The sequence below is a fragment of the Thalia democratica genome, chromosome 5 (assembly GCF_965202585.1).
Source record: "Thalia democratica chromosome 5, ktThaDemo2.hap1.1, whole genome shotgun sequence".
Classification (NCBI taxonomy): domain Eukaryota; kingdom Metazoa; phylum Chordata; class Thaliacea; order Salpida; family Salpidae; genus Thalia; species Thalia democratica.
Genome location: NC_139169.1, coordinates 61403639 through 61475727, shown reverse-complemented (window position 1 = coordinate 61475727; position 72089 = coordinate 61403639). Strand labels below are relative to the sequence as shown.

The 72089-nt window shown below is 26.2% G+C and overlaps 3 protein-coding genes across 4 annotated transcripts; 1 reads left to right on the top strand and 2 right to left on the bottom strand.

The window, feature by feature from the left end:
• Window positions 1–6053: 6053 nt before the first annotated feature.
• LOC145835650 (uncharacterized) lies at window positions 6054–11428 on the bottom strand. 2 transcript variants are annotated; one of them, XM_082943329.1, is made up of 7 exons: window positions 11336–11428; window positions 11016–11165; window positions 10551–10660; window positions 9154–9253; window positions 8759–8886; window positions 8359–8515; window positions 6054–6745 (listed from the first exon to the last, which is right to left on the bottom strand). In XM_082943329.1, the coding sequence occupies exons 1-7, from the start codon at window positions 11406–11408 to the stop codon at window positions 6426–6428; spliced, it is 1038 nt and encodes a 345-aa protein (XP_082799455.1). In that variant the 5' UTR covers window positions 11409–11428; the 3' UTR covers window positions 6054–6425. The 2 variants fall into 2 exon arrangements, with proteins under 2 accessions (XP_082799455.1, XP_082799456.1); XM_082943330.1 differs by having other exon boundaries at window positions 6408–6745; window positions 8369–8515.
• A 21622-nt stretch (window positions 11429–33050) lies between these two features.
• Window positions 33051–37905, top strand: LOC145835886 (DNA-dependent metalloprotease SPRTN-like). Its single transcript, XM_082943637.1, has 6 exons — window positions 33051–33289; window positions 35210–35318; window positions 35480–35599; window positions 35842–35972; window positions 36381–36481; window positions 37255–37905. Exons 1-6 carry the CDS (start codon window positions 33051–33053, stop codon window positions 37866–37868), a joined length of 1314 nt encoding a protein of 437 aa, XP_082799763.1. The 3' UTR covers window positions 37869–37905.
• A 16050-nt stretch (window positions 37906–53955) lies between these two features.
• On the bottom strand, window positions 53956–59509 carry LOC145835850 (cyclin-dependent kinase 5 activator 1-like). Its single transcript, XM_082943588.1, has 4 exons — window positions 59359–59509; window positions 58005–58124; window positions 55503–55840; window positions 53956–55280 (listed from the first exon to the last, which is right to left on the bottom strand). Exons 1-4 carry the CDS (start codon window positions 59422–59424, stop codon window positions 54896–54898), a joined length of 909 nt encoding a protein of 302 aa, XP_082799714.1. The 5' UTR covers window positions 59425–59509; the 3' UTR covers window positions 53956–54895.
• Between the last annotated feature and the right edge of the window lie 12580 nt (window positions 59510–72089).

Genomic DNA, 72089 nt, shown 5'->3' with positions numbered 1-72089 from the left:
TTTTGCTTTGGACAACTTTTTCAGCTTAAAACGTTTTTCTTACCATCCACGGATCCTACAAAACAAGTATGTATATAAATAATAAAATACATATAGTTACCTGAAATGTATATCGTTGACCGTATAATTTTAATTTTCGTTACGCGTTTGGTCCTCGGAAAGAAGTTTTCTGACGGGTATTAATTAAATCTGAACTCGTTATTTACGTTTTGTTTTAAATTTCGAATAACATAAAAACATTATAATAAAGTTTCATAAACTGATAAACTGAATAAAAAAAATCATTCTAGTTACTTAACACAATATCAACTTTAACAACAATTAATCGTTAAAGTTTTAGCTCAAAAGTAAATAAATAACAAAAAGCTTTATGATTAACACAAAATAAACACTGTATGGTAAACTTTGTAGGTTAAAATAGATGCTATATTTTAAAGGCTTGTTATACAACTAAATACAATAAGTTTGTTTAGCTAAGCTTTTCTTTCTTAATGGTTAATTGTATATACATTTGAATAAGCTTGACAATGTACTTCATAGAAAAAAAAAGCATGACTTTCTGTTTTTTCATAAACAGCTAATAAGTAGTCAAACAATTAAAAATACTATCTATACTTTATTTATAATAAACAACAATGTCACACTTTTAATATTTTTGTTTAAAAAATAGATTCATCAGTAAGTTGTGGATTTAACACAAATCTTACATCTGAGTTCCAGTACATCCATACACCAAATTACCCACAAAAGTATCCGGAATCTACTGAATGCAAATGGTATATCAATGTTCCAGAAGAAGGTTACATGGAATTCGTGCTGAACGGAGATGTGGAATACGGGTATGATTACTTGAAGGTTTAATGCCACTATGACACCATATACTTTTTTGTAAATATATAAGTTTGTTGCATTAAGACTAAACTGTTTGAACCTTAAAAATTTAATTATAAGAAAAAAAAAATCAAATGTAATTAAGCAGAGGTCCAGTTGTTTGATAAAATATTTTTAATTAAGTTTATTTTCTTAAATCTACTTTTTTTATTCAGGTTGATTTCGGTAACAGTGTAGAAAAGTATAGTGAACAAAAATACTGGAAAATTTATGTCAGACCAGTAGTAAAAGGAACTGTTGATGTTACTTTTTATTCTGACCATTTAGATACTCGCAAAGGATACCAAATGGCTTTTAAATATTATGACGGTAGTTATATTAGTTTTTTTATTTTGAAGTTTTAATGTTACACAAGTTTTTTCTTGATTAATCTGAGTAAAACACCAAAGTGCTTTTTAAACTTTGTCGTCACAGGTTAAAACGCGCCAAAGCTGCCTTGTATATTTTCAAACAAGGTTTCTTTTTATTTTACGGTTTAAATTTTGTTAACTATTTGTTCTCTTTTTCGTTTTGAAACATTGTAAATAAGATGAATCAAAATGTTAATTCCTTAACAACTAGTTTAAACTAATGATTTCTCTAACGTAATAAAGATATGTATATTATCTTATGTCGAACACTTTTGACCGAAACTTTATAATAAAACTACACTTGTATAACATATCTATGTATAGTAATATAAAAGATAAACCTTGTTATAAGCCGGCTATACTATTTTTAGAACTACTTGAAGAAATCTAACTAAATATTTAGAGCTTAATATAAAATGTTGCTTTTTTTTTTTGTTTTTTTGGAAATGATGGAAATATCAAATAAAGGTGAAGAAAATAAAACAACTACAACAATTGGACCTTATTCTCCTACTGGGCATCCTAACCTTACAGGTTACTCTTTTAAACTCAAACTGCTTTCTGTAACTTATATTAATAAATGACCCAATAAGTTTGCTTTATCAATTTTTTCACTAAAAGAAATATTTTTCAGAGCATTCGTTGTATGCAGAAAATAAAACTTCACCCGACGGTAAGTACTCAAAAAATATTATCAAAAATTAAAAAGTTTTTAAATTATATCTGCGTAAAAAAAAATTACAAAAAAATATATACAACGAAAAAAATAAAACTCCTAAAAATACATTACAATAATATTTAATTCAAATTTTCAAGATATGGATATTTTTCCTGGATGTCCACTCAGCAGTTTGTTTGACCAATTTTGGAGTAAGTGCTTGGCTGGCGAGTTTCTTCAATTAAGAAAGTTTGACGGTCCAAAGCAATGCCAGTTAGTTTAAAAATTTTCAAAAACTCTAATACAACCGTTGAAGATTTAAAAGTACTTGAAACTACAAAACTTAAAAACTGATATTACTGTAACATCACTCTAGCTATTTTACATCAATTCCTTAAAAATTAAAGAAGTGTGTCTTTATAAGTCTTTATAATAAATTTTTCAACATCTTGAAAGCTATTTCCGTATTTTTTCACATTTTACTCGGAACTATTTAAAACATGCCTGCTTATAGCACTTATTACCGTTAAAATCATTTTCTAAAGTATATCTTTTAAGTCAAAAATTGAATTTTTAGGTCCAACTGGCGCAATATGTCCAAGTGCGGCTACTTCATAATGAGTGATTGCTTGAACGGCTACCCAGAAATCCTAATAGATTTTTCCGCTAGAGTGAGTTTTCATTTTGAATACTGTTGATAAAAACTGTAAGACTTGTAAAATACAACATATATTATTTTTGTAGGTGTTGTTGAAATTGCTTCTATTTTTATAACAGGAATTACTGAACAAGTTCAAATATATGGGAGCTCTTGATGAATGGGCTAACAATTATTACAATGGGAGGAACACGGAACTGGATGTTTTCTGTTACCACGCGCCTCTTGGGTTTAAGTTTCCGAAAATGACTGATTTTTCATTGGCTGAGACGTCTGAGCATTATTGCGGAAGCGACACTTTTTCCAAAGTCGCGCAAATTTTAGCCGAAGGTTACCGCAGTCAGGTTTGGGCGCAATACCAAAACGACATTTACAAGTAGGCAAATTTTATTGGTTTTTTTTGTATGCATGATGGCATGTAATATATCTAAATCAGATCCAGCCTTTTCATAAGGCTAATGAAGTTTTATTGTAGCAACTACAAAAGAGATAAAGGTGTTTTAATATTTCAAATGAAGCGATTATGTTATGTAGTAAAACTTATATACAGTTAATACACCGTACAAGCCAAAAATAAACCAAACGTATATTTATTAAAAATTTCAGGAGTTTTCAAGCAACGGTACGAGGTGTGTTTGATACAATCGAGTCAAAATGCAACATGAGAAATGCCATGCACGGATTTGAAGACTTTATTACCATTGTAGCTAAGCAATTCGAAAAGACTTTTGAAGCAATGAACGCTGATAATTATTAGACTTGTACATTTATGTTTTTTTGTGACAGTTTTATTACAACATTTTAGTTCACTTATACTCATTTAAAAAAATAAATTCTTTAGCACGCACAAGTAATAAAAAAAATAAAACTAAAATAAACTAAAGTATATCATCTTATAAAAAATGGCTATCACCATGATTCAAAAAGTTATCTAAACTAAAGTATATTATACATCTTATAGGCTAAATAAATATGTGCAAATTAAGTGTTATATTTAAAACCATTGTTTTATTTATTTATTTACTTTTATTTATTTGGTTGTAAAAACGTATTTAATTTGCACATCTTTATTTAGATAAGCTCTTTACATTTGAATAAATTGATCAATATTATTTAATTTTGACAAATAACTCTATACAATTTATAGCCTAAAATGTTTATATATTATTTTTGGCAAAGTTAAATTTAAATAGTTTGTTTATTTATTTATAGATAACTTTATCAAATATCAAACTAAATATTACAAAACTAAGTTGTTTAAATACAAATAGAAAACGGGAGCTTAGATTAAGAGTGTTTATTTCAATGAAATATTTTTGACAAAATCTAAAATTTTAAGACAAACTATAAAACATTTTTGAATTTATAAACTACTTTATTTTTAGTCTTAAATTGAGGAATTAAAGATCTAAACTTTTGTAGACCCATATTTTTGGGATTTTCATAATCGTATTATAATTATATTTTAATTGTACGCCTAGTAGTAGGACTCTTTAGTTTTAATATAAACCTAAAAAATCATTTGAAGCGATTAAATAAAATAAATTAAAAATCAATAAAAAAAATCTTAAGAACTTTTATGGTCTAGGATAGGAGTGGGCAACGTACGGCCCACGGGCCGGATCCGGCCCGCAGAGTGAAAATGACCGGCCCGCGAGCGAAGTGACAGGCCCGCAAAGGGTCAATATTAAAAATTTTTATAAAACTTTGTATCCTACTTTTACAAAACAAAATTGTAAGAATTTGACTTTAAAAACATGCTTTGAATGACTTTATAATTTAATGTGTACTAATAAATACACCATTTTGTCCTAATATTTTGTGTTGTTTTAACTTAGTTTGAATATCTTTTTGTCACATTACCTCAAGCAAAGTGTTTTTTAAGTACGATGTTTTATTTCGTACCTTTGTCAATTACAATGTCAATTATATTTATAGTTATTATTTGAACATGTGACATTTCTCAATCTACATCTTAAGCTGTCACATTAAAAAAAAAGTTTTGTGAATTTAAAGGGTTTAAAAAAGTGATCAACTGTATCTAAAAAATTAGATTCCGGTTGGATCCAAAACTTTTATTTAAACTAGAATTCGATCGGATCCGGATCTCGATTTAAAATTAGTATCTAGTCGGATACGGATCTAAAAGGTCATTATTCAGCTCGATTCAGATACCGGATCCGGTAAATAACTAATTCGAGATGCTCCGGCCCGCAAATGACTAATTTTTTCCGGATCCGGCCCGTTGATTGAAAAACATTGCCCATCCCTAGTCTAGGACAAGAAAAAAATAATTCATAGTTACGTGAACTTGTGTACAATACTAAAAATTATTTTATATAGAAAAAAATTTTACATTTGTTTTTAGGTTTGTTTAACTTTTTTTATAGTTTAAATAGTTCAAAAAGTAGTTTTTTTTTTAAACCGGATTAAACTTTATGTTTAGAGTTATTTTATAGTAGCCATTAATATGGAGTAAGTGTCTGAATTGTACGAGCGGACTCTCGTTCTTCGGTCTCTTGTTTTTATTTTGTTTTAAAATATTTTTATGTATAATTTATAACAGATGAGCCTTACTAGACGGGATATTGTATTGTTTTTTAAAATATGATAACGTAAAATATTCTATATTTATAAATAAAAGTTTAGGGTTTTAAATCAAGTACAACAAAAACAAGATTTTTTTTAAACTTTATAAACTACAATAAGTTTCGTAAATTTTTCTGTAAATGTAAACTTTTGGTTAAACAATTATATCTTTTCAATACTAATTTATCTAGCCGCTAAGTAGTCTTCAAAAGTTAAATTTTAAGTTTTCTAATCGTTTCGAGTTCTTTCAATAAAATTAAATTCAGAAACTATTACAGTTAAGCTTTTGTTGGTACCATTTAAATTCCTTTATTCAAGCTTTTTAAGAATAAATTGTAAAGTTGTTCTAGTATTCTATAGACCTTTTATTTAATAACCTGTTTTTAACTTTTAAAATCTCAAAGTTCAAATAACAATAAAAAAGTTTTGAATTTGAGCATCAAAATAAGTTCTTCCAAAAAAAGCATACAGCTAGTTTTTAAATTTGCAACATATATCTAAATAAGCATACTTTAAAATAAAAATTTTTGTTTTTTGCTTTAATTTGGCGATAAAAAAGATAATTTTAAGAAAACCATAATGCTTATAGCTGTTTTATAAGAAATGAATAAGTTATGCACAGTCATAGAAAACAGTTTTAATAAGTTTCTGTGTTACTAAAAATTTGTTTGAAAAAATTTTAATTTAAAAAACTCTATGTCGTGTTTAAAATAAAAAAGTAGTTCAGTACAATGTCATAATATTTTATTATCTGGAATAAAATTATAAGTTTTGGTTTAGTTATGTAACTGCTTTAAAACATAAAACCTATAAATTTTGATAAAATCAAATATAATTTAGTTTTATGTTGTTAAGAATACTAAGAAAATTAATATTTAAATTGTAAATAATAAATTATCTGGTAAAATAAAAATTTATATATTTATAACTAAAATGAGACAATGGACCAGAAGTTTGATATATTTGATAAGTTTTTGATACAAGAAAAATATTCAAAATCAAGTCAACATAGATTACTAGTGTTTACTAAAGTCTATATAATATCTTTACATTTTAGTTAAAGCTTTGATCTATGTTGTAGCATTGAAAGATAAAGTTAATGCGGTCAATCGGTTATAAGCATTACAATGATTTGACACATTAATCCGATCAGCAATTCTTAACAATACCAAACCTTTAAAAGCGAGTTAATTAAAAAGAATTCAGCAAGTTTGACTCGTGAATTGCAATAAATACGTATGTTTAATAATACTAATTAAGGTTAAAAAAAAGTTTAAGTTTAACTGGAACTAATTTTTCTCGTTTTGTCCAGTTTCCTTCTGCTCGTCTGCTTCAAATCGCCATTCTCAAAATATTTCTGCTTGTTCAGAATACTCCGGTTGAATAGGGTCAGGCTCAATTGGGCCGCCAGGCTTTCCATCGTCTTGATCGCTGTTTTTTTCTCCGGACTTTTTCCTTTGTCGCAATCGTCTTCTGAAGTGCTTTTACTTCTTTCTGGCGAGCTGGATCGGCTGTTTTCTTCGTTCTTCTGAAAAGATAAGTCGAGCACTCGGTTGGGATTATGAGGATTAGCTTCTGCTCGGCTTGAAGGGGCTTCGGCTGTAAAACAAACAGAACATCAGTACATGTGATGGAGATTAATTTTAGCGCAAAAGTTAAGTCGTTTTTAATGTATTTGAAGGAGATTATCCGTGAGATTATCTCTTGTGTACACAAAAAACACTTGTATTTTTAAACGAAAGATTAAATTCTCTAAATAGGTTCGCTTACCATTCAAAGAGGCTTAAATCCGCCAAACAAAAGACTTTTATCTTTCAGTTGAATGCTTTCTCTTTCGCAATTAATTTTAAACATAATAAAAAGCAACGAAAAGCAGCGATTTTTAAATACAAACATTTTGACATATTTTAAAATGATAAGTGTTGAATTTGTTTGTAGGTGATTTGCCATTATTTTCTTTACTCTTTTTAATTTACTTATACGTATCCGTTTAAGAATTTCAGAAACATTAAAACACTTATAACCTAATAAATGTGTATGTCATTAAACTAAAAATAGTATATTATAATCCAAGTTTTTACAATAGTTAACTTTGATTAATTTAGTTTTGTGTTATTATATTTTAGAAAATTCAAGCGGTGACTAATAAGTATTAATATGATTTACATTAAATATAACTTACATCTTAGTTTGTTTGCTGTTTACCAAAAAGCGTTTTTTAAAACATTATTTAGTATTATGTTGATAGTGGTTTGTTGCTTAAACACAGCTGAAACAGCTATTTATGTTCAAAAAATTTTCAATTTTTTTTCAAATAAATTTGGTTCGACTTTAAACAAAATAAATGTTGCATAAAAGAAAATTGTTCCCGTTATAACATTTATTTAGAATTAATTAAAAAGTGGATAGTAATAAGTTAGTTGTGAAATATATTAAATTTTAAGTGGTCTGTAATTAATCAGAGAGAATTCTAATTTTTTTTTTTCGCAAACCTTTAACAGTTTAATTACTTAAAAATGACTTTTTACTTTCACACCCCTATTAAAATAATTTTAAAGAGGATTTGAAACTAGTATTAAATTTCATGTTAAACATAACTTTGAAGTTCTACAAAAAATTTCTGACTGTTATTAATTTTATTTTCGCGTTCGTTCCCTTATAATCCGCTGTTAGAACAGAGACCAGAACAAACTGAAGCTTAACAGACATGTTGTAAGCGGATTACTGGTGGAATATTAAAAGCGCTTTCGGCCCTTAATTACTCTTTCATGTAGATATCTTTTTATCCGGTTACTGTTGTACACAGTGTATATGGCGTATAAACGAAATTAAGCTATGTTTGACATTATTTGTACACAAATATGTAAAGTTAAGTATGGTAACATTTTAGTTCTATAGTGTAATTAAAAATAGAATTGTTTAAAATTGCTAATAAAGCTTAAAATATAAACTTTTTGTTTTTTTGTACTAAATTTTATGTCTAACTATAAGTAATATTGTATTACATACACTGAACACTTACTTTAATAAAAATGTACTTATGGCATAAAGGTTTATAGATAATATATTAAAAACACATGTTAGAATAGTCTTAGTTTACCAACACAAGTTAAAAAATAGTTTAGTTTTATGAACAACTTATAAAAACTGTCGCAAAACATTCTTGGTGTAAATGTTTCTCAAAAATTCATATCAGATACGTTCCAACTTACAATGACCAACAGGGTCTTTGTTGCTGAGCTTTAATCTTTTCTCATCTATCTTGACTTGATCTCTGTCAACTGATAACTTTCTCTTGTTGCTTTCCTCCTCCGAAGAAACGTATTCTTCGATATTCGAGCTGCTTGTTGATGAACTGCTGCTCATGTGCTGAAATTAGTTATGCTTATAAAAAGTAGTCTTATGAATTATAATGCAGTAAAAAGTTTATATGTTAAAAGTTTAACTTTGAAGTTCTTAAAATGATTTTAATTAAATAATCATTCTAACTTGTTTGAACAAAAAAAAATAAACAAAATTATTAATATTAGTGTTTTCTTAAAATAATTTAACCACGAGATTTTGTCTTAAGTGTAATGATTAAATATTAATAATCACAGATTAATGACATACCTTTTTAGTGTCAATTAATGTTGTTTTACACATTCTAAAGGTTTCTTCTATTTTTTTATTCAAGTTGTTTTGGGCTGGCTCATTTTTTATTTTTTTTAATGATAAGGGAGAATTAATGTTGTCTTTATCTGTAGAAATGTTCGGTTTGAATATTTTTTTTATACAAAAATGTTTAACAACAATGTTTTTTTCTAATTTTTTTTGATATAAATAAGTTGGAACTTAAACTAAACATTCCACAGTTATTTTGAATAAAGCTTTCGTATTTTAAAAATTGTAAAAACCAAACTGTTAGTTTAGAAGAATTTTAAATAAACTACTTAAAAAAAAGTTCTTTAAGATACTTGTTTGTTAAAATGCAAAATCTACTTGAAATTTACATTATAGTTTCTTACCTATTTGTTTTGATCTACTTATTTTTCTTGATGCAGAAATTTTATTTGTTTCATTCATTTTGTTTATTTTTAATTCTTTGTAAACTTTCTCGCAAGCTGCCTATATTAATAACAAAGTATTCAACATTTAAAGTTTTATTTAAATATTTTTCGAAAGGTGTAGATTACAATATATTAAGTACATAAGTGTAAATAATTAATAGTAAAATATGCTTTCTAAACGTTATAAAATAGAAGCTAGTTTATTTTTTTTACGATGTAATTTTCTAAAACTATACTAACGAAAAAATAACTTTAAGCTTATCTTTTACTTACGTGTAGTCATTGTTTTTTGAAAAAATTAGGAAAAGTTTCTAATATTTCAAGCCAACTGTTCATTAGGTCCTTTTTAATTTTAAACTCATAAAAATAAACATTAATAAAACTATTTTTTTTACATTTAAGTGGTTCAAATCATCAAAACAACTTCTTAAAAACTGTTTAGTTTTTAAACATGTTTACTACCACAAAAGTTAATAGACAAAAGAAAATTATAGATTTAGAATTCTTTTTGAGAAGGTAAAAGTGATTGTTTTTTTAGAATACTGCTTACTTTCAACTTAAACTTTATTATAGATGTAAACAAACACAAGTTAAAACAAAAGCAAATATAAATATTTTAGAGATAGAAATAAATCTAAAGTTGACAAAACTACACAGCTAGAGAACTACAATCCGAAAGAAAAGACAATTTAATGGAATAAAAGAATCGCCTTTTACAAAAGCTTTTAAATTCGAAAAAGCTATTTAATATTTAACACTTGGCAGAAGTTAGCCTACACGATTGTTGTAATCGGATTATGTCGTCATAAGCGCATTTTAAATTTAACGCAAGTTAATTGCAGTGCTAAGCCCAACAACTTAAGTTTAACACGATCGAACAAGCCACAATGTTATTAAAAAAATTGTTTTGCAATATGTGTTTAAACTTATTTTCCAGATTTTTTTTGATTGATATTCGTTTAATTAGAGATAATTATTGCTTTGATGGCTTATCTCAATTTAAAACCATTAATTAAGCGGCCTGTCAAAGGCTTATGCAAATTAAATTGATGCTAAGAAAAGATAAGCGTAATAACAACGTGATTAAAAATATTTGTAGTCCTTGTTTACCATTGTACGAGAATATTTCCGTTGGAAAATTTTTCTATTGAAAGACTAAAAAACCAGTTAGGTTATTAAATCGCAAAGCAATTAAAAGCTAAAAAAATTTTCTTTAATCCTATTAAATCAACAACATCTAATTCAACACACTTAATTCGGTCTAAAACTATAAGCACATTTGTAACAAAAACTTTACACCAAAAAAAAAAAAAACAGCTTTGATGTCGAAGTTATTTTAGCGCCCAGACACTTACCTTCATGTGTTTGAACCGCAGAATGATTGAAGCAGTGTATACGTCGTTGATGTTTGATTTGTTGAGGGCCCATGTTGCCGTATACATGTAGTCTATCAGCGTTTCAAACCCTGCAAGTTGTCTGGTTTAACTACATATAGAATACAGATTGAAGATTTAAGTATTCTGGATTATCAATTTGACGGTTTATCTGATTTAAGATTACACAATTATAAAAAATAAACACAAAAAAGTTTAACGGTGATAAGTTTGACAGTGGCTTGTTTTGTTAAAATAAAACAATGTAATAAAATAGTTTTCAAACCGTAGTAGTCTGTTTTAAACTTTAGTATTAAACACATAAATAGGATAGTATTAAAAAAAATGTATAAAATAGAATTTGAAAAAAAAAAGTAAATAAACATTAATCAGATATTTAGAAAAAAATAAGTACTAAAGCAGTTTTTTTTCTTAGTATTGACAAACCTACTAAAGGTACTCCGGGCAAAACAAATGTATTTTCATTTTTAATTGAACTGAACATTTTCCAAAAGTAATCGCTATTTGCTGCTAATACAGATCTGTGCAGTTTGAACAATTTGCCATCGACTATCAAGTTAACATCGCAAAAAAGATCTGTTAAAACAAATTTTGTATTTTAACTTTTATTTAAAAAATAATTTTACTTAAAGCCTTAGAAAACACAAAACTGAGTTTTTGAATAAAAAAAACTAAAACATAGCAAGTTTTCATATAAGAACTGTTCAAAAAGCTTTAAATATTAAAAAATATTAAAAAAAACAAACTATTAGTTCTTTGCGTGTTGAATTTTTCCAGCAGTTGGTTCAAGTAGTTCACTTTTAACACGTGAGTACCCATAACTGTTTACAACAACAAATCTGAAAAATGTAAATAAAATATTTAAAACTGACATTATAAAACAAATATGATTTTTTCTAAACAACAACTCTCTATCTTTAGACAAACAAAAACTTTAACCAACAGACTCAAAACTAAACGGCTACCGTTTCAACGAGAATAATCTAAAAAACTGTGTGCGAGCTTCAAACTAAAAACACAAAGAAAAAGCACTAATCTCTAATCCACCTTCATCTCATTTCTCTCGTTAATCCCCCTGCGAGGAGATGAGGCGCTAATCCCTCTCTCACCCCAAAAACGGGGCGAATTACCCATTGACATCTGCCAGCAGATTATCGCCATAGAAACCGACAAATCCGGTTACCATGGGCTGAAATGAAAAAATGGGTTTCAGCTTTTTTTTAACAATCCACCCGCGTATTTTAAAGTAGTGTTTTTATTTCAGGTTTTTATTAACTTCGAAAAGCGCTTAATCCTTGTACACTGTTAAGTGAGCGCTAAAGTTAATACGATGGTGATCGGATTATTGAAACATCAGCTACTCGATTTTAAGTTTGAAAGTAAAAGGCAGAATTAATATTATCATAAAAATATATATACAGCTTATGTTTTTAAGTTGAATAAAAGGTTATCAAATTAGTTCAAAAAAAATGTTCGATGTTTTGATAAGCTTATTAAATGTGTAAATAAGAAATAGCAAACAACGTTAGAGAAAGGTTAAACTTTAGTTATTTGTCTTAATTCATTTACAAAAAAGTTTTGTTATCTTTAATTAGTCTCGATTAAGTTATGTTAAAATAGTTTTTTTAGTTGTTTATAGTAAACTTGAATTAAGTATGAACTTAATTCTTCAGTAAATAGAAAAAGTCTAGTCCAAAATTTTGCTAAATGCTAACGTTTAGCATTAAGTACGACCCAAAAAAAAAATAAAAACTATCGGTAAAGCTTAAAGGTGAACTACTTCTCTTAACAAAGCTTGTTGCAATATAAAATGGTTTTTTATCTGAATTTAAAAATGCAAAATAATAATATTGCGGAAGAACAATTGTCACTAAAACTAGTTTTAAAGGCCAAGAAGAATAATAAACATATTGGCAAAACTTTAAACTTTTTAACTAATAAGACTTTAATTAAGAAAATACCACAACAATAAAAATTTTCTATACTTGTACAAATTGATAAAAAACTAAAAAAAAAGGTCAAAACGACTTATTATTTTGTAAATTAGTTGTTAATTAAGCAATAAAAATATTTAAGGTATATTACAACAGAAAACAAATCTAAGAAAGGTTTCTCAATTAACCAATTTTAAGTTGTTCTATAATATAATCAATATGCATATCTAATATAAAAGTTGTTAAATATCAGTTAGTTTTATTGAAAAGTATTTTGCTGCTTAATACATTAAAAATATCTAGATTTATTGAGCTAGTTAATATTTACATACAGCCTAAGTTTAAAATAATTTTAAGTTGTTGTAAAAAATAAATGGAAATATTTAAAAGAAAATATGTTCTTTTTTTGACAGAAATTAATCTTTTATACTAAAATAGTATAAAAAGTTGAAGAAGTTTTAGCTTATGCTTTAGGTTTAATAAGTAGAGAACAAAATTATCCTAAGTTAATTAATATTAATTATTGTTTTTTTTGTCATATATTTATGCGCAGAGCACTTTTCAATGAAAAACTTTGTTTTTAATCACAAAAATTGGCTAATATGTGATAAATAAATAAAATAAACTTAAAAAAAAACTTTAAAGTTTCTAAATCGAAATACTACTTTAGTTTATTTCTGACCTTAGTCCAAAATAAACTTTCAAAACCGTTTTTTTCAAAATTATTTTGTTTACTCTTAACATAACAAGAAGTATCTTATAAATACTAACTAAATAACTTCAAAAAAACTATCTACAAAAGACTACCTATAGAGTGTTTTATCTAGCAAAAAACTATTAAAAAAAAATAAAATTAACTTTGCTAAGAAGTTTTGTTAAAAATATCATTAAAAACCGACAAAACTCTGTAACTGACGTGTTAATGATATGATCTGTGTTGCTAATCACCAATTAACATAAATTTGTCAGAGTTTAATTAAAATTACTGACAAAATATTCAAATGTTTTATTCACACGCTAATTGTTAATTGCTGTAAGTAGACCAAAAACGTTTCTTTTAAGGGTCTAAATAATTTAAAATTTTATTTGTTGTCAAAATAAATGTTTAATAAAAAACTTAAATTTTTGGTAAAAGCAAAACACTAAAGTTATATAATGCATGTAATTTTTTATTATCGGTAATAATGTTAAATACATAGGCTGCACCGTGATGGAGATAAAAAAGGTAAAGTTTGAACATACTAGAAAAATATTTAATAAAAGTAGTTATTAAAATTTATGGAAATTAATATTAGAAGCTTTAAATTCAAAACTTGTACTAGAATTTTAGTTTGAAAATTGTTTTTTTTTGCGTTTTAACTAACTTGCAGGTAACAAAATAAGTGTGAACTACTTTCTAATCTGTGTTAGTTAAAAACTTTAAACAGTAAATTTGTAACATAACTTAAGATGTTACTGTTTACCATAAATGTTGTTAAATAGACAGTTGATAAAAAACAAATATCATGAAAATGTTTGTACAGGTTTGACTCTTTAAAGATTTTTAGAAAAACTGTTTAAAGTTTGAAAAAATATTTTTATAGGTAAAATACAGTTCACTAATTCTTAGGTGCATATGATTGAGTCGTGTAAAACGAAAACAATGTTCACTTTTTTTATATTTCAATTAGCGACATAAAAATTATTAAAGAAAATAAAGTGTAATTAAATGAATAGAAATACTGAAACTTTCGCAGTATTTCCTGCAAAAAAGTTATACCTTTCAAAAAGAAAATTTACGCCTGCCTAACTTTAATTTTTCCATGGCTGCATTTAAGCAGTAACGAAATATAGCTTGGTCTAACAGAACAGTGAAACATTTGTATTAATAAAACTTAGTGTTTTATGATTGTTACTTTTCTACCTCTATATATATATATGTATATAAATATAAAGAAAAATATATAAATCTAAAGAGCTTTTTTGAGACTCCATAGATCTGTTCTAAAATTTATTAAAGAGCAGTGAAACTCCGTTAGTTGGAATAAAGTTTTGACACAAAAACATATGTGGTATATATTCCGATAAGCTTAGCTTATCAGGATCTCCAGGATTTAATGCCTTTAAACGTTATATCTTATATATATACATACATATATATATATAGAAAGTAATGTGATTTTATAAACTAAATCACCTTCCACAGATCTTACTTGAAGGGCTTTAAAATATTTTATTGCAAAACTTTGAATTAAAATAGAACTTTTGTTAATTTGTCGAGCCAATAATGTTGCTAGCTTTCAGGCATTGTGTACTAGTCCTTCTACTAAATAAGCTTTTGTGTTTTCTAGCCATAGAAAAACCAGAAGCTCTCGACTTTGAAGTCTTAAAAAAAAGAAGCATCGGAAAAATATCTGCAACAATTTGTTTATATATATAATATATAATATTGAGTATTTTATAGAGTTTACATCTGAAGTTCGTCAAAAAAAATATAAATTTTAAATTAACTTGTTTGTGTGATGATTATAAAAAACTTGTCGAACTAGCCTTAATTTACATTGAAATTAAACCTTCAAAGTGACCACTCCTCATCGTCCTGGAGTTGTTTCTAGAACTATATGGTTTTTAGGTTTGCAATCTAAGTGCCTAAATTAACAACTCTATATTGAAAATTTAGTTTTTCAAAATATAAATTTAAGCGTTTGGTAATAAAAATCCTAGCGAAACAAGTTCACTTGAATATATAATACTAATAATAACAAGTTTAAACAGTACTCTTTCTTTATTACGCTAACACATGTTTCTTAATTAACACACTTCAACGGAGATCTGTAAAAAAATACTGTAAGATCTAAATAGAAGCTGAGGTAGGTATATACATATATATATATGTATATGATTTAACGTTAAAAGGCGTTAAATCCTGGAGATCGTGATAAGCTAAGCTTATCGGAATATATACAACAGATGTTCTTGTGCTAAAACTTTATTTCAACTAACGGCGTTAGCAGTGAAACGCCGTTAGTTGAAATAAAGTTTTAGCACAAGAACATCTGTGGTATATATATGTATATATATATGTATATGTTTATTAAAAGTAAGAATAAACATTATAGATTATGTAATTAATGTAGACTAACGGTTAAAAATAGATACAGTATATAACTTTAAATCCTACTGCTATAAAACTATATAATATTTATGGTTAATAAATCTAAATTAGATAAAGTAAAGTACAATACAAAATGATTTAACAAATCATAACTTAAAGCACTCACATGAAAGTTTAAAAAATACTGATTCATATGATTAAACCGTTGTTAAAAATACAAAAAAACATCAAATAATTAAGTCGCAATATTGCGCTCTTATACATTAACATTAAAACAAGTAATTTACCTTACACTGTAAACTAGATAATTTATAATTTATGGAAAAAAGCAGTAAGGCTTTTTAGTTTATGTACGGTTGTGTAACTTAACTATTGGTCTGTGCTGTAAAGGCTTAATAACAACTTTAGTTTAGAACGATAAAATAATGGAAGCTACAAATCATCTTTTTCGATGTGATGCCCAGAAGCTCTGTGATTGATAGGACACTGTAAGCCAGACCTTTTAGATTATTATAAAAAAACTTAATCTATCTGCTAGTTTTGATAAGATTAATCAGTCTTCTTTTAAAAGTTTTATTTATAGTAATTTAAATATTTTTTATATTAATATACGATCTGTTTTAAATAAAGTTGATACTTTAGAAAATTATTTATATATGAAAGATATTGACTTATTTTTTTTAACTGAAAAATGGTTGACCCCTAAAGTCAACGGTGCCCTTATTTGTCCCCGTAATTATAATACTTTCTGAAACGATAGAATAAGTAGGGGTGGAAGTGTTGCAGTTCTTTACAACAACTCCTTTAAAGTTTTTAGTATTAAAAATGATTTAAACTTGATTAGTATCCTTAATTTTGAATACTTATGTATAAATTTGATTTTAAAAAAGACTAAACTAATATTTTTGTCTATCTACCTTCCTCCACTGGCTGCAAAATGCGCCCCAACTGTTAAAAATGTAATTAAACTGATTGAGTAGTTTTTGCCAGATAGCTATTCTTTTTTTGTTCTTGGAGATTTCAATATGCCAAACTTAAATTGGAAAATTCCTAGTACAAGCTTTAATGAATCTTATGAATTTTTTCTTGATTTCCGCACAGATAGTTTCTTAATTCAAGTAATTGAAAAACCACCTCATAAAAATGGAAACATACTCGATTTATTAATTTGCAACTATTTTGGTTTAGAAAAAATATAATCTCTATTAACTAATTTCCCATTAACAACCACGTGTGACCACAACTTGATCTCATTTAACATTAAAAATGAAAGTCAAAAAATACCTAATTCTAAAGTAGTTTCATATAATTTTTTGATTTTAAAAATATTAACTAATACTTTTCAAACATTGACTGGACTTCATTATTTAAGAAATCAAAAAATCTCTAACACTTTTATGGCCAATTTATCGACTTAATTTAATTTTTAGTTAAACTCTCTATTCCACATTATCCTAAAAATAACAAATGCAAAAAATATCCATCTAACATTAAATAATTATTTAAAAAAAACTTATCCTTTACAAAAAAAGTAAGAAAAATAAGTCATTCTCCAAAGATTATAAAATCAAATCAAAAGAATATGAATTAGCTGTTAAAAAATACTTCTGCACTAACCCAAATTTAAAAAAGTTTTATAGCTACGTTAAATCTAAAATTTATCTAAATATTTCATTGCCACCCCTATTTGATCACCATAAAAGCAAAGCAGTAACTTCAGATTTTTAAAGAGCCACACTTTTCAATAAAACGTTTCAAAATTTATTAAAACAATATCTATATCATCTAAGTTTTAAACAACCTAAAAAAATGCAGTAAAATGAAAAGTTTTTGCTATAAATTATAAAGACATCAATACATCAACTAAGCACCTTAAAGATAAAACCATCAGAACGCCAGAAAAAACTCCACCTTATTTTATTAAGCATGCTATTCCATCATTGGTTTTTCCTTTTTTATTAATTTTTAATTGCTTCCTAGCATTATCAGAAATACCTAAACAATGGACAACATCTATAATTCATGTAATTCCAGTATAATCATGTAATTCCAGTATATAAAAAAGGTATCAAACACGACCTGTTAAATTATAGGCCAATATCCTTAACCAGTACGTTTTCCGGAACTTTTGAACACATTATTTCTCAAAAAATATTTAATCACCTCTTCGACTTTAATTTATTAACGTCAAAAAAATGTGGCTTTGTTCCCCACCGATCATCAGGAATTCAACTATTGACATGTCTACATACATAGTTAATAACTTACTTGAACAATGAATCAGTCACAGTGGTCTATACTGACATCAAAAAAGATTTTGACTCTGTGTCACACATTAGATTAGTAAAAGTTATAACTCAATATGGTTTTGATGATAACTTAGTGAATTTGTTAAACGATTTTTTGAATAGTAGGACACAAAGTGTACTCATTAGTAATACATTATCAGATCCTCTTAAAATTCACAAAGGAGTACTACAAGGTGGAGTCGTTGGTCCTCTTCTTTTTTTTAACTTACATCAACGATACTACTTTGAATAATCACATTCAAAGCGAAATAAGTCTATTTGCAGACGCAAAAGTATTTAGCAAGTCAGAAACTTCTTTACAATTAAGATTAGATAATGTTTACGAATGGCTAAGAACAAGAAAGCTTGATTTAAATCCAAAAAAATGCTAAGTTCTAACCATCAATAAAAACAAACCCTTCCCTATAAACCTTTTATTAAATTTTAATTAATAAAACTAAAACACCAGCAGTAAAAATTTTTAGACTTAGGAATATATATATCTGAAAATCTAAAATGGAACGAACGTGTAAATTATTTATATAAAATTGCTCAAAATTCATCTTATCAAATACTTAAAAGTTTTAAGACAATCTACGTTCGCCCTAAACTGAATACAATACCCCAATATGGTCACTTTATTTAAAAAAAGACATTTTTAGGATTGAGTCTGTGCAGATAAATTTCAATTGTTTTGTTTGTAATAGATGCAACGTTTTAAATACCTCATACAAAAATATATTGGTAAAGATCAGATTGGAGTCTCTAGAGTATAGAAGATGGCAGTTTGATTTAATAACACTTTTTAAAGTTGATAATGGTGAATATAAAGAATTTTTCAATCAGTTTTTTGTTTTTTTCTCAGACCAATTATAATTTGAGAGGAAACGATAGAAAAATAAAATGTAAATATAATTCAGTCAGTGGCAAAATACTTTTTTTCTGCAGAACAATAATTATCTGGAATAAGTTACCGCAGGATGTGGTTTCGTGTGGGAGGGTGGAACATTTTCGACTAAAACTAAAAAAATAGATTTAAATAATATAAACACAAAAAAAATACAGTGATTATAGATTAAAAATTCATTATAATGATGGTCGAAGTAATAATATTTACTTACTTTAAAGTATTAGTATCACTAAGAATATTTTTCTTCCCTACGCCTTCCCCCTACAGATTATAAGTTGTTATATATAATTTTTGTAAATGTGTAATATTTTATATTAATGCATTAGTTTGTATATGAGAATTTATTTCGTTTTGTTTTTTGTGCATACTAAGTTGTAATTGATCATACAGGACTATTTTGTTGTAATTTTTTACTATGTTATGTTTAGTTTTTTGATTTTCATTGAATGTAATTTGTTTGTTTCTTTTTTCGTGTGTATTGTTTAAACGGCTTAGGGTTTAATGCCCGAGTCTATCTTCGCACAATAAACTCCAATAATAATAACAATAATAATAATATGTACACCTACTTTAACTTTTACTATTTCCTTACAGTATTTTTACATGGCTTCGTTGAAGTGTGTTAAATTCTTAACACACAGAAACATGCATTAGAGTAATAAAAAAAAAGTACTATATAAATTTGTTATTATCATATAAAATTAAGCAGTTATAATGAGTTAAAGTATCTAAAACGGATGTACCTTTAACCACACTTGTGTAATTTCGAATGTACGATAATAATATCGTGGACTTATTTGACTTTTTCCATTTACTAAATTACAACCTTGAAAATTACTTAAAACAACAACGGGAAATTACACGTAAAAACGTTAGTTACATGCGGTTTCAATAAAGCTGTTTTAAATGTAATTGTTAGGCTCAATTTAATTAGTATATTTCTAACAACTGTCTAACAAATATTTAAAACTAAGGGTAAAGTATAAAAGTCCTAATGATTGGTAGAATTTTCTAACGAGTTGAAGCTGTATTCCATCAACATATTAGTTAATTTTAGGATTCTATTTTAAAATTACAAGCTTATGATAATTGATCATGTAATACATAATGACTGTAAACTAGATCTATTTTTAAAACATTCAGATAAATTAACCTTAAAATTAATTGTTATTTAAGCTGAAATCTGGACAACTTAGTTGATGTTTTTTTTTGAGATCCCGTTTAAATTTTATTTTTTGAAAATCAACATTTAATTGATTAACGAATTTGTAAGATAAAATTAAGAATTATAAACAGCTGTGATTTTTAATATAGTTTACCTGATTCATTTTTATCTCTACAAGCTTTTGATTTCTGATGAAAAATAGTTGCGTCATTTCGTTTTACCTACAATATTGTTTTTTGAACTATGACGTGAAAAAAGTATTTAGTTTAACAAATGATCGAAAGTTTTAATCGTTTCTTATTTCAGTATCATTTTTAGTTTTTTTAATTAAACTTTTAGTAACTATCACCTTTGTTTTAAGTACAAAGAATAAAATATAAATTTCTAAACAAACAGGTTTATGTGATAGAATATTTGATAATAACTTATCTTTATCTTGACTGTGTCTTGTCATAGTTTTTCACTACAATTATTTGTTTCAGTTTGTTTATAAAAAAATTAATTGCTATAAATCTCAGTTAGCTCTATTATATTTTTACTGCTGTTTTTAATTTTTTAGGTGTGCTTTAGAACCGAAACAATTCAAAAAGGTTATGAACCGTGCCAATAATTAACACGTTGTCAGTTTGTCGAGTTGTGAATGTTTATATTTTTAATAAAAAAAACACTTTTAGTGACAGCCTATAGCTTAAATTATTAGAATTTTTACAAAGCTTTTAAAAGTTCAGCCAAAAGTTTAAATAAACAAATTTTTATTTATTAACGAATAAAGTAATCAAAATATTACGTAAAGATAACATCATTTAAATGCTTTTAAAACTTTAATCGCAAAAAGTATTAAACATAAAGTTTATCAATAAATTTTACTTTTGTAGTATAAAAAATCAGTTACATAACTTTAACAGCCTACGAAACATAAAAAATCAGAAAATTCTTACCTTTTTTACGCACTTAAGAGCACATAAAAAGTTTTTTTTATTGTTTTTAAATATTATAAGTCTTATACAACCTAACTATATTTTACCAGTAACTGTAGATGAATTGTTTAAAAAACTATGTACATGTTTAACTAAGATTATTTATTGTTTATTATAAAACAAAAACTTAGGAATAAATAAAGTTTATTTTCAAGAAATTAAAGTATAGTTGAAAACTTTATTTTTTGAAATAGGATAAAATGACATGGACAATGCTATACTAATATTTAAAAAGTATACTTGTATGCTATTTTAATTAGTTTTTTTTTTCAGTTTGTATAATTCTTTTTAATAAAAAATAAAACCGATCTTTATCACACTAAAAGCTTACGTTTATTGCGTTATAAAAGCTGATTAAACAAAAAGAATCCACTGACTAATATCTAATAACAAAAGCATGTAGCTTACACGGTTAGCTAATTTAATGTAAAGCAAGCTATGTTGTAAAACATATATAGTTTATTGAACGACAAGAAATACGCTCAAAGTATTTGGTCATAGGACCTGGTGCACGAAAAAACTTTTCGGTTATCGAGTCACACACCACGGATACCTTTTAACGTCTTGACCAGGACAAGACTCTAATCTATTTTCATAATTAAACAATAAGAAAATGTTATAAGAAAAACTAAATTTTATTTAAAGTGTGTGACAAAGTATTTAAAATTTGTATTGTTGTTATGGTAATTGAGTGATGGAGCGTATTAAACTTTTATTTGTTTGAAATTAAAAGTTCACGCTCAATTAAACAAATCAATTCTTTTTAATAACTATTGTGTGCTGTTTAGAAAAAGACATAACGAAAGTGTAATTAAAAGAACAGTTGATCAAATACTTTACGTGTTTTGTTAATTTAATCAACCTGTCTTACCATAAGTTGGATTGTTTTCAAAGGTTTATTATAAGACCAATATAAAGCTCTGTTATACGAAGACGGTTGAACATTTTTTCCTTTTGTATTCTCCATTAACTCTCTGAGCGTTACAAAATCCACCAGTACCATCGTACCAACTAGCAACATAATGCACCTCAACACATCTACCATCTACATTATCGTGAGGAGCATCAAAGGTACTTTATCCTACATTGTTCGAAATATCCAAAGCATCTCTTAATGGATAAATTTGTCTTATTATTAAAAAAAAGAATATACACACTTTTTTAGTGGTTAGCTATTTTTTTGTAAAGATTTTAGAAATAACATTTTTTATATTTTAGTAGAATGATAATTTTTTCTGCAATACAAAGTTTTAACTGTTTTTTTTTATTTATAATTTATGTTTTTACGTGAAGCCTTTCAAAAATTATGTAAAGTTTTTTTTATAAAACTCAAAGCTAATGATCTAAAGTTAGCAGGTTTATAACAAATTTGCAATCAATTTACTATAAACCTCCATTTCCAGAGTAAGATCCTTCTTTGTATGAAAGTCTGTAGTTATCTTCTGAACCAGCTACACTAAAATTCCTAAAGAAAACTATCATTTAGTGTTTTAAATTCGACTTAATAAACATTAATGTACAATTTTTTAAGTTTCAAAACAGAGCTAACGGTAGTTTGTATAGTTTTTATATAATTCATAATCATATTTACTTGTACTCTACGTATCTACTTTCATCACTGAACCAAGTATATTCCACTCTTAAATCATTTACCGAGTTTTTGGTCAGCTTATTCAGGTAGTTAAGGCCTGTAAATTAAAAAAAACTATTTCAAAGACAATTGTAACATTTCTGAAGGTTCTTTTTGTATAAACAAACTTACCCAACCAAAATTCGCCGTTAATGTTTAGTTATTATGAAGGTGGGCAATTTACGTAAGTTGAAGCATAGAATAGTTACAGATTATTAAAACATTTTAATATTACTTCTATTAAATCACAAACTGCAAGATTATATAAAGTTTTATTGGAAATACATTTTAAAAGCAATAAAAAAAGAAGTTACATCAATATTTTTAACATTGTTTTTCTAAATTAGCACAAAGGTAGTTTTTTATGTCTCAATCTGCAGTTTTTTCTTTATCTATACTTTTAAAAACATTTTAGTTTTAAGTAGATTTTCAAAAACACTACATGTATATTTGTGTTCAAATCAACAAAAATAATATAATAAAGTAATATTAGTATATTTGACACACATATGCTAAGTCAATTTGTAAAATCTTAGTTGTTAACTAGTTCAAAGACGGACTCTTAAATAGTTGTTGGTGCATTTATAGAAAATTAGCTTTAAAACAATGTTTAATAGTTTTGATTTACTGATTTTTTTTTTACGAAAAATTTAAATATTTGGATGATAAAAAATTTTGTATAATAGCTCGTAAGAAACTTTATAAGCATGTGGTGTACGACTCGAAAATCGAAAGGTTTCTTTGTACACCAGGTCCTTAGACCAAACTTTTTGAGTGCAAACAATTTATAATAAAAAATACTATATCTACTTAAACAAACAAGTTTAAGCAAAACAAATTATGTTCAAAACAAATCCTTATCATTGATTGATTAATCCATTTTGTATTGTTTTAAAACTTAAAAAACACTTACTAATTTAATAGAACTTACTTTAGACATCATTAACTTTGTATTTAGATACTTTATTAAAAAAAAGTAGTATTTAGAAATCTATACTAAGTTAACGTTTGATGTATACTATTTGCTTTTGTTATTACTGCACACAATTTTTTATTCTTATTTATTGTATTACAGAGCTCGGCAGCCTTTTATTAGAAAATTTTCCTAGAAAAGCTTCCTCGCTTTATAGAAATAAAGTCTTCCACCTGCCGCAGTTATTTCAGATGACTTGTAATCAACATAAAGTACTATTTTTAACCGAAATGTTATAAAATAACCAATAATAGAACATCAGTAAAAAAATATTATAAATTTATGGGCCTAATTGTAAGCTTATGCAACATCTTTTTTATCAATCTTTTTAAAAAGGTACATTTTAAGCTGAAAGTTTCTCGCAAGCCGCAACTTTTGCCTTAAAGAGCTGCATTTGGCCTGTTTTCTGTAGTTTGGCGACCCCTGTTGAATTACAACATAGTTTATATCGTTTTTGATTTAAGTGGCCATCATACAAATTATACTATGTTTTTATGATGAGTTTTGATAGCAAAATAATAATTATTTTATAAGCACAAGCTGAAGCCGTTTTGCAAAATAGGATGTAAATTTTACTGTTTATTTATTTTGAACCAGTTAGAAGATTATATTATTAGCTTAATTGGTTTTCTTTTTAAATAACACATCTTTTAAATTCTTTGAACAACTTACTACTAAAATAGATCAATAAGTTTACAACTTGACTTATTTCAAAGTTCTCAGAAGAAACTTTTAGTAACATTTTTTAACTAGAACAAACCGGAGTGGAAAACATTTCAAAAGACTAAACACTGTTTTTACTTTAAGTTAAAACTTAATTTTAGAAACTGATATAACTATACAGTAAATTTACTCGTACGCTTAACTTATGATATTGTTTTTTCAATGATTACTTTTTTTAATCAAGAATCACAGTTTATAGACAGAATCTAAATAGTAAAGTTATTCCTTTTAAGAGGTTTTCAGGTATAAAAAACGATTATACACTATATCTTTATATATAAACTTTACTAGTCGATTTTTTTTTGTTAACTTAATAGCAGACGCTCAAATAAAAACAATATAAAAATACAAAACTTAGTTTAAAATAAAATTAAAATTCTGCCAATTACAGTAATATTTATACACAAACTTAAAAGTGTTGTTAAATTGCCTTAAAATGTTATTCAAACGTGGTATAAGACTCGATAACTGAAAGGTTATTTGGTTCACCAGGTCTTACGACCAAACTTTTTGATCACTTTTTTCATCGGTTAATAAACAATATATATAAGTCTTTGTAATTTTAGCCAAAAAGATTACAAGTAGAAGTAGTAAAACTCAACATCATACCTATCAATTTTGCAAGTGAAGACGATAAAAAAATTAGTCAGAAAAATTTTCAAGCCGAGTAGAAATAACTGACAGCGCCTACTAGCTTCAAAGGTATCCAACGGTTGATTGGTTAATATTGTCTTTCTCGCCACTATCCTGTTTTTTTCTTTACCTAAAACAAAATATTTTTTTTTTTTTTGCCAATCCAACAGTTGATCAATTTAATTAAAAGTAATTTATTTTAAACAAACAGATTTTCTTCTTTAAAAGTAAGTACTACTACACAGAACACAATACTGTTTTTTTTTTAATGTAATTTTATACCTACACGCTTATTTTGTATTGTACGACTTTTATACTAGGTTAAACTATTATAATAAAAAAAAAGAATCCTTTGTTCTGCACTTATAAATTAATGATGTTTGTTAAAAAAATATTTACTTTCAAGCTTTTAAAAAGTATAGACCTGTATATAAAAATCAAAAATTTGTCGTGTTAATGTGAACTGTGAATTGTGATGTGATACCTTGTGTGAGATTTTAAGCTAAAGGGTCCTTTTTCGCTCATTTTAAGTAGTTTACAGAAAATCATTTTTAGTTTTATAAATTTTTTTTTTTGAATTATCTTAAATTTAAAACAGTTATTTGAAAAAAATATCTTAAATGTAAATTTTTTACATCTAAAAACTCCAAGGTCTCCATTTTTATAAGCACACGTTTGAGCAAGTGCATAAAAAAAGTAAATTATAACAAAGTAAAAGCATAGGTTTGGTTTTTACTCTTTATTTAGATGAATTGTACTTTATATCTATCATAAGAAAATTTAGTTATCTAGAAAAATAAATATAAGTTTTATGTAATAATAATACTTAATTTTTTTTATATAGAAATAATTTAGTTACATAGTATGCGTAAATAAAAAAAATGAATATTTTTTTATGGTAAAAAAACATCAGTCTCAAACTCTACCCCTTGCAACGATAAACGTTTTCTGATTTTTTTTTTTTGAAAACTTTGTATATTTTTTTAACCTAAGAAGTGAAGTAAAGTTTAGGAAACCCTGTTCTTATGAAACTAATTTAGTTTATAACTTTTTTATAGCTCTCAAATTATTCTTAAACGTTTTAGTTTGGGGAAGTAACCACTTTCAAAAAAATATTTAATTTTGTTTAGTTGTGAAATTTTCAAGTAAATATCATGTTGATACACTTTCTACTTGTTAACAACATTTATTTACTTTGGTTATTGTTATAACATTGGTGTTTTTTCGTGTAGATAAATTTTTTTAGCCTACTCTCATTTGTAATTCAAAGTTTGCAATAAATTTGAAAAGACATAAGTTTAAGCTTTATGTGTTAAAATACTTTTATTAGGGTTTTAAATCTGTCTGCAAATTTGTAGTTGCTTACACAAATATTTTTCTTTTGCTTATAAGTCTAAATGTATTTAGTTTTATTTTTAAAATGCAACTGTTCTGGCACATAGGTTGCCTGACCCTCAAGTTTTGGGTTGAAATTTTTTTAGCATAAGTAATCACATAAAAACACAACACACAATAAAGAAAGCTCCCTAGCTTTTACCACTGTTGCCCTTTTTATAATTTTATATAAACAACCCGTATGTAAATTGTATGGGACTGTAAAATTAAATCTTCAGTTTGTTGGCTGAAAATTTTCGTACATGTAGCAATCATCACATAAACTTATTCTACAACTTTTAAGACAATTAGAAGAAAGTTTCATGGAGGCTTTTTTAATTTTCTGTACTTTTTATCATTTTTTGAAAAATAAAAAAGTGCTTCCATGTAACTTTCTTCAAATTGTACTACCTATTTAGAAAAGATCTACAATCCACACCTATCAAGTTCTGTACACTTTTATTCAATAAGACTACCAAAAAATCTGCTTAAAAAAAAGGGCAGGTTTAACATTATAAATAATAAATTAAAAAAAAACTTTGATGGTAATCTGATATGACTTTTAAGTAAAGTATATCTTAATTCAGTCTTAAATGATCAAACATAGTAATGGTCTTTAAAGTTATTCTCTCCCATTCTTAGCAATCAACATAATAAATGGACCTTTTTTTGCATATTTATTAACTTAATTAAAAAATATTTTTAGAGAAATTGTTAAGTAATTTTGTTTTTCAATAATTATTTAAAAATAAGTTAAGGCTTTAAACTATCTGGTAATACATATCTTATTGTGTTTGTGCATAAAGTCTCAAAGTTTATACTTGAAAAAATTACTAATATCTTATAACTTTTTTGCTACTTTATATTGTTAAATTATTTTTCAACTAAAAAAATGAATGCACCTTGTTGCTTTATTCAAAAATTTCTATAAATTTCACTAGTTTTACTTCTATTGCCCTAAAACAGCAAACTAATATAAGAGAATTAAATTTATGAAACAAGTAATTGTTATTTAGATAGTCTGAGTGATGTATATGTTTACATTTTTCAATTGATCAGGATGACCATACCTGCAATTTGAATATTTGGAAAAAAAAATAAAAAAATAAATTAAATATCATGTTTTATGAAAAAACCTTGGGAAAACCTGTAATTTTAAACATATTTGTTGTAAAATATTAAAAATGACTAGTTGCAAAATATCTATTACAATAATTTAATTTTTGTATCATTTAAAGTTTTATTTTTACAAAAAACCTTTACAGTAGCATTACAGTATCTTTTTGATATTTTAAAACTAACTTAAAAAGTTGTTTGCACTAATTTAAGTTTATACTAAAAATGCATAAGAAAACTTATACGTTCAACAATCTTAAGAAAAGTTAATAAACCTAGAATAATTTTTTTAAAAACCAATAGCCATCCTCATAGATTTAACCTATCTTGATATCTACAATTATTTTTTCAAAAATCAATTTTTACAGAATAAAAGAAAATGTATTTTATTTTATCAATATTTAGTTTAAGCCTTTTATCATCATACAACTATAGTTACCAATAGATAATTCTGCTGAGCTGTATACTATAAGTAGCTGTTCTTACAAAATTTAATTAATCAAGTAAATCTTTATTGTTTTTTGTTTCTTATTTTAATACTTGTACTAAAACTAAAAAAGTATATTAAAATTAGTGATGTACCGGACTCACTATCCGGGTCCGGGTCCGGCCGGATATTGCCATTTTTGTCTGATATCCGGATCCGGCCGGATTCTAATTTGAAAATAAAGTCCGGATCCGGTTCCGGCCGGACTCTAATTTGAAAAAAAAGTCCGGATCCGGTTCCGGCCGGATTCTAATTTGAAAAAAAAGTCCGGATCCGGGTCCGGCCGGATCCTATCAGAGATCCGGCTGGACCCGGATCTTGTTAGTATAAAAGAGCATACTGAAAAGTATTTTTCAAAAACAAACCCTGTGTAAATTAATAATAGTCATTTTTGTCAGTTAAAATTAAACACCTACCGTGATTGGCTCATTTTGTACACGTGACTAATTCACATTTGTTTACATTTAAACTATGAAATAAACATTTTAGAAATGCAACTCTTTATGTATGTTGTAAAATTGAAAACTTTGGAATGAATACTTGCATTATTTATTGTTTAAATTTGAGCTCAGAGAATATTTAGAGTAAATACGGTTGAATGTGCGAGCTAATGAGAATCATATGACGAAATGTTTCAAACTAAATACTGATGCAACAAAACATCAGAACATGACAGGCAGCTTATATGTAAGCAGTTAGTTAGTTTGGTGTTCAGCTTGAAGCAACAAAATATCTTGAACTTTTTTGTTAATGCTTATTGTAAGTAGTGTTTTGTTTTAAACGTGAATATTTCAACTGGTGATAATTGTTAAAATATTCAAGTCAGGTTAATAGTTTAATAGTTAATTAAAAATTTTACAGTCTCTTGTTTACTAAAAGTTTTATTTATTTTTTAGTTTATTGTTTTAAGTCTTTTTATATAGATTTAAATAGCTTCCAGTTTTTAACGTGTTACCAAAGTAATTAATAGTTTTTTATATGCTAGTATTTCTTGTTGTGTTTTATATAAAATATTCATCACTCAAAACTGTCGTGTCTGATTATAGAAAATAGTCTCAGTTAGAATTTAGAATTTTTTATATGTTAATTAAATAAGGTAGGATTTAGTTATAATGGGTAGTACTAATAAGTTAAGTGTACCACAATCAGTCCACAACTTTACTACAAAATTGTCAACCTTTGCTAGCTGTTCTACTAATTAATAGGTTAAAGTAATTTTTTCAGTTTTTAAAAACCTCATTCTGACTCAGGCTTGTTTATACTCACTCTAGCTAGTTTTGTTGACTTAAACAGTGGCAACACTGCTAGTTTGAAATTTTTTGGGAATTTTAGAAAATCTTGGACTGCCTAAGGCTAGTTTAGTCTTTTATAAAACTCAGGCTAGTTTTCTTTTAAATTTTGAATGAGCTTGAGCTGATCCAGTTTTCAATATTTTGTAATTTTCTAGTGTATTTTGTTCAAGAACTTGATTTCAGATTTTTAATTGTAAATAACACCTAAATTTGTAAACCTTGTGGCTAGCTGTTCTACTTATTATTAGATTAAAGTTTTTTTTTTCAGTTTTTAAAAACCTTATTCTGACTCAGGCTAGTTTATAGTCTAGTGATGTACCGGACTCACTATCCGGGTCCGGCCGGATATTGCCATTTTTGTCTGATATCCGGATCCGGCCGGATTCTAATTTGAAAAAAAAGTCCGGATCCGGTTCCGGCCGGATTCTGATTTGAAAAAAAAGTCCGGATCCGGTTCCGGCCGGACTCTAATTTGAAAAAAAAGTCCGGATCCGGTTCCGGCCGGAGTCTAATTTGAAAAAAAAGTCCGGGTCCGGTACATCACTAATTAAAATGTAAAAATACAGTTTTTATTTTAAAGCGTTTTTAGAAAAAAACATCTGGGTTTAATTTTTTTAAATAAACAAAACTCTAAAGCACACTTAAATTGTAATTAGGGCTTAAGCTATTTATATTGTAAATATTCTATAGCTTGAAAAAAATTTTTAAATGATTTTCAAGAACTTGACAGAAAAGTTGATAAAAGTTTTAAATGAATAAAATACATTTTATGTAGTATGTTATACCAAGTTAAAAAACAGAAAACTCTTAAAAAACAAAAAATGTTGTACTTCAAACTTGAATTTTTTACTACAAAATATTAGAAAAAATATATAAAACTAAGATAAATTTGTCAATAAAACCAATGACCACCCTGATTTAGTGATCAACCTAAATAAAATTATTTAAAAACTTTGATGTGTTTATCTAAAATCAAAGTTGTTAGAGTACAGAAACCTAGTATTCAGGTTTATAAAGTTTTGTTTTAGCTTTTTATGTAAAAATTACTGTTATAGTGTTCTTTAAATTAATAATAAGGTTATCTGAAAATGTATATCTTATATTATCTCATATATATTTGCTAAAACTAAAAGGAAATAAACGAAAATACTGAAGGCTTTCATATAATTTATTAAAAAGAGATCTTCTGCAAATATACAATGTTATTGAATTATTCAGTAAGCACTAGACTGCTCCGAAAAACCATCAGTTCAACATTAGTTCTTCATACATTATGCGACCTGGTTTTTACATTAGGAAGATAAAACCATCAATTCATTTTTGAACTGTACCTATAAACAAATGCTTCAATGCTAATGTAAAGCACGTTTGGTTTGATTGATACAGCAGTACATCCTGACTCTATATCTGAGGACAACACAGGTTGCAGAATGTCACATGGACTGTTGTTAATGGTCCTGCAGTGCAGTCTAGAGCTTATTAATTATAACATAAAAATAAAGAATAAGTTTTCACTAAAACAATGTTCTAGTTATGTCACAAAGGTTTTAACAATATCTGTACTGATATATTTCCCCTTAACTAATAATAAAACAGTTTTTTTTTACTTATTTAACGAAAGCCTTAAGTTTGTTTTCTGTTGAACCTATTCACAAAACAGTTATGTTCCCTAACATTGTTTTTCAAAAGTTTTAATGGTATTGTTTCATTTAATTTTAAGTTACAATAGTTTAATTAATTGTTTAATCAATAAAAAATTTCATATTGCTTAAATCAGGGTTGCAAAAAATCTGGAATCCTGGAAAAACCTAAAATTTAAAATTTTTTTAAAAACCTGGAACTTTGAACAAAAATCACTATAAAACATGATATTTTAAACAATTTTTACATGATAAGTGGAAAAATTTTAATTTGAAAAGAAAAAACTACCATATGAGAAAAAAATTTTTGTAATCATGAAACAAATTTTATTAAAAAACACTTTTAAAGTAGCTTTACAGTATCTTTTCTATGTTATTATACTACTTAGCACAGTTTTTAACTTTAAACTTGGCCTTGAACTTAAAATAGACCCAAAAAAGTACTTTTAAAAACCTTAAAGAAATTCAGAAAACCTGATAGAAATTTCTCAAAAAAATTTGTCAACCCTATATTTGATATTCTTAATAAATCTCAAACTAGTTTTTATGACTTTAATTTATGACTTGTTTAAATATTCTGAAGTTGTTTTTTTAGGTATTTTTACATATTTCATCTTGATAAATAGTATTTAAACCTTTATTATCTTATGAACTCAGAGAGCTTGAGGTAGGCTAATTTTTGCTCATACAGGCTGGCTTTTTTATGTCAAAGAATGACCATTGACCAACCCGGCAAAATATATTTAAATTTCACTTTTTGAAAGTGTGTTAAATACATTTGACAAATTTTGATTAAAATTACACTACTGTGTAAATGTTGCATTTAAAAGTATTTTAAAGTTCTCTATTTTATTTCCTTAATTTATTACATTACTAATTTGAATAAGTTAGTTTCAGTACATGCATAGTTCAAAATATTTAGCAGTTTTAAAAAAATTTAAGATCTAAATTAAAATACATTGACCGCAGTAAAACATACTACACCAATAATTTCAAATATAATATCTAAAGGACATTAAATCTTAAAGATCCTTGTAAGCAAGATAATTTATAAAAAAATAATTAATTTTAAACAAGCACATTGCACAAACAATCATTTTACAACTGATATATGTTTGTATTTATATTTATTTTATGAAACTTAATTTTGTTATATTCAAAAAAAAATTTAGAACTTATGGCCAAATTGTTTTTTTTTAAAGTTATTCATACATGGGAGAACAAGCAAGCTTCATACTCAGAGAAGTCTTCATAAAATATTATCTGTCATTTATAGTTAAGTAACAATATAACATTTTGGTTATCATTGTTCTAAAACAGGGGTTGGCAGGTCAAAAAGGAACATTTTTTTATGTAATTTAAAAAACATATTTAAAAAAATTTTTTGAACAAAAAGAATTTAGGCCATAGTATATCCTTTAATTATAACAATAAATTTTTATTTTGTGTTTTCGAAAATACTAGTATATTAAACTAGTTGAATAAAAATCTTAACGTGGCCCGCGGGCCGCAGTGTGCCCACCCCTGTTCTAGAAGTTCAGGATTTTGTTTTCATAAAATGAGCAAGTTTTTTGACATAGTTGCAATTATGAGTGAATTATCAAAATAATTACCTCTAAATTTTAAAACTTTATTTTACTGATGAAGTTTACCTGTTTATTTTAATCAGAAAATCTTTCTAGTGAGAAATGGCTTATTAACAGTTGAGAAAACTTTCAATCTATAATAAAAGTGCAAAATGTTTATGTATAATAAAACCATTTTTTATTCTGGTATTATAACTTTAAAATCTGTTTTAAAGTTATTTATTTTTTTCTTATGTTCAATTTATAAGTTAATTATCATTATAATTAATACTTGTAATTAGTTTTAAGTGACTGGATACAAGTACGTCTCTAATTTAAAAATATAATATTATTTTTTTTAGGATAAATATTTTTTCCTACTGAAGTGTTATATTTAACTTCTGTTTATTAATATTATTAAGTTGGAAGGAATAAAAGTTTAAGTTAAAAAACCACAATATGTGTAATAATACTTAAAATATTTGTGTAAAAAGTTGTAAAAATATGGTTTTACCAAGTAAGTTGTTAGGTTAAAAAAAATTATATAAACAATTTTCACGAAATTGAGTAACATAAAATAATTGTATTTCGAGTTGTTATATTTATAGTTAAATTTTATTGACAAAGGTCTACTTAATTTTACACTTCTAATTAAGTAAAATGGAAATGGACGAAGACTTGAGCTTGGCAATCGCACTTTCACTGCAAGACAATCCTCCGCACAAAAGTAATGAAGAAGATAAAAAGGATTCACATCGCCAAATGAGCGTGGTTGATCCGCTATGGGAAACAATAGATCCCAACCCCTGCATTTTCAACCTGTTCATTCAGTTCAACAAGGAATATTTTTGGGGAAGGCTTGACATGGTTGAAGTGAAGTGGAGCCCTCAAATGACTTTGTGAGTTAAAAAAATTGAGTTATGTAGTCTTTTGAGTTTTTAATTAGTTAATTATAGTTTTAATGCTAATCCTCATAGTTGAAAAATCGAATTATTTTTATTCGTTTCTGTAGCAAAATTCTGTGTTTGATTTAAGTAACTTAAAATTGGAAAAGTTTCAATGTTTTAATTATTTTTATTACTCCAAATGAAATTTGTTTCAACATAAAGTTTTCTTTATTTTTAATTTTTAAAGTTCTATTATTTAAATATTTCAAGTATATCATTAATATCTTACAAAACTTTTAGGTACTTTCTAATAATAAAAATATAAAAAGTTTTACTAGTTATAAAGTTTTAGAATTATTAAAAGTTTATGTACCGTAGTTTCTATAGGAAAATAATTAAAAAACTAAAATTATCTTAAAAACAAAACAAAAAAGCTGTTGTATGCTATAAGCCAGTATTTGTCAAAGTGTGTATAAATTTTTTATATGCCTAGTAATTTTAATGAGTAGTAAAATTATTTCTAAAATAAGTACGTTGTTTATAGATTAGTTGTTAAACATTTTTGGTATGGTACTTTCAAAAAATTATAATTTGTGCAAAAAGAAGATTTACTTTAACTTAACCTTACTATTAGTCAAGATTGAGTAACTTTTGAGCATTTCCCTCTAATAAACATTAATGAGGTTTATCATTTTTAAAATATATATGTTTTTACAATTATATTATGAAGCCTTCTATATGTTTTTTCTAATAATTAAACTTGAAAACATGATTTAGGTTTATATTACAGTTCTGTGTTAGGCAAACATTGATTTTTTTATTTTATTTAGAAAAGTAAAGTAATGATGTCATAATACTTTTTAACAATTCAACTTAATTTGAACTTTTCTGAGTTATTTTACTTTGCATATTTTTAGCTAAAATTAGCTTTACAAAGCTACTTTGCTGCTATTTTGTACAACATTTTTTAGCACAATAGAATTAAGTTTTTTGTGCTAGAGTAATTTTCATACACTTTTTTTATAAAAGCGTTTTTATATCTTTTCTTTGTTTAATTTGTGAATTACGTATTTTTCTTTTTTTATACTTTCTTTTCGACTAGATAGAAGTTGTTGTTCTCTTTTTATTAGTGTTATTTAAAAAAAAATTATCACTATAAACAAGTTTGAAACCAATATACTATTTTATTTTACTTGCCAACAGCTTAATATTTTTGTAAAAAAAAAGAATTCCATTGTTTTTTAAATATAAAAGCTGTTCTGTTTGTGTACTGAAAACTGCAAGATGTAATGTGTAGAATAAGATTTGTTTTTATTTTTTCAACAGATTATTTCAGGACTTCAATCATTTTTTAGCTAAGTGTTTCATATCTGATTAGTATTTATATTTACTTCAAAATTAATAGTCAATCGAACATATTAATCTCGAAAACTAATTTAATTTCTAAAATAAAAGATAGTGAATTTTTGTTTTGTTTTATTAGTATTTTTACATAATTTCTGTTGTACTATCTGTTCTATAATTTCTGTTGTACTTATTAGCAAACCTTATTATTAAAAACTAATATATTACACATTTATTTAAATGATATTACAACTAAATATGAATTAGTAGATATAATATTTATATATTTTCATTTAAAATAACTTTTTGCGCATACTTGAATCAAATATTTGTTTTCATTGATTTTAGCTAAAGTTATACGATGTAAGTAATTGCCATCAACAAGTTATTAGTTTAATTTTTTGTTAATCAATAGTTTTAACTAAGTTTAAGTGTTACGTCTAGCCACATCTAGTTCTAAAACTTTTTTATTTTGAATTTGGTGCTCAGGTTGTTTACTTATGACAATTTAGCTTATTTTTTCAAATGATTTCGAATTAATACAAAGCTATTAAACTAATTTATTTTAATTTTATTTTAATATTAAAGATGCGCTGGAGTGTGCTCATACCAAGGAAGAGGAGGCTTATGTTCGGTCAGGTTGAGCAAACCTCTGCTGCAATTCCGACCTAGAAAGGATCTCGTTGAAACTTTACTTGTTAGTTTGTTTGTTAAAGTTGAGAAGTTATGGCCGGATCAGGCGTTTGGTGGAAACTAAGATACATTTAATAGCAAACAACGTTTTATCATGTATAAATATTTTTATCACTGTTACAAATTTGTAGTTTATAGTTCCAACATTTTTAATTTTTTACCCAGCACGAGATGATACACGCGTACTTGTTTGTGACTCACAACAACAAAGATCATGACGATCACGGCACTGAGTTTCACAAGCACATGTTCAGAATTAACAAGCGATCTGGTTCAAACATTACGGTCTGTTCTTTAGTCTTGTATGATACAATTTTCCGTGAAACTTTTGTTAAAGTATGTAAATTCTAACTGAACATTTTTACACTTGTGTTTATAAAAATAATCAAAAATAATCAGAATGTTATTTATAAAAAGTTTTAAGAAATTTTTAAAGAACTCAGCTAAAATTTAAATGCTGATACAGTTAGGATTTTATTTTATGTCTCATATTAGTTTTTCAAGGTTTTGATTTAAAACAACAACAGGTGTATCACAGTTTTCACGACGAGGTAGCGGCACTTCGCAAGCACTGGTGGAGATGCGATGGTCCGTGCAGAAACAAAAGACCTTTCTATGGGTGGGTCAAGCGCGCTAAAAACAGAGCTCCCAGCAAAAAGTAATTGCTTTGTTTTTATTTAGTTTACTATTTTTTAAAGTAGAGCAACGGTTTTTCAAGCTTTAAATCTATGTATAGTAAATTACTTGATAATAAGTTTTATGCACACTAGACTACAAAAAGATATATCATCGTTAAGAAAAAAAAATACTAATGTGTTGATTCTCATAAAGTATAAATAGTGTGTTAAGAAATTTTTATTTATAATTAGCTTTTTATATGCGAAAAAATATCATTGAAAAAGTATGTTTTAACTTAAACAAAATTTATGTGAACAGTAAAATAGTTTATATGCATACTAGTGTGCACTGCACACCGCAGAGACCACTAGAGTAGAGAGCAATTAAGTTTTAATAAATTAATGTTTTTTCAAAAACAGTTTTCAAATATTTTTTTAAACAAATACAGTGATAGATGGTGGGCAGCGCATCAATTGAGTTGCGGAGGAAGTTTTATCAAAGTGAAAGAACCTGAAGGTTACCAAGATAAAAAGAACAAGAAAACTAAAAGTTTGTTTTTGTTAAATTTTTTTGATACTTTTGATGTAGTGTCATTTGTTTGCATACTAATTTAAAACAACTTTTTGTTATTGTTTATAAGTTTTTTAAACAAGCTGCAGAAGTATGGGCTGTTCTAAAGCTATCAAAATCTTAATGAGATACAAGCAGAATTTTTGTATTTTGAGAAACAATTTGTTTCAACCAAGTTTTTAAATTTTACTGACAGAGCATGATTCAAATAAATGAACAAAATACAGGTAAAAGTGATAAGGTATAAGAATTCTTTATTATAAATTACTCATTGTGCTCAGTGTTGTTTTGTTGCTTTTCAAATTTCATAGATGCATAAGTATATATAATCAAATGTTTGTACGTATATAAACAAGTAGCTTCTAAAATTATAACTTTAGAAGTTAAGTTGTAAAACTAGTTTGGTTTTTAAAATTAAAAACTTAATTCACTATTTTTGTAAAAAAAAAAAAAATCGTTTAAAAAAATGATTGAAAAAAAGTGATTTAGTGTTTTTATCATTTGACTTCTTTTATCTTCTTAATGCACAATATATACAATTAAAAATGTAAATGTTGATTATTCTCTTCCTGAAAAGATTGTTAACATTATTAGTTTCTGTCACAACTAGATAAATTACATTGTTTACATTAAATAAATTCGCTTAGTACTTGAAAAATAAAAACATCCGGCTTTTAAAAGATTAAATTCACTAAATTTTTGATACCATACTTATTAATCACGAGCCTTTAAAACTTAAAAAAAATATGCAGAACAGAAAGCAATAGAAGCCGGAGTGGGCAAAAGCGGGAAGCAAATATCTGAAATATTTTCACCGCGACTCCAAATGAAAATAGTCAACGGAGTGCTCACCAAAACCAAAATACCAGTTGACACGAAAAACACGAAACAAAAATCCCCCGTCAACAACAAACGCAAAAACCCAATTTCGACAAAACAAAATGATGCCAGAGAAAAGTTGAAAACGAACGCTGATAAGACAAGCGAAACTCATTCATCAAAAAATTCCCCTCAAACGAAACCGCATGTGCCGACCAAAGTGGTCGTGGCCGGCAGCGGCGCCAGAGTGTATTTTTCGAGCAGCGATGACGAGGACCTGGTTCTGTCGCAAGCCCTGGACAGGTTCGAGTCGCGACCGAAGCCGGGCAAATTGCAAAAAGTTAATAGTCCAAACTGTGCGTTTGAAGTTGGTGGCGGTAAAAAAGGTGGGAGGCTGGTGGGAAGTTCAAAGGAGTTTGTCAGGAAAGTTGGGTGCGACCCCAACCTTGCCGCCAAGATACCCGAGTTTTGCGCCGGAGTTGACAATTTAACAGGTCTGAAGCCGGTTGCTGATGACAAAATGCTCATTAAAAATCTTTTGAAGTGACATAATTATCTTCTATTAGGTGCCTTATCAATTTATATAGCCAGTTAATACTATAAAAATGGGTATTAGTATTATGCTGAGTGATTTAGTTTAATTGATTTTGTTTTTGTCTGCCTTTATTTTTACGACTTGTAATTTGACTAGTACTTGTTATAAGTTACAATTATAGTCTTTATAAAAAATTGTTAGATTTTGATTTTCATTTAGTCTAAGCTTCTTTTAGTTCCTTACAATGTGTTGTGTACGAATACTAGCCATTATTAGTTGACGCATTTCCTTTTTTATAATTTGCTTGCTTAAAGAACTTACAAGCTAAAAGTATACTTACTGTGAAAAAAGTTGAAAATTATTTTACTTAAACCTAATGTGCGAAATATTTTACGTTTTGATTACTTTAATTAAATTAAATTTCAAACTTATATAGGCATACATAGGAAACTAAAATAGGCAAAACAAACTTAATAGGCAAAAATATATACTTTTGCTCACCTAATATTGAATAGTTTATATATATATATATAACTGTTTTACTTTATGTTTCAAATTTTCATTGAGATACACTAAAACATATAAATCGTTATGTATGAAGTAGCTCATCTAAAAATTATTTAGCTGCAAAAGTTGTTTTAATGGTATTCAACATTTAATTCTAATAGTTTCGTAAAAACTTACAAAATACTAAGCGAGTTTTTGAGTAATTATATGTTTGTAGCTTATGATAAGTTAACAATTTTAAAATAAATTTTAAATAAAATGAAAGTTTTATCCGGAAAAAGTGTTGTAGCTTTAAATTTGAATCTTTTTCCTGATAATTTTAACCTTTTGTTCTATTTTGTTTAAATAAATAAATTAATTATTATAATTTTAGACAAATAGTTAATAAAAAAAACTTTACTCATAAATTTGTTAAAAAGTATATTAAAAAAGTAATCATTATCGTGTTCATTATTTGTTAAACTTTAACTGCTTATAGATAGAAAGATAGTCTATTAACATTTTGAATTTTTTTTTACACAACTATTTGTTTACAAAGAATCTGGGTGTAAAACTTTTACTACGACTTTAGTTTAGATTTATTTGTAATTTAGACTTGTACATTTTTTTGAAACAAATGTTTTTCTAATAGTGAATTATTCACAAGTATTTAAAATATGTTTAAGCTCATTAAAAATAACAATTAATGAATCAATTTATATCTTATAATATTGCATAAAAAATAACTTTAAAAACTAATATGTTTCTTAAACATTCTAACAAGAATGTTTAAAGTAAATCTGGTAGAGAGGAATATATAAAATGTATATTTTGTGTGAGCAGGGTCGCAAAAAACTTAACTAGTTTGATGTTCTACAAATCTCTGACTAATTAGGCTAGCATTGTTTTCGTTTGAAAAAATAGGTTGGTTTTAAGGTTTTTTAGAAGTCAGACTATTTTTTTATTAAATTTCTAATTACTTTTCAATGTTATAATTTAAAGTAAGTTAATTTTCTGTAAATCCATATTTGTTGGTTTCACTGTGATGATTTTAATAAATTTAAATTTACAATATAATACAAAGAAATATGATAAAAAATTTTCTTGTATCAATGTAGAATGAGGCGTAAACTAAGTATTTAACCTGAACTGTAAAGGCATGTATGTGTAAATGTACATTAAATTGTATATTGTACAGTCATGCTCTAAGTAATTAAATATTAATTAAATACAAACCGAAGGCATTGGCTCCCAACATCTTAAATGTTTTGTGCACATTTGAAAACTTTTATTGCTAAAAAAGGTTCAGTGGTCTTTATAGCTGCAATATGTAAAGTTAAAAAAACAGTTTAAAACACTTTAATAAAAAAATATTTTAGCCAATTGAAAGCGTTTAAAGTTCGCAGCTGACAGTAGTTTGATTGCTGCCAAAACAATAATCATGAAATTGTAATGCTATGTTTTAAGGGCAGTTTTGAGAGTTATTTGCACATTTTTAACAGAACATCTTCTACAGTCTTTCTTTAATAAGTAAAGTAACAACTAAATGGAAACTTAGTCAACAAAAATAATATAGTTGCAAAAAATTACAAATTCACACATATAGTTAAGTTAAAGAAACAAAGCTTGGAACTATTTTCTCACTATACAGTGTTGGTCGTGTCCTGAAAAAAGTTCACTCCAAAACAATTTTACAAAAAGCCCCAATTTTTTTTTGTACTAGCTGTTTTCAAAGTTTCTGGAGATTAGTTTTTTTAAAAGTTTAGTTGAAAATTATAAAATATGAAAGAAATAACAAAATTTCTCTAAAAAAAAATTTTTCAACTTTTTAAAAACATACAGTTTATTTAAAGCTCAAAAAATGAGCAAGTATAGATTAACTTAATAAAACAAAAAATAATGCTTCAAACAAGCTAAACTGCAACAAAAAGTAAATTTTTCTGAACACTTCGTTGTTTATAAATAAACAAAGGTTATAAAGTATTTAGAAATAGAGTTAGTAATTAAATAATACAGTCTTAGATAGGTGTTTGCAATTGGTTTCATTTTAATACATCATGCAAATATTAAATAAAACGTATTAGCTATGTGACATTTACGAAAGTATTAATTAGAATTTCAGGCTTATAACAAAAACGCTAATGAAGTTGAAAAAGGTTAACAAATGAAATTTAAGTTTTCTGTGGTTTGATTTCCGTCGTGTTACTTAAATATTTATTTTTATAAGTGTTTTGTTGTTATAACTTTATTAATTACGATTAAAATAAAACTATTCTTAAATGAAGTGGATTTATTTTTTCACAAATATCATAGAATAGCATAACTGAACTGAGAAACAAATAAAATCCAACATAAATAACATATAAAAAATAATTTTTAACTTGTAAACATAAAAGTTGTAAAAAAAAAAATTAAGTTAATTACGTTCATAAAATAACCATACGTTGTTTTAACTTTTTTTTGGGGGGGTTTTATGTTATCTAATTGGTCTAAACCACATCCATCGATGACATGTTTAGTTTTTCAGGTTTGCAACATTGCACACGTGAACTTTGATAAAAACGTCGTAAGGACAACCACAAAAAACTGCTAATTTGCTGCCCACGGTTCCACACACACTCTAAAAGTGTTTACTTCACACGGTAGCTTGAGACTAAGCATTGTTTGAAGTACTGTCATACACCTCGAAGCACAATCTTTGCAATCAGCCCACCGCAAAAAGTTTGTTACCGATTGTTAACTGAAGGATGCTAACTTCTTCTTTTGTTCATTTCAGGTAAAATGGTCCGTTTGTTTTCATAATGAGCAAATGATTTTACTGATTTCAAACTTTCTTTGTAAGTACCTCCTCCGGTAACCACAATTTAACCTTCGAACACTGAACAGATTGCTTCACGCCTTTTCTCGTGTAAATTTCCAATTTGACGCCAATAGTTTATTTTTTTATCATACATATGACATTGTTTCGTAATTTTAATTTGTAATTTCTTGTTTTAGCCATAAAACCAATAACATAGATATAACTCATAAATTGACAAACACTAAAATATTCTTGTTGGTTGTCAATAAGCTGCAGTTCTGTACAGATTTTAGTTTTTTCAGAAAAAACCTCGAATTTTGTGTAAATTCTTTTTATTGATTGGAAGTCTACAATTTGATCAAAAGCGTAAACTTCAGAATTAATAATTACAGTTTTTCCTAAATAACTTAGTGGTGACATCAAACTGCGTTCAACAGAAGTTTTAAAACCAGGACAACTTATGATAACAACATTATTTGTAAAATTGTTTCCTGTTCCAATAACGGTTATTTCAAATTCATCCTGATTGCAATAACGATTTTCATACAAAACTAAAGACTTTACACCAGGAATCATCACTTCTTATCTGCCAGTTTGAAAAGCTAAAAAACGATAATCTGCACTATACAATATGTTAATATTTTAACACTTCAATAACCGTAGGAAGGATGTTAGGATGAACATAAGATTTTTTTATACCTAAAAGTATTTTATTGCATTTTTTCTTTCTTTTAAAATATTAGTTCAATAAGTAAACTAATAAAAGTGTTACACCAGTTAGCTTAAAAGTTAGACTTTAAGTAGAGTTATATAGCTCTGTTATATAACTTAGTAGTTTCCTTCAATTTGATATGCATAGTCTCTTACCATTGTCTAAAAAATTAAAAGTTTTAAGTCAATTCCAACTTTTTAAATAATTTAACCTTAAATAATTATTGAATACAAACTCTTTAATAACAAGTTAAAAAGTGAAAGGTTGCACTAAAACTAAATTGTTGTTTAAAATAGGTATTACTTAAGTTTAAGCATTTTTTGAACACTTTGTTTTAAAATCAGTATGTTTTCAAAATCATTTACAGTTTAAAAGATTTTTTTTAGGAAGTTAACGTAAGTCAGCTTTATAAAAAAAAAATATAAATGCTGTACTATTCAAAAAATAAATTTCACCACTTTAAAACCACTAAATTAAAAGACCTTTATTAATGATTTAAAAGATGTTAATATGTAATAAATTGCAAAAACTTTATAAAATCGCTTTTTTATTTTTTTAATGTTTAATTATTATTCGGCTAATACATAAGTATATGTATATATACACAATTTCTACCAAATAGTAATAAAGCTACACATAGTTCATTTAGTTGCCTGTTTTGAAGTAAGTTATTATTTAAAGATATGAATTCAAAAAGTTATTAAATTTAAAAAGCTAATTAGTAATACATTTACTTAATCAACTTAAGTTTTAAAATTTTAATGTCTAAACAATGTTTCGCTCGTTTGAAACAACACAAACGGAGATGCTCACTTAAATAATAAACTTTGTAATTTATTTTTTATACAAACATGCAAGAAAACGTTAGGCTAAATATGAAACAAAACTGGCATCTATAAGTTAAAACAAATAAAACTTAAAGCTTAAAACTATCAACTTAGCAAAATTGTAATATTAACAGGTGAACTCGTGTTAAGGTTGCTTTGACAAAAAAAGAAAAAAATAATTATCATCCTTATTATTAAGTCGTGAACTTTTGTTGTAATCTCTAAAGTGAAAAGCACACATTTACTTAATCAATAATTATCAAAATCAAACCAAATGAATTATATTTATTGTTTGATCAATATTTGAATATTTTGAATTATGATTTTTTAAACAAAAACTTAGCATTATACGTTTGTGTTCGAACTATTCAAAAACTACTTGTTTTATCATTTTAATTTAGCTAGAAAAAAGCTATGTCACCGGTTTTATTATTGTTAATTAAACGATAAAAAAGCGCTCAAAAAGTTTGGTCCAAGGACCTGGTGTACAAAGGAACCTTTCGGATATCGAGTCGTAAACCAAATTAAATGTAATTTAATATATATTTATTAAAATTATATATCAAATTGATTTTTATATTAAGTATATAATATATAAAAGAAACCACATGATAATTACACCACATAATAAAAGAATGAAACAAATTTCAATATATTTGAAAATAACTTGAATATAGTTGTATTTGTGTAGCATTTTTCACAGTTTTAATTAATTAAAAGTTTTTTCTTAATGATTTTTAGTAGTTACTTACCAAGAAAAGGCATTTTTGGTTCTTTTAACTGTTCCACGCCATAGTTTTTAAGAATGAAATTTTTTAAAAACTACGTAAAATGATTATACAACAAACAGAAAACCTGAAAATATGAAATAAAAAATTTCGTTTTATTTTGACTAAGTTTATTTATTAACTAAGCAATAATTAAATAAATATTATAATTAACGCACTGTCAAAACGGTAGAACTTGTCAAAAAACTATAAGACATTTTTGAATAGGATACCTTGTCAATTTACCTGTTGTTCATTTAAAGTATTATTTATTAAACGACAAAAATAAAAGCTCTCAAAATATTTGGTCATAGGACCTGGTGCACTAAAACCTTTAGATTATCGTCAATAGTTATGAGTTAGACTGCTGATAAAAAACTATTCTATTTGTTTTATTTTTATTATTTTTAGTTATCAATGTATAAATGAATACTTAAACTCAATTGAACTATAAAACTTTTTTTTTGTAAAAAAACAAACATTGAAAATTTTATCTTGGTACTATTTTTTATAAAAAAAAGTACATAAATTACTTATTTTAAAAACTTGCAAAAACTATCAAAAATTTTGTTCAGTTGTTCATCCAAAAGGCTTTCAAAATCTAACCTTAGTGTAATATTTAAAAAATATGGTAAAAATAGTGTAATCATAAAGAGTTAATTATAAAAGAAAGTCTAAATAAAGTTTTTATTTGCAAAATAAATAACAATTCAAAGATTTAAAGTTCAGTTTAAGGTAGAATTAGTAGACTAAAATATTTGTTTTAAAACAGAATTTGTAAGTGAAAGTTTACAAAAACACAAAAAATAAAACACACAAATTCGGCTCTCAAGCTTTATAACATTGCAAATTTCGAGTTAATTTTTTGTGTTTCTCGCTCCAAAAAAATAATCTTCAATGTAGTTTACACCTACTCGACTGAAATTGTTCACAGATGCGTGTTTGATCTCAATTAGCTTCTACTTGCCATTAAAATAAGTTTAAATTGAAAACATATTTAATCATTGAAATACACTATATAAGACCATTTTCATTCGCTGTTTCTAGCTTTTTTCATTTTAGATGTATTATATAATTAATAAAACAAGCCTCAGTGAGATAAATTACAATAAAAACCTTGTAACATGCATTTGAAACAGTTTTGAGATGTATTAAATGCTTAACAAGGAGTTACAAATAAATTGAATGGTTACGTCGTAAGTCTGCTACCTTTGTAAAAAAAGGTAAATTTTCAACACTAAATGATTTTTTTAACTTAGAGTTGTGCTTTTTCAATGTGAAATAGAAAAACCTTTAAAGATTACCTTGCAAAAAGCTAAGCTTCAAGTAGCTATAACTTATAATTAAGTAAATTACACTACACAAGATTTTTGGAAAACTTCAATTGAATTTTAAGTATTTCAAGATAGTACGAAAACTTTTTCACAGGCGTTAATTGACTCACGCAGTTGCTCTATAAACTGATACTAGACATAACAATTAATTAACACTTAAAATAAAATTCAAAGTATTTTATATTAAAACAGACTTTCATGCTTATAATAAGTTACTTAATTAATTAATTTAGAAAACTAACCTTGGCAGTTTATATCAAATTACATTTATAAACTTAATAAAAAAACAAATTATTTTCTTAAATTTAATTTTATTAAAGAAACATCAATAATTAACAATATAATAAAACTTGAAAAGAACTTAGAAATAAATACATTAGTAAAATTCGTGTTATTATAAATTTGTATTATAAAAACAATAAGTAAAAAGTATAACGTTTTAGTTTGGTTTTTGTGAGATTTAGCAAAAACTAGATATGCCTTATTTTTATAAAGTTTGAACTAGTATAACGTATTGTTTAAAATATTTACTTAAAATCGCAAAGTTTAACTTTAGTTTTCATTTTTGTATACAAGGCTAAAAGTATAAATGTAACACATTAAAACAGAAGACATATACTTTACAATTTTAAGTGCAAGTATAAAATGTTTATCAAGTTGTTTAATTGCAGATTTAAACAAAATAAGCATCGCTTTTAAAAAACTGTGGTTTGTAGTAACATATGTTTGTTATGCAATGGCATTTGCTGTACTACGATAGTAGTTTTATAACATTTTTTCAAATAAAACTACTATTTTAAACCATATGGTTATATCCTATCAAAATAAAATTAATTATACTACTTTTTGTGACTTTTTTTTCATTATTTTCACAATAGTTACATAAACTTCGATTTGGAATTTAAGCTACAGGAGTTAAATTTTGTTGAGTACAACTTTCTTATTAGATAAAATTTTCAAATATGCACTCTAAGGTTTTACTTACTAACTAAATAATTAGTACTTAAGTTCGTAAAATAAGAAACTTTTTTAGTCGGGTAGTTGTAAAACCACCAATAATTGTTTTTTGGTAGGTAATACACTATTGATCTATTTATTTTAAGTGTAACTTATTATTTACATATCTGATTAAATGTAGCTAAAAAGATTCCATACATACAGTAAAGCTTATTTTGTTGTTTAAAATATGTTAAACTTTTGTTTACTTTATACAACTAAGATTTTGCAAAGTTGTTATTGAAACTCTGTTTTTTTTTAATGATTAAGTATTGTTTGTAGAGTGCAATTTTTCTGTTCTAAAAGGTACCAAAGGAGAACCGGGCTTGTTTAGTTTTGATGGTATTCCCGGTTGTGAAGGTGTTTATGGACAAAAAAAAGTTTATCTAATTAGTTAAATACTTTGCTTTTATGCACCTGAAATTCATACTTTTTACCCATCGATAAACAGGTAGAGAGAAAAGAGAATGACAATCGATATGTCTCAGGTTAGAAAAATGCTCGAAGTAGCGATGAAAAGTTATTTCTCTGAAAGCAATACTTGTAAGTTTAAATAAACGTAATGTTTACTTTTATGGCTTTGCTATGCTCACAAGATCGTATTACAGTTATTTTATGATAAAATTTTGTTTATAATTTAAGAAATTTTTACAATTCCAAATTTGTGTTTGTTTAAACCACAGTTTATTTTTATAAGCTTTAATAACACTTGCTATTTTAAACTATTTTTACGCTTCTCTGTTTAACAAAGTTCTTATTTTATGGCTTTTAGTCTCAAAGAAAATATATCAAATTTTAGTTTTTTGATAAAATAAGTCTATAGTAAAAACAAATACGTTTATAAATTTTATTTAAAATGTTTGTAGTTAATATCATTTGTAGATGAGAAAGAAATTTGTGAATGTACTTCAGTTTAGTATTGTTTAGTTTTTTACTATACTTACTTAAAACTATGTGTGCTTAGTTAAACAGGTTTACATAATTGTAGTGAAAGTATTGAAAAGTCTACTAAAGATCTAGTTTATTAAATATTTTCGGGTTATACAAAACATTTATTAATTTCATAAGCCATTTTTTTTTTTGCTTTTAATTGATTAGTAAAGCAAAAATGAATACAATGAAGAACAGAAGACCATTAAAATGACAACTTAAAATAAGTAAAAAAAGAAAACTGCAACCATGTTTCGTTAGGTTTTCAAATCTCAAGCATAAAGAATAAAAAAACTGCTTACATTAATTTTTTTAATGAGGAAAAACTACAGATTTAAGTATAACAAGTTCATTTGTTAATAAAAATGAAATTTATTAATGGCCTATGATGATAAAGTTATTTAAAAGTAACGTATGTTTTTAGCACCAAACTGTGTATGTATAAAATGAGAAAAATAAAATAAAATAAGTAGTATTCGAGTTTAACTATATTATAACAAACTTAGTTTTGTATAAGGCAAAAATAAACTGATTATAAAACTTATCCAATGAGTGTTATTTAGATGAAAAATATAAAATAATAATATTTATTAAAAAATTTGTTTTATGAATTATGAGTTTTAACTAATGATATTTGTTTAGTTTATTTGTTTAGTGCAAGTTTATTGTCAATACGATGGGTCAAGGCATCAAAATCTAGGCCACTTAAACAGAATGACACATAGCGAAGAGATGAAAAATAAAAATAACACACAAAGTTCATTTTGTTAAAAAATATATATAATTTAATTCTAAATTTATAGATTATTCGAAAAGCCAAATTTTTAACACACAAGATTATACTTATTAACTTATTTACGTTTTGATGTACAAGGTTTTTGTAAGTAATTTAATCATTGTTATTTTCAATGATCGGTTAGATCCAACAATAGTAAAAAGAATTACACAATTTTCAATTTAAGCATCAACTTCTAGCTTCTCACCAATAGAACCTCTTTTCTGCAAATTTCATAAAAACATACTGGGACGCTCAAGTCTTTCATTCAGCGATTTTGTTGCCAAATTCAGCATCTTAGTGAATCACTAACTTCTAACATCAAAATATGATCAATTTTATCCAAGTCATTTAGGATTAGAACACACTAGAATTTCAAAAAACAAAACAGCTATAAAAGTTTAAGACACTTTTTTTTCTTCAACAAACGTCAACCAGATATACCGCTCATGAATATCAACATTTGTTTCTGCCCATTTGTTAAACCGATTGTTTCTTCATTTACTTATATCACCTTGCCAAGGCATAATCAATACAATTGAAAACGTACAATTTCAGAATTAAGGTACAGAAAGTTGTGAAAAAAAATATCAAGTACTTAAATACATTGACTAACAACAAAAATAAAAAACTCAAAGCCCTAAGCACATTAAGAATAAACTAGCCAGATAAGTATTCATAGAACACATTGAAAAAAGGACTCAGCATTTATAGAGGAAAGGCGCTTCTAATAAAATCGAACTATGGATTAATCTAAATTTTAACATAAAATCAACGGTTGAAAAAAATTGCTCATGAATTTTACTAACAAACATTTTACTTTAATCAATTTTTTATGACTTTAGTCGAAATTCTTTAACTTCCATGCAAGAAACTTATTCATTTGAAAGTTTGTTCTATATTTCAACTGACTTATAAAAATAGACTATGCCAAGCATCATTATATAATAATGTTGTATGTAAGTTTTTTTTTGCTGTTTCTCTAAAAAGTAATTGTTTTTACAAGATTCAAAAATTGATTGTTTATTATTTGTAGTTTTACCACTAATTAGTTTCAAAAAGTATTGAGGTCAAACTCAAGTCTTCTGTATTCTAAAGACTTAATATTAAGTTTTGTTAGTCTATCAAGGTAAGAAGTATAAGAAATATTGCAGCGGTTGAAGATTAATCTGGAATATTTTATTTGGACGGATTTTATATGGTTAATATCTTTTTTAAAGTACGGAGACCAGATTGGTGTGTCATATTCCAACTTAGGACGAATGTATGCGAGAAACAACTTGTTAATTTTGTATTTGAGTTATCTGTTTTCTTTTTTTTATTTAATAGTTGTTTATTAGTTTTATTTAAACTTCGAATAACTCGGCGACTTGTAATTTTCAAGTACAATTTTTAAACATGTTTTTATAGACAGCAAGTTCATTAAAACTTGATGTTGTCAAAAACCGATGCAGGTAGTATAATTTTAAATAATAAAACCGCTGTAAGTATTTTTGTGTGTCTCTATACTAAATAGTGGTAATAAAAGGTATACGTCAAACATATAAGCATGCTTTATAATCGTCTTAAAATTATAGACTCTTTTTTATCATAAAATATTAGTATTATGTTGGTAAACTTTGTTATCATAAGTGGAAAACAGTGTTTATAATTGGGATTTATTTAGACTTTTGAATTATTAAAATTCTGTGCCACGCACTTTATCATGTATGAAAAGCTTATTCAAGTATAAAATGAAAAATGTTTATAAATTAGCTTAAAGTTTGAACAGCTTTGAGATAGTTTTTGAAAATTTAATGATAAGTTGTTTGCGTTTCCGCTTAATTGAGGCAACTTTTTTTGGACTAAAGATAAAAAATTCTTCTATATATTTTTGAAATAGTATCAAGTAAGTTTAAAGTAATTTTTTGTTGTATTTTTTCTGGGTGGGTGTCACTTTTGCACGGAGGGTCACTTTTGCACGAGGGGACACTTTTGCACGGAGGGTCACTTTTGCACGTGGGGACACTTTTGCACGAGGGAAACTTTTGCACGGCGACATTTTTTCACGATGACAATTTTTTACTGTATCATTGTTGCACAACGATACTTTTGCACAACGTCACATTTTTACGATGAAATTTTTGCACAGCAACTTTTTCGCACGATGACTTTTTTGCACAGAACATCAATTTTGCATTTTGGTAAAACGATTTTTAGCTAGTAAAAAATCTGTAAATAAAAAGAAACTGAAGACTAAAATTTTATAACATACTTATATTAAAGGCAAAAAATGTAAAACGTTTAAACGGCAAATGTTAAACAGTAAAAGTTAATGTTAGAAACAAACTAACGAACGGATAAAATAAAATTACTTTTAAAAGATTCATACCAGGAAAAAAAAAATTAATTTATTAAGAAACTAGGATAAAAAAATATTTTAAGTGTAAGTAAATTGTTCTTGTTTATTTTGAACTTTAATATATTAATTAACAACTTTGCCTTTTTATATATTTTACTAAACGGTTGAAAGTTTATTGTCCATGTTATGGACCTAGGCATCAAAACCTAGACCACTTAAACTGAAAGACACATAAAGAAAAAATAAAGTTAACACAAATAGTTTATTTATTAAAATAAAGATAAAAAATAATTTGATATAAAATTTATAGGTTAACTAAAAAGCAAAATTTTTACCACAAAATTATAATTATTTACGCTTTGATGTAGAACGATCAACATCAAGTATTTAAATGCATTGACTAACAACAAAATAAAAACCTAACGCTCCAAGGACATTAACAATAGACTGGTAAGATAAATAATCATAGAATACATTGAAAAATGATTCATTGTTAATAGAGTAAAGGTGATGTTAATAAAATTGAACTATAAGCTAAGCAAAATATTTAAATTAAATCAACGGTTGATAAAAATTACTTATTAATTTTACTAACACAAATATAATTCAGATAAAACTTTTTTAACTTTAATCGAAATTCTTTAAATATTTTGCAAAAAACTAATTCATTTGGTAGTTTGTTCCATATTTCAACTGACCGATAAAAAAAAAAGAATTCTGCCAAGCCTTATTATTGAAATATTGCAGCGGTTGAAGAATAATATGGCATATTTTCTTTGAACATAAGTTCAAACTTCCAAATGTTACTCTCTAAATGATCATGCAACATTGTAGTAATGAAATAATCCAAGTTTAAATCATGAAAAATGCGCTATTTTATTGTTCTTTTTATTCTCACGCTAAATTTAAAAAAATAAATAAATAAACATCAAAAAGAATCTAAAATGCATTTACGCTTCATAAATTAATAAACTCTTTTTTTTTAATTTAACAATTGTTTAAAATTAAAATAGATTAAAAATATTTGTTTTACCACTATATAATGTTAATTTTAACATCAAAATAATATAAGTAAAAAATAATACCCAAGACTTGTGTTTTAAAACCTTACTAAACTAAGTCTATCTTTATGTTTAAAAATTAACGAGATTGAGATTATTTTTGTTTAAAGTATTCAAAATTGTTTTTATTTAAAATTAGAAAATGTTTATTCATCTAATTTATTTAAGTTAAGATTATAAATATGAATTTATGAATTGTGGTACGTTATTATATTGTTTTACGTGAAACTTAAAATTAAAACTTTTATTTAAGAACTTTATTTAAACATTGACGAGGTCTTTGACTAAAACTTAGTTGTAAAATAAATTCTTGAAAGAATAAGTTTATAAAAACTCTACATTAAAATTTCATTAAAAAACTACCTTGTTTTATTCATTCAAAACAACTTGCGTTTAAAAGCGAATATTACTTAAGTTAACAAAAAATAAATATATAGTCTTTTTAAGTTTTTATTTTGGAAAATAAAAATTAGAAGCGTGCAAAAGTGAAATTCCGTTCAAAATTGACTGATTAATTAAAATTTTCGCACTTCATAAGTATATCCGTGAAAATATAACGCTGTGCAAAAGTGAACCTATGCAAAAATTTCGCCATGCAAATATAACGTCGTGAAAAAGTTTTTACGTGTAAAAATGTCGCCGTGCAAAAATGACGCGGTGCAAAAAAGATCCTGCGTGCAAAAGTGATGACCGTGCAAAAGTGTCCCCTCGTGCAAAAGTGACCCTCCGTGCAAAAGAGTCGCCGTGTAAAAGTGTCCTCTCGTGCTAGAGTGACGCTCGTTCAAAAGAGTCGCCGTGCAAAAGTGTCCCCTCGTGCAAAAGTGACCCGTTCTAATTTTTTCTTGTAGTTGAATAAAGTTTTGTACTTGACTGTGGTATTTAGAGCTTAGAAAAAAACTTTAAACAATTAAATGGAAAATAAATAACATCTTTTATAATGGAAAATCTAAATATATATTAATTTTTCCAAAACTAGTTTGCTATTTAATATCTAATAGACAAAATAAGGAAAGCTTAAATATGCAAAAATTTTGAAATAAACAATTGTTTAGTTTTATGCTAGTTAAATATCAAGTTTCGGTATACAGTAACCTCTCGCATCTTTACGCACTCGTGACGTTACGCACTCTCGTTTAGTTACGCATTTTAGAATTCTAAAAACTTAAAAAGTATTTTTTTTAAATATTACACAAATTAGGTTTATTATATATTTTTAATTAAAAGTATGTTTTTAAATGCTAGCTCACCTCTCTATAAATTTAGACTTTGTAAACTTATGTTCCTTGACTAATTGAAAAACATATAGTTGTTAGTATATCAGCAATTTTGTTAATAATAAGAAATTAAGTTAAAATTCTAAAAGAAATATGACTGTGTTAAATAATGAAAGTATAATGAAATAATGAAATTTTAAAACACAAATAAATAATACAGCACTCTTGCCCTGTATATGAACAAACATCTAAAAAATAAATCAAATAAAACTTCCTAGTAAAAAGTAGCAGTGATACTTAATAAATAAAGAGCTTACACTTAAAACAAATCTCAATTGTTTTTTTATTAAAAATATCACTAATTTTCATTTGACGCTTTTTTTTTTAGTTTAAGTTTATCTTCTGTAACACAGCAAGCGTTGAAATTTTTCGCACGTTGCCTTCAATTCTTCATAATGGTCACCAGTACTGTTAATCCAACATTTTTCTTATATTTTATTTATTTTTGTTTAAAAGAAGAAATCCGTTACAGCACCAAATACATTTTTTTGTAAAAGGCTATAGAAACAAATTTTAATATAGACACCTCACCATTTTTTCAATTGTAAAAGTGTTTATTTAATTGTAAACTAATGCTTAATTATAAATTGAATTTGCTAACTAGAATACAATGTAAACGTTAAGTATCAAATAAGTCACATATAAATAAAGAAAAAGATAAAATCTACTTATTATTAAAATTAATAAAAATTTTCTACAAGTATTATTATTTTATATAAACTTAAATTCGTTTTTTTTAATACAAGTATAGTTTTATCTTTTGTTTTTATATATATATAAACAAAATAAACAAATTGTTATAAGTGGAAAAGTCCCCAGTATGCTTTTAACTAGAAGCATTATCGAAAAACAGCCATTATAGTAAATATATTTGGTACCTCTCGTATCTTTACGATCTCTCATATCTTTAAGCACTTTTTCTGTGGACACAACGTGCGTAAATAAGCGAGAGGTTACTTTAATTAGCAAAAGTATGTTACTTTTAGACTTACGGGTAAAGGTGTTTATTAAAGTTTTTTTTGCAATTATTTGTTTCTTAAAGAGTCTCAAATCAGTGTTAATTAATAAACTAGCACTTAACATTTAATTCGTAAAGTTTTGCCCTTTCTAACATTATAGACTGAAATTTTTGCTTTCTCGAGCTTGAGTTTTTGCTGAAATAAGAAAGTAATCTAACCAGTTTGTGCATCGAAATAAATTTTTCTCAAATTTTATAATTTTTAAAGGTTTTATTTTTTTGTTGAACAAAAATGCTGTTTAAACTTTTTTTACCCAACAAACAGTTTAATTCTTAGTAATTAGCTTACAACTTAGAGTTCTGTCTAAAAATATTATTTTATTTTTTAAGACTGCCTTCATTTAAAAAGCATTCCATTTGAGATTGAAATAAGTTGTAGTCACGATATCAATGGTTTTCAAGAACTTAAAAACTTACAGTCAACACAAACAATCAATAAAACCATTTTATCATTATTGTTTTAAATTTAAATTTTGCAAAATATGAGAATTAACTCTGTTTACACATCAAAGCACTTTAAAATAAATATATAAAATTGCATTTCATTGTGAAATTCCCTATAAAGTTGAGAAGAGATAAATTATATGGCTCTGAATGCAAATAGAAATTCCCTTATCAATTATTCATCATCGAAAAATTCTAATCTCTTTTTGTAAATTTTTCTGCTGTTTCAACTCAAAGATGATTGTCAGTTATCAATACAATAAGTAAAAAATACCACATTCGTTTTATTTTTGTTACGAATTTATTTTAAAGGCAGTTTTGTGTAAAAATAGTAAAAGATATACAAAATGTGGTTTACGTACCATGAACAAATTATCAAAAACAAAAGTCAAACAATTTAAGTGTTCATACAACTCAAAAATTGAACATAAAAAGTTTTCATTATACATAAAAAATAAAGGCTTAAATTTAAAATTACAAGCTCTACTTACTAAATAAAATATTTTACAGATTGTCAAAAAAAAAACTAATCAAAATTTATACTATGAAGTTATTGTATGTTCAGTTTTCGAAAAAAATAATGTTTATAACTAAAACTTATTGCGGCTGACTTTTTTCAAAGTAGATTTGAGTCTGGCTTGATAAAATATTACAAGTTTAGCATTGTGTATAAAACAAAAAATTCAAGCATGCAATAGTAAACTTTTGGAATGTTTAGCCAACTAAAAACCCAGTCTAACCTATATTGCACATTTTCACCAAAACAAAAACGACACATCATATTGCAAATGACTGAACCTATTTACAAAAAGCAATTAGTTTTAGTTTTTCAAATATTTTCTAGATCCATATAAAAAAAGCTTTGGCAAGGATTTTGTGCAGACAAGCAGCTTCCTTCGTTTAGCAGCCAACAAAACAATGCATTTTAATGATATTTACTAACAAATTTTCATTTTTTTCAAGTATTTCAAGCAAAAAACTAAGTTTTTAAGAGCACAATATTTAATATGTAAGTACGTAAAAAAGGTTTTACAAAATACAACTTAATTGAAGCTTCTCAGCGTATATTAATAAAAGTTACTTTTATCTAAAAATGTACAGATTGAAATATATTTTATCTCTAACCCCTTAATTTTGTCAGAAGTCAGTGCAAACTCATTTTTACACAGTCAAGCCTGCCACGCCAGTACCTATTAAACAAATTTCAACTTTTTAATGAACCACAACAGGAAAATCCGTTAGTCTTTAATTTATAAATTCCAACAAGTTTTTTTTTACTTATTCACTGCACGTTTGCGGTGTTGAGGCGGCGGCGGCAGGCTCTTCGAGTACAGGATCAGCTCCCTGAAGGTGGAAGTGAAGAGGTGCGTCTCCGAGTTGATCCTCAGCATCTTGCCCGACATCCGGGCCATCACCACGCAGCACCGCTCCCAGAACGTGTACCTGTCGTGGGTCTCCATCAGGAAGGGCCGGAGCGGGTAGGAGATCTCGTTGCCCATGTACGAGTAGGCGATGTACAAGCAGGTGAGAACGTGGCACTTCACCTCGTACCTCGACTTTGCGGTCTTGGGCACGCACTCGCGGCACAGCATGTAGGTGAAGACGACCGAGGAGGGCATGATGAACTTCACCTCCTGCCAGCCCTGCTGGATCAGCGACCTGTGTTACGATGTTCGAATTCTAGAAATTACGTCATACACTAGCTCGTTTATGCCCTTAAAAAACCAATTTGCTTGGCGAGAATATATTTCATACAAAAAAATATGTATAAACATAACTTAGTAAAGCATTTATTAATTCAAAATTAATTTAAAAGTAACTTTGAATAAATCGTTTAAATGCTGCGTTTTAACTATAACTAAAAATATAATTGTTCCGTACCTGTCCACTTGTCTCAGCCACCCGACCACGTCGTTGGCCTTCAGATCGTCCACTTCTTTGCACCGATCGCACACGAACTCCCCGAGGCACCTCAGCAGTTCCGAGGTGGACGCCTGTATGACCACCTTCCTCGGTCGGGTCGCCCTCGCAACGGGCACGTCGTTGTCGGGGTTGACGGGCGCCAGCTCGCTCTTGTACTGCTTGTGGTGCACCTCCTTGCGCCCCCCGTCCCTTATGACGTCATACTTGTCGTTTTTGGTGGAAATGTGGAAGATGTTTTTCGCTTCCTGCTCCTTCTTCAGCTTGCTAGCCTCCGAGCTCTCGTACTCCGGTTTTATCTGTTGTTAGTTGTTTGTAAGTGTTAAAAGTGGAAATAATAAAAAACAATGTTAAAAAAACAATGCAGATGGCAAGGAAAGCAGTATTCGTTTTATGTATTTTTTAACTGCTGTTTATATTTGAACATAAGTGTTTAGAATTTTAAGGATACTTACTTACTTAAAAATTGATGATTTTTTTAAAATTACATTTGCAGCTTACAAACTATATTAAGAGTAAAAAAGCTAAGTTAAGTAATACACAAAAACTTTTAAATATATTTTAAAAGTAAAAAATTTCAATTCAAGTTAAATGTGCTTTTTTAATTATTTCATATACTTTAGAGAACTTTTTTAGGAAGAGCTGTTACTGAAGCTTCACTGTTTATGTATACTCTTGCTAAATTTCATTAAATTTTTTATTTAATTAAATGACTTTGTTCATCAAAGGTTTTTAAACCAGAAGATAATTAAAACACAGTTTAGTATTTGCCAACTACCAACAGGGATTTCATAATTGTCTTTTTTTGGACAAAAAGGCTTGGTGCATACCGCAGTGTTTTTTCACACTTAAGTTATATAATACATCATCATTTTTCTATAAATAATTCTCTTAACAGGTTGCAACTAGTAGGCTTGCATGCTATTTGAGCATTTCAGTAAAATAACACTTGCGTTACACCTACATATTTATTATAAGGTATAAGTTTATATGTTAAAGTATCATGTTTCAAGAAACACGTTTTATTTTTGCTTTTGTAAAATAAGCATGATTTACTCAAAAAAATTACGTGTTTTTAAAATTTAGTTTGATCAGTTAAAATCAATAAAAAATCTAAATAAATTTAACTAGTTTTAATCTAAATAATCCTTATGAATTTTTGTCGGTTTTAGTCAAAGTTTATATTATCCATTATGTTTTTTTTCAAAAAATATTTTTGGGTTAAAAACTTTTGATTGTAGCTGTTAATTGTTTGTTAATTTTTAAACTATTTATATAAAAATATCAAAAAAAAACAAGTAAAATTTATAAGTAACCAACAAAGTGTAAATGAGCTAAGAAACTTGTAACTTACGTTTATTACAAAACAATAAGCCCCAAGCAAGCCAAATTTTCAAATATTGTGGTGTAATTTACGAAATAATAATAAAAAACGTATGACAAAATTCTTTTTTTTACACAAGCAAGCAAGCAGTAACTTATGCACTAGTGCGTCAGTTCATTTATTATTAAGCACTTTCGAGTTTTCTCGCGTGTTCATACAAACAAACACCAGTGTACGCTCTGAAGTATATTTATAACCAATAACATTGACTTTAAAATAGTGTGCTAACACGTAGTCTTTTAGTGTATTTTTTTGTTCAGGTTAGTACGTGCGATTGCTTACATGAGTGTTTTCTAGTTTGTAAATAACAGCTCTGTTGTGAGTTTTAATACTAAAATACCTACATCCTGTTGACCTATTAAAAGTGTGATATTGAAAATATTGTAAGAATCATTTTAATTAAAACCGGTATCTTGCTTATTTTAAAAAGCTTCATGGTAAAACGTTTTAAAAAATCTAAAGTACTTGACAGTAGACACACAAAGTGTAAAAACAAGCAAAACTTATTGATATAACTTTTTCTTCTGGTATTTTCCGATCGATAAAAGTTTTCCGGTTTTCCAATAACTAAACTTTTTCACGATGCTTTCAAAAGAAAATGTGAAACATTCTTTTAATTTTTGTTCACATAATAAGTTTGTAGTTATAGTTTAATGAACTATTTAGGAACATGTAAATAAAAAGGAATTTAACTGACCTTTCTTGCAAATCAAAGTACAATATACATAACGAAGTTTAGTACTAACTATCTAACTTTATACACAAAAAAAGTGATTTGTAATTTAAAACTTTACTCTAACAATTACAGATAGCTTTCTTCAACCTATTTGTTATTACAACAACTTATTTTTTAAGTTTCTAATATATCAAGTAATATTATTAAACTCCAAAGCATAGTTGATTTTTTTATAACCATTAAACAGAAATACTTTTGGCTTAAATATAAAGCAAAGTTGGAATTTTTTCTAACAAGCACGCTTTTAAATTTGGGTTTACCTAAGAGGCTTCATTACCAAGGTCAAAGGCAGCTCAGTTGTCAAAATTTAATTAAGTCTGTGTACAAAAAACGGTCTTCAAACCTTCTGGGACTTGCTGTGTTTCGACTTGCGGGTGTTCTCTGCCAGTTTCTTCCAAGGAAATCCTCCGAAGAAAATAGAACGCTTCTTAGTTGATACAGAGTCATGTTCCAGCTCGAGTTTCTGTTGCGTTTGTTTATTTGTAAGATATATAAGTAAATAAAACTTACGTTGCAAAAATAGGAACAATAGTACGTTGTCTATAAATAGGTTAGTTTACACTTATTAAATGTATTAAGAAAATTTTTTAAATTATAAACTTTACTTTTTTACAAAATACGCTTTTATGGATTTTGCCTCAGTTTTTGAATGTAATATAAAAAAATGTTTTATCAATTTACAAATCACGATTAAACTTTATAACTAATTCTGCAAATTGTCAAATGACAAATATGAGCGTAATAAATGTGTCATAATTAATAATGACTTTATTAAATGACAAATAGCACGTATACACCTACGTGTTACTACGCTAACCTTTAAAAGTGTTTTGAAAAATAATAAACAACTGTCTTGTTTTTGTATAGAAATTACCTACATAAAATATCTAAAAAGATATTTCAACCCGAAAAAGTATCTAAACAATATATTTGTGTTGTAACTTAATATCTTGATATTAACATTGTTTGTTTTTGTTTTTTATCTGTTTATTTTTTAAAACATTACCTCCTAAAACCGTATTTTACTACTTAAGTTCCAGTGTGGTTTTTCATTTTACAGTTAAGAAATCGAAAACGTTTCATGTTTATTAAACAGTAGCTGACTGCTCAACTTCTTTTAAAATTTCTTCTAAAACTTATGAGCACAAATTTTTAGTAAAAAACAACGGTTTTAACAAATTTCAAAATAAACCATTTAATTAGCTGTGTTCAGGTTGATGATAATTGACTTGCTAAGCAACTAATATCTCTTTCTAAATTATAAAGAATTTGTTTACATTTTTGAAGTATATTCGTTTTAATAGATCTCGCCCGCTGAATTTTCGACCCCTAATCTCCAACATTTAGTTAAAAACTACCTAATTAACTGAAGCTAAGTAACTAAGAATAAAATGCAAAATTATATTTTAATTAAATGTTCTTAAGACAAAAAGACGATTTAAAGACCGTGTTACGCTTCAGAAAAAGAAAATTATATTTTAAGAACAATATCTAAACTCTTAACTTTCAAAATTTAAAACCCTTTTAAAGTTTATCATTTCCGCAGCTTTAAAACACATATATCAAATAGGAAATATAGAATTTTTATATAATAGTAGATGTAACCATATTAACTATAGGGTAAAATAAAACAAAAACAAGTTAGTTTTAAGTATTAATGAAATAAGTAAAGTTTTATAAGACTTAGTTATACTAACTGTTTTGAAAGCTTCAATGCTTGTTATGTGTTCTATGTTTGTTGAGTTAGACGTAGTATTTCCCATTTCTTCTAATTAGGAAGATAAATATTCGATCAAGTAAGATTTTGATGGAAATCGAAAGTTAAACGAAAATAAGTATTTTATCAAAACTCTTATATTTAAAGGGTAATCTGAAAGAAAAGATAGAAACTAAAACAAAATACTATTTTTTTATTAAAGCATAACTTAACGAAAATAATTATAAAAAAATCAAAAAAGTCCTATTTAGTACAAGACGTTCATGAATGACTTTAATACTATTTAGTTTCAGTGATTTTTAAAGGTAATAGTTCATAAATAATGTTTAACTAATGAAAGCTAAGTTTTTTAAGGAAAAACTTAATTAAATGTTTAATCTAATAAAAAAACACAGCTTATACATACATGTTCAAAAACAAAAGCAGTTTCAGAAAAAGTAAACTTATAAAGTTAGTTGTTAATTTGTCTTACCAAACTTACAAAATTAACTTATTAAGTCACACTCTAGCCTCAGATCTATAAAGAATAAAGTTGATGCTTAAAATATTAATGAGGTATTAAGAAAGAGTGCTATTTCTTATTTGTTTTTCTTTGTGAAGTAAGTTTACCAGTAAAAGTAAATTATATTTAAAACCTTACGAACATTTGTTTATTATTACAAACTAGCTTAGATAAGAATAAACTTTTGGTTTGTAATGTTTTAACACTTTTTCTTTCAAATTTAAAAAACTTTAAATGTGTTGAAGTTTATACAAACTTAGCAATAAGTAAAAACAATATTATACATACTAATAAATAAAACTAATAACATATTTTGTATTTGAGTGCTTTTCAATAAGTTAATGTTAACTAAATTATATTAAAATAATATTATTCTGAAGCTAAAGCACAAAGTTCTATTTTAGTTTTATTTCATCAAAGTTTTATTAGTGTATGTATAGGAAGTAAATGCCAATTATACTTCTTTTAATATCAAATTATAAAACACTTGACCTTTAATAAAAAGAAATCACAGTTTCTATAGTGGTAATTAATTAGTCAATATTCTCATGCACAATGAAAAATTTTTTGAAAATATTTTTATAAACTTCTGATAACATATTTATAACATTAAAAATTTTACACTTTAAAACTTTTTTTTTTCTCATATAGAATAAAGTTTCACTTTTTGTAGCTAATACTTCTACTTAATTTAAGTCGATTTATATTTATTTTGTTTGAAATATAAATTTACAAGTCCAGCTATCGCTGCTATTGTAATTTTAACAATATAGTTTAGTTAACAAACACTTTGTATGAACCTTAATGTTTGCACAAAATAAAATAAAGTAAGTTTATACTTTTGATTTCATTTTTTTGAAGAAAAACAGTAAAAATATACTTTGTGTGCTTCAGTTCAAAACACAAGAACATCGACAACAAAAACAAACTTTATACTATGTTTTCAATATTTTTACAAACATTTTGTTTTAAGTATTTGTGAAAACAAAAAGCTTTTAAAATTGTCTTTAAATGCAACTAAATATATTGTTATCAAATAAATTGTTCATTTTGTTAACCAAAAATTATAAAGCTACTATTGTTTTTTTCTTTAGTTGTGATTCTTTTTTAATTGTTTATGAACTAACTGAAACAAACACAAAGTACAAAAACTGCTCCAAATGTATTTTTACAGTAATTAACAAAAAAGTTTAGTCTTGCCGAATCTCCCAGTACCACCAGTTCATTCTTGAACTACTAACAGCGTTTGAAAAAAGATTCAAAGCAGAAAACTCTGAAAAAAACGCAAACTCTTGCTGCTGTGATAATAATAATAAAACAAAGCTGGCGTGCAAGTGAAAGTGCTCGCTTCTGCCACCTAGTGGCGCTTGCATGTGCCGTCATTTCCTGCTGCTATTCTGCGCTTCTCGTTGTGACGTCATATTTGTGCATCTCGCGCTGGTGTGGCACTTAAATAGAGGCGAAGGCGTCATGAGAATCTTCTTTCGTGCATTTATACGTACCCTTTTTTTACGTATGTAAACATCAGTTGTAAGTTGACATAAAATTCAAGTTGTCATGATTACACAAAGAACGACTGACCACACTTTAATAAAATTATTTTTTTGTTAAAGTTTACTAATAAAGTTTTTCGTTAGAGTCATTTGCGCAGGTAACACTTTTATTGAAACTTTTAGTTTTGTTGTTACTTTTTACAGTTAAATTTGATTATATTCAAGTCTTAAAAAGCTCATTTTCAAACTTTTTAGTAGCTTTTTAAATTCTAACAATACAAACTGCAACTAATTAACTTAAAGTTTGAATTAGTCAGCAATGACTTCCTTACTACATTTTGCATAACTTTATAACAACTTTACAACAAATTTATTTCTATGGGAGTTTTAGTAAATCAACTATTTCAGGCAAAAGGTATTTGTTTTAATCTAGAAAAAAAATAGTTTGTAGATACTTTATACAAACAATTGGGGTAAATTTTTAATAAGTTGTGCGAATTTAAATCGTTTATTTTTTATTTTTTAGTACTGTTTGTCAACTAATAGTTTTAAATCTAGTACTAAGTTCATAAAGCGTTTTTTATTTAAGCGTATAACTAGTTTCAAGTAGGCTTCGTCGTCGATATATTTAGTGTTAGTCAGCAAATGTATGTTGCTGAAATATTGGAAAAATTTTCTTTTGAATGACTTAATTTTAAAGTTTTTATAATAGTAAAATTTTTTATGAGTAATAAAACAAGGAATTTATTTTATTTTTTATTTAGCTTAAGTAGTATAGTAATTAGTCGTCTATTTAAAATAGCTATAGATATCTTTTTCTAAATAATAGATTCATTAGAATTGTCAGATAATAATAATAGTTTTCTTACTTGTTTTTACTAGTTTCTATTAGATTAAAAGAATCGATTTTTGTATACACTAGAAAAAAAAATCAACTACAACTTACATACCTTTAGCTTGCTTTTTTCAAATGGTCAACTTTGATGAACTATGCTTGTTTAATATTTAATTTAGCATATAAGTTTTTTTTTCTAACCAAGGAGCTCGCATATACGCTTTATTAAAACTTTTATTTTCACTTCGTATGGAGCGTTTATGAATATAACTATTTATTTGATATACTTCTTATTTCGTAATTAAGCACCCTTAAATATTATGAAAATCGCCTTGAAAAATCTCAAATCTTATCAATTTTGTAAAATAATAAAAATAAAGAACTTCATGAAATTAATATTATTGGTAACATTTTTATTATGCAACACGTCAGTTTTAGTGCCAATTCGTGGTAAGATTAATAAACTACAAAATACTTGTTTTTTTTACCTTCCAGCTAATGAAGTATTTAGTCGCTTACATAATAAAAAATGATTTAAAGTGTTTATCTTTGTAAAACTGTACTATCAATAACAAAACAAACTATTGTTAATGTTTGACATTCTTTTTTCATTTAAGGTAGATTTAATAAAGCGGTAAATAATAAGAAATATTTTGATAGTTTTTTTTCTTAACCTATAAAAATTACTCCTAAAAATTAGTGTATAATTTAATTTTTTTAAATTTTTACTAAAAAATTGTGCTTTTGAAATTTTCCTTTTTTAATGAACGATAAAAGAAAAGAGCTTTAAACGTTCGATAAATGACCTGGTTAAAGAAAGAAATTTACGGTTATTAAGTAGTACAGTACATACTTTTACAATCTATTATGAGCTAATAATTTTTGTTTTTTAAAGTCTCAAGCCTCAACAAATAAAATAAACGATAAAAAGAAACAAAATAAAATAAAACTCAAATCAACTAAGTAATACATTAATTTTAAAACATATATTTAAAATGTACTCGAAAACATGTAAAATAACAAAAAATTGAAAATATATGCTAAGAAAATATATAAAAAAATTTTAAAAAGTATAAAATAATAGTAAAGAACTTTTTTAGACCTTTAAAAAAAGTTTAGCTTAACTTATAAAATAAAATAAACAATTCTAATGGTAAATACGATGACACTTAAAAGATGGGTTTAATTTCTTTAAAAAAGGTTAAAAATTAATTTATCTGAAATAATTTTATATTAAATTTTATCATTATTTTATACAAATAGTTTGACTATTTTTTTTTAATTTGAAATTATGATTAAAAAATTAACAATTTTTTAAGACGTGATTGAATCATAAACTCAACTTAACTTTTATAAAAAAAAAAACATTTATAAAACAAGTACTGTAGTACAAATCAATGCACTAAATAAGAAAAATATGTAAAAAAGTAATATTTAAGTTGTCAGTTTGATATAAGCTGATTTATGATCTTATGTCAACATTTTTTTATCAAGATGCGCCACCTCCCGCTAAGTTGATGTACATTTTCATGCTTTTATTTCTGCTAACTGATAATAAATAATAATGATAGAGTACATAGAAGTTTTAGTTTCATTAACTTAATAGCTTGCTATTGACCCAATTTTGAATATCGTCCATTTTTAATGATAATCATTCTATCACTGAATATTAGTATATTAATATCGAATTAATATCAAATTTGAATATTACAACTAACATCATACTTTAATTTTAAACTTTTGATGGTAAAAACTAAACATATTTCTATTTACACTTACATATAGAAGTTTAGATTCGTAGTGTAATAAAACAATAGAACTACAAAAAATAAAATTTTCATAAACTGAAAAATTGGTGTTTTTGTTATAAAGTTTAACTTTTGTTTTATATATATGTTGTATTCAAATTTATAATAAAACTAGTTATATTACTATTTAACGTCTTTTGAAGGACAAAAAAAAGTGCTCAAAGTATTTGGTCCTATAGGACCTGGTGCACGGAAAAACTTTTCGGTTATCACCACTCGGATCTTTTAAAGCGTCTAGCGACATTTGTTTAAATAATAAGTTGTAACTGTCCAGCCAGTTGGATAAAAGTACTTTATGGGTCGTAAATTACGCTTACGAGCTGGACCTGGCTCGTGGGTCGTAGTTTTTAAAAGCTTGTTTTTAATTACCACTAACGGTAAGCAGTTCCCAGGTTTGATAGGGTTGGCAGGTGGGAACTGAGCGTGTCCCATGTTATTATGGTAAAGTTTAAAGAAAAATAAAAAAATAAGTTTGGTCTAAACCTTAATATGAAACATTTACTGTTTATATAAGCTTTTAAGATTATTTATGCGAATAAGAAAAGAGTAAAGAGGTAATACTTTATACTGTTTTATGCAAATTTGAACAAACTTATACTTTGTGCAGTGTGAAGTAACTAATATGCTTTCTTTTATTTTTGAGTAAAATATAAAGTAAATCCAGTTATATAAAAAATAGTTAAACTTATTAATGATAAACTTTCTATATCTAATTATTGAAAAATTTCATTTTGGTTTAAACCAAATCATTAATGCCTTATTATTTCATAAGCCTGTAGTATAACATCAATAACTATGTTTCTCAAAAATGTTATTTGTTTATAAACTTTTTTTTTTTTAACTTATTTTAATTTATGATAATTTTATATGTAAACCTGAAATCTTGGAATGGATTTAAATTGCACGAAGACAAAATTGCACGAGGGGACTAAATTGCACAAAGAAAAAATTGCACGAGGTTACTAAATTGCACAAGGGGGCTAAATTGCCGAGATAAAAATTGCACGAAGACGATTTTGCACCAAGGGTCAATTTTGCACGAGAGTAAAATATACGGAAAAAAAAAACAAAATGAAAAATAAACAGAAAATAACACTTAAATATAACTAAATAAATAAAAAAAGAAAAAAAGTTACTGACCGAGGGTAAGGGTTAGGGGTAACAGTGATAGTAAAAATAAAAAATTAACTAATATAAATTATAATAAAAAAGAAGTAATAATAAAAATTTGAAAAAAGCTACCGACCGAGGGTAAGGGTTCGGGTAACAGTGATATAATAAAAAGAAATTTAAAGAAAATTTTAAAAATTAGGAAATTAAAAAATTAAGAAAAAACAAAAAATATCAAAATAAACTACCGACCGAGGGTAAGGTTTAGGGGTAACAGTGGTAGAAAAAAAAACTAATAGCTAAAAACTAATAAGAAAAAAAATTAATAAAATTAGTAAAAAAAATATAAAATACATAAAGAAAAATTTAAACCGTGCAAAATTGTCCCTGTGCAAAATTGTCTGCTCGTGCAAAAGTGAACCTTCGTGCAAAAGTATCTTCGTGAAATTTTGTACGCTCGTACAATTTTATCCCCTCGTGCAAAAGTATCTTCGTGCAATTTTGTGCACTCGTGCAATTTTGTCCCCTCGTGAAATTTTGTACGCTCGTGCAATTTAGATAGCTACCTGAAAAATTAGAGTCAACATTTGAACTTAAATATAAAACTTTGTTTTAAAACGAGTTAGTTTAGGAAAAAAATAACATACTATTAAAACTTAACCCTTTCAAAAACTTAAAATTTTTCTAGGAAATCAAATAAAATAATTCAAAAATAACTAGTTATATCTGTTTTTATTGCGTAAAAATAATTAAATTAAATTTCATAAAATTTTAAAACTTAATTAAGAAACTTTTATCATCTCCTGAAATATTATCGTTATTATATTTAATAGTTTTAAATTACAAACACGTGTATGATTTGGTTTCAAATTAATTAACACATTTAAAGTTTCAAAATTGTTAACAAAGGTTTGTGTTAATCTCGCAAACTCCAAAGAGCTTAAAATCACAAGACACGTCTCCTATAAACGACCCATCTGAAGTGCAGCAGTTTTCTTTTGTACCCGAGCCTCCAATAACGTCGGTTTTTCTTAGTATAGTCTCGGCCTCAACAAACTCTTTGGTTGTTGATATGAAGGTGTATTTACCTTCCTCGAATGCGTCTGTGACTCCGATGTACAACCAATCCTGACCAGCGTTTACTCCTATATCAAAGACAGTTTTCAACTGGCTGCAATATTGTAGGCTTTTAAAAAAAGTTATAACTTATTAATTACATATATATATATATATATGTATATATAGTTTATTGAACGACAAAAATAAGCCATCATGGTGCACGGAAAAAAATTTCGGTAAATCATTTAATTAAAAATCAGTTAAATATTCTTGTCAAAAATGATAGTTAAGGTTGTAAACATTCATAATTTACAAGAATAAAGAATATTTTTCATATCAAATTAAGCACAAATGGTCAGAGTTTTAAGTATTAAAAAAAAAATATGAATGCTTTTAAAAGTATATACAAAATAAAAACTATTAAATCAAAAAAATAAACAAAAGTTTTTTATATAAAAAAAATTAAGCTAAAAATGTAAAATAGTTTTCATACCTGTGATGATGTTGATTTTTATTTTCAACAGTTTCTTGAACAAGGTCACCGCCAAGAGCAATACAATATCCTCTTGTTGTCACATAATCAGCTTTTATTGGTGTCAAAATAAACATTTTACCAACGCATTCAGCTGCAATTATTTTTATGCTTGTTTAAAACTAAAAAACAATCGGTTTTATGTTCGAGTATTAAGCCGTAATATGCAAAAAAAATGCAGTGTATTACAGTAACCTGCAACCTAGGTACCCACTAGAACATAGAGCAATAGTGCGTACCTAGAAAACTTTGATCTTTGAATACCCTTATTAAACCTAATACAGAAATTTAAAAAGACACTAAAGTTTACAAAACCCCCAAAAAAGAAAACTTTTACCATAATAAAAAACATACTTGTTTTAAGTGTATAGAAAGTGTTGAATATTTATTTTATATATGTATTAACATCTAAATATTTATTAATGTATGTGTGTGTATATTCAACTAACATTATTTTTGAATAATTTCTTGTATTTTTTTGTACTTTTAAATTTACATATAACTAATAACAAATTTAGAAAAAAAATGTATAAACATTCTTCAGGGTTTTGTTAAATTGTGTTAGTTCAAAAAAGCTGGTTTTGATTTGTATGATATTACTCCTACTAACTTATTATTTACGAACTTTTGCATTTTATTTGACTAAACACAACAGTAAAAGATAAAATGATGTAATGCTCTTAGTAGGAAATTTCGCTAAATAAATTGTAATACGTTTGTTTTAAGTATTTGATTTGATATACAACTTATAAGTTCATAACTTTATTTTTAGTTGCTTTAGTTTAAATTTATTTAAGTTCAAACAGTATAATTTATTTTAAAATATCTATTTTACTATTATTTTTAGATTTTTTTTTAAGTAATAAAAGAGAATTTTGAACGTTTCTCGGGTAAAAATGTGTACTATACCGGTATTGCGTACCTAGGAAGTGCGTACCTAGGTGTCAGGTTACAGTAATAAATTTTACTTAATGTGAGAATAAAAGAACTGCAAAGTTTTTATTATGTCATTTCAATATATAATTTTATCTATTTAAATAGTATATAAAGTTTTAAGTATCACTTGCTTACTTATACATAAATCTATACTATTGATATAACATATTTATTAATTTCAAAGAGTGAACACCATTGAAATATATGGCTATTTTTATGAGGTTTAAAATAAGTTTTTATTTTCACTAGATGACAAGATTGAATATTACTACTCATACTTTTTTGATACTTGTGACTACATTAAAAACAAACTGAATCATTTTTTAATTTTATTCATTAGAATGTTCCAATCTTAAATGATTTTTTATTTTTTTAGCTACTCGTCATCACATTAAAACATGTTAGAAACACTAACCTGCAACGCACGATGAATCACATTCAGTTACCTTAGCAGTGAACACAGACAGCCAAGGTAAAGTTATTGTTACAAAAAATACTTTTTTGTAATTCATAGTTATAAATCTAAGTTTTTTTTTTAATACCAGTTAATATTATAATAAATTGAAATTTATTTGAGTTATTATCTCATGATTCTAAAAAGTGTTTATTATGAAATAAACCTAAATTTCAAACATACTATCAAGCAATTGAAAAAAAGTTTTTTATGTAATCATTTCGTAAAGATCACAAAACTAATAAAATTAAAGAAAAGGTTTCAGCAAAATAGTGTTTATCGTAATAGTAGCTATTTTCTAAGTTTTTATACCACAACGAAAAAATTGTAGAAAATCTCTAACTTTGTTACTTAAATAGTTAATTTTAAGTTGTAAAAAGTTTCTATACACATTGTTGAAAAGACGATACTATTAGTTAAAAGTCTTAATAATCAGTAAAAAAAACTATTCAGCTATGACTACAAAGTTAAAAAAAAAATAGTTAAACAACTATATAGCAAAATGCTTCTTAACACGTAAAATATAAAAGCTTAGAAAATATTAATAGCTTCCAAAAACTCTGAATTATTGTATTTTATGAACATCAGATATTAAAATACAACTGTTTATTATATTTTTATAAAAGCAGATTTTCATCATTTTTTATAAAATTATCGTAAATTGTAACTGTTTCCGACGTTGATTAATCTTATATACACTCTGAAAAATGTATAAGAACTTAAAGCTTTTTAATGAGTAATTGACTAAGTATAGCTCTTAGTTTTTATTTAAAATGAATGTTAAGTACACAAATTTAAAAAAAACGGAAACTTAAAAGTAGTTTAAACGTTTATTGCCAGGTAAATAGTTTTACAAAACTAGAAAAAAAAGCTTAAACAAGCTTAGACTTTTGATTAAGCAAAATCAAAGTTATCCAATTTTATTTTGAAAATTAACGTTGCTTTAGCTTTCTACTTTTTTCAGCTGTTTCTGAAACACAATTTTAACTTAAATAAATATTAGTTTTATTTTTAACTAAAATAAAAATATTTCAACTAAAAAAAGCTATAACAAATGCTGTTCATGTAACATGAATTTTAAACTTTTTGTTAACAGGATCATGAGAATTGAACACATGCTTCTTTGCGAAAAATGTTTGCTACAAGTTGTTAGTGCACCAACAAAAGTATTACTGCAACTTAATACTTTATCATTTAAAGTTCAAAACCGTTTAGGTTGTTTATGGTTATTAGATAATTTAAATGTTAAAGCGCATTTCATGTCATAATCTATTATAATAAAATACACTGTATAATACATGTTGTAGAAGTAAAAACTAAGTAAATACTGCCTTTTGAAAATAAAAAACTTCACTTACGTAAAAGTTGCTTATATTTTACAGTTTAAGTCCTAAAAAATTAAAAATATTACAAGAAAGTAGTTCACCAACAATTTGAAAACTAAGTTGTAGTTTTAGTAAACCTAATCTACTTGTAACTGTATACTTTTTATACTGTTTCTAGTTTATTGAACGACAAAAAAAAAGACGCTCAAAACATTTTTTCCTAGGACCTGGTGCACAAAGAACCTTTCGGTTATCGGGTAACACACCACGGATACCTTTTAACGTCTTCTCCAGGACGTTTAACCTGGATTATACTTTAGCTGTTATGGTAATGAAATATGGTATCTTAATATGTAATAAATATTTTTTAAATTCTTTTTAACTATATTAGAAAGTATTGTAGAATAATAAACTTGCATTTATTTTGTTTCAAATGGACTAAATAGCTTACAAGCATTTGAAGTATCAAAAATATAATTAAATATTTTTTCGAAAAGTGCTTAGTTTTAAAAATTCTGTGCATAGGCATGAATTAGAATTTAGATTATATAACTTTATGTAACCTATGAAAGTCTTTTTTTTAATGTTTATTGAGACATACCTTAATGTACTAAAAACAAAATTTAACAATTTTTCTAAAAACTTGTTTTTTTTTATTGAAGTGAAGGATTAAACAAATTGTAAATTTGTATGTATAAAAATTGCTATATAAAACCTGTTTCTATACTGTAAGGTTTTTTTAAAATACTAAAAAATCATAATGTATCACATTTTCTATGGGCTACATCACCACTTGTATTTACTCAGTACAAAAAAGATACTCAATAGCTAAATGCATTGGAAGTATATATAAGGCTTAATTTTTAAACTTTTTTTAAGTTAAATACATTTACTAAATATTTCTACTAGCAAAATACTTTTATGATAGAAAGGTCCTAAGAAAGTTTTTAAACTATACATGTGGTGTATGACTTGATTACCGATAGGCTTTTTTGTACACCAGTTCCTTAGACCAAACATTTTAGAGTTTAATATAAATAATATATATGCTGTATAATACGTTTAATATTTCTTTATTCAACGACTTTTTTTTGTTTCTTACTAGCTGAAGTAGAGTTTAAAGAAAGATAGTTTATTTACAACTTAATATCTACACTTTTGAATTAGTAAAAGTAAAACTAAAGTTTTAGTTTAATTTTCCTTCGTTGATTGTTACCAAGTTTATTTAAAAATAAAGGGCATAAGTGATTGTAGCTTATTTATTTAACTCTCAAGGTTAATATCAACGTTGATTTTTTTAACATTTATTACAGCAACATTTTATTTTAGTTAGATTTACAAATATTATATTATTTTTATACAAAACTAACCAGTTTATAATGATGACATATATGTTAAAAACTGTAAGTAAGCTCAATTAGTAGAAAATAGTTTCATAACTCTGTACGTGGTATCAAGTATGTAAAACAATAGTCTTTACGGTTTTAAAATCTGTGCACACCAGAGTGAAGTTAATAGTCAGTAAGTAGTTAAGTTTTTCTTTGATAACGATGTTATTTAAATTTTGAATGCTAGCTTATAAATGTGAGCTTCAATAAAATTCAGCTTTTATTGCAATAAAATGGTATGTTAAAACTACCTAAGAAGTATTTCAGTAATTAGTTGAAACATCGCAAGTTTAATCAAACTATAAAAGCTAGGAACAAAAAATAACAAAATTTATATAATTCAAATAAAAAGAGAAGCATGGATGCGAATTATTTTAAAAAAGTGCGATGAATTAAATTTCACTACCGGATTTCTTAAACTAAAACATTTGAACCTAATACCACAAAATTGATATATGTTACTGTAAAGTTTTGTTAGAGCAAAAAAATAGGCAAGTAAAAATTTAATTTGGTAAAAAAGATAAAGTTAGATACTGAATACCATTTGTAACAGGTTTGGAATTTTCCAGTTTCACTTAATCATAAAAATGATAAGAGACTTTCTTACTTATTCCTAGTAAGATTTGATAAAATACTAAACATTTAAAACAATGACAAATAATAATGAATAAAAATAGATATCTTTATATGTATATTTATCAACAAAACAAAACTTAATGTATATGATATAAAAACAGACAATTAAAAATTTTATAAGATATTTCAACATATTAATTAAAGTTTTTGCATGTAATAAAATTGTTGTAATCGTTGTAAACATCAAAATGTATTGTTAATGTAATTTTTTTTTGTTGCTTATTTAAACTGTGAGCACAAATACAATGCTAGATCATACGTTAAAACCATTTAGCTTGTTAACGGTTTTCAAATACTTTCTACGAAATTAAACATTATACAACCATTGTACAAGTGCACACAAAATTCTAACATACTTTCCATGCAAACTTATACTTTAGTGAGTCTTGTGGACGTTATGTAAACACCAAATTGTTCGCACCAAACGACGAGAGCCGGATAGTTGGTAATGTCAGCAGACGGCGGTATTTCAAAGATGAAGCCGCTGAAAGACTTGATCCGAGGACCTTTGAAACTAGCCGCTTTGATCCGGTAAAAATCTCCTCTTGTTTCGACGTACTCAGTCGCGTAGTAGAGGTAGTAGTCCGGCCCGTACGCCAGGGATCCCATGAAGCCGACGTGTGTCTTGGTAAC

Bases quoted from the DNA above. Each gene is read 5' to 3' on its own strand.
- LOC145835886 (XM_082943637.1), top strand. From the start codon at position 33,051: ATGGAAATGGACGAAGACTTGAGCTTGGCAATCGCACTTTCACTGCAA. The intron at 33,290-35,209 runs GTGAGTTAAAAA...TTAATATTAAAG, and splicing joins TGGAGCCCTCAAATGACTTT to ATGCGCTGGAGTGTGCTCAT. The intron at 35,319-35,479 runs GTTAGTTTGTTT...TTTTTTACCCAG, and splicing joins ATCTCGTTGAAACTTTACTT to CACGAGATGATACACGCGTA.
- LOC145835650 (XM_082943329.1), bottom strand. From the start codon at position 11,408: ATGGGTACTCACGTGTTAAAAGTGAACTACTTGAACCAACTGCTGGAA. The intron at 11,166-11,335 runs GTTTGTTTTTTT...TTGTTTTAACAG, and splicing joins CAACACGCAAAGAACTAATA to ATCTTTTTTGCGATGTTAAC. The intron at 8,887-9,153 runs GTAAGAAACTAT...ACATTTCTACAG, and splicing joins AAGTAGATCAAAACAAATAG to ATAAAGACAACATTAATTCT.
- LOC145835850 (XM_082943588.1), bottom strand. From the start codon at position 59,424: ATGGGAAATACTACGTCTAACTCAACAAACATAGAACACATAACAAGC. The intron at 55,841-58,004 runs GTTTGAAGACCG...AACTAACAACAG, and splicing joins AACACAGCAAGTCCCAGAAG to ATAAAACCGGAGTACGAGAG. The intron at 55,281-55,502 runs GTACGGAACAAT...ATCGTAACACAG, and splicing joins TGGCTGAGACAAGTGGACAG to GTCGCTGATCCAGCAGGGCT.